The sequence below is a fragment of the Coturnix japonica genome, chromosome 26 (assembly GCF_054131305.1).
Source record: "Coturnix japonica strain WE chromosome 26, WE-NBRP24, whole genome shotgun sequence".
NCBI classification, from domain to species: Eukaryota; Metazoa; Chordata; class Aves; order Galliformes; family Phasianidae; genus Coturnix; species Coturnix japonica.
Genome location: NC_140688.1, coordinates 350,593 through 422,681, shown reverse-complemented (window position 1 = coordinate 422,681; position 72,089 = coordinate 350,593). Strand labels below are relative to the sequence as shown.

The following is a 72,089-nucleotide window of genomic DNA, read 5'->3' as shown; positions in this document are numbered from 1 at the left end:
GCTGCTATGGGGCACTGTGGAGTAGCTATGGGATGATTTGGGGTCTCTTTGTGCCCTTATGGGGAGCTATGGGTCACTATGTGGTGTCTATGGGGCTCAATGGGGTGGCTATGGAGTGCTGTAGGGTGGCTATGCGGTGCTTTGAGGTATCCTTGGGTTCCTATGCGGCGCTATGGGTGACCATGGGGTGCTATGGGGCTGTATGCGGAAGAATGGGTTCGCTATGGGGCACTATGGGGGGTCTATGGTGTGGTATGTGGTGCCTATTGGGCTCTATGGTGTTCAGTGGGTGGCTATAGGTTCTTTATGGGGATCTATGGGGTGTCTATGGAGCACTATGGGTTCCTATGGGGCTCTATGGGGCACTATGGGGTGTCTATGGGGATCTATGGGTTGTCTGTAGGGCTCTAAGGGGTCTGCATGGGGTCTGTATGGGGTTTAGTGGGTCTCTATGGGGCTCTATGGGGTGTCTACAGGCACTATGGGGCGATATGGGGTGTCTATGTGGTTCAATTGGGCTCTATGGTGTGGCTGTAGGGCCTTATGTGGTGTCTATGGGGCACTGCGGGCTGCTATGGGGTGCTGTGGGGAACTATGGGGTGTCTATGGGGCTCTATGGAACAGTATGCTGTGTCTATGGGTCCCTATGGGGTGCAATGGGGTGCTGTGGGGCATAATGGAGTGTCTATGAGGTTCCATGGGCTGCTATGGGGCACTATGGAGTAGCTATGGGGTGCTATGGGGTCTCTTTGGGCCCCTATGGGTCACTATGGGGTGTCTATGGGGCTCCATGGGGTATCTTTGTGTTCCTATGGGGTGCTATGGGTGACTATGGGGTCGCTATGGGTTTCTTTGAGGCACTATGAGGCACTATGGGGTCTGTATGGGTCTCAATTCATCCTTATGGCTCCCAATGACTGTCTATGGGTCTCTATGTGTCCCTATGGGTCCCAGTGTCTCTCTATGGGTCCCTATGGGTCCCAGTGTCTCTCTATGTCCCCCTGTCTAGGTGGTAACTATACAGATGGTAACAAAGATGGTAACAAATGTACAGAGGTTCTAAGCGAGAGAGAAACTCACCAGTGGTGATGCCTTCGCTGAGGAAGCTGGGGCGGTCTTCACTGCAGAGCGATGTCCAAGAGATGCTGCCTCACAGAATCACAGAATTCTCAAGGTTGGAAAAGGGCTGCCAGCTTTTGTAGGAGAATAGCATGGGAGACAGTTGTGAAGGCTTTGCTGAAGTCCAAGTAGAGCACATCAACAGCCTTTCTTTCTTTCCTTCATCCATAAGATGGGTCACAGGATCGTAGAAGGAGATCAGATTGGTCAAGCAGGAGCTGCCCTTCACGAACCCATGCTGGCTAGGTCTGATCTCCTGCTCATCCCACACCTGCCGCATCTGTCATCTCCCTCAAGACAATTCGTTCCGTTCCATTCCCTTCCCTGGCACCGAGGTCAGGCTAACAGGCCCGGATCCTCCTGACAACCTTGCTTGGAAATGGGAGTCACGTTGGCAAGCCTCCAGTCTTCTGGGACCTCACCCGGTAACAGGGAGCTCGGAAAGATAATGGAAAGCGGCTCGAGTGAGGGTCAGCCCTTAAATGAGGTCTCAGAGGAGGTGGAGTCGAGCTCCAGCCCTCCCGGGAGCACAGCTCCATTACTCTCACCTGTGCTCCCGCAGCTGACCCCACACTTGCCTCAGCTGATTAATCAGAGGTTCAGGCTGTGATTACTAATCTCCCATAGAACCCCTATGGGTCCCAATGTTTCCCTATGGGTCTCTAGCTGTCTCTAGACAGTCTCTAGGGGCACTGTGGGCTGCTATGGGGTGCTGTGGGGAACTATGGGGTGTCTATGGGGCTCTATGGAGCAGTATGCTGTGTCTATGGGTCCCTATGGGGTGCAATGGGGTGCTGTGGGGCACAATGCAGTGTCTATGAGGCTCCATGGGCTGCTATGGGGCACTATGGAGTAGCTATGGGGTGCTATGGGGTCTCTTTGGGCCCCTATGGGTCACTATGGGGTGTCTATGGGGCTCCATGGGGTATCTTTGTGTTCCTATGGGGCGCTATGGGTGACTATGGGGTCGCTATGGGTTTCTTTGAGGAAGTGCCAACTCCTGCCCAACGTGTGATATCTCCTGCACCACAAGTTCCAAGTCTTGCCCCACAAGTTCCACCTACCATCCCACAAGTGCCACCTCCTGCCCCACAAGTGCCACCTCCCGACCCACAAGTGCCACCTCATGCCGTGCAAGTGCCAGCTCCTGCCCCAAAAGTGCCAGCTCCTGCTCCACATGTGCCACCTCTCGCCCCACAAGTTCCAGCTCCCGCCCCATAAGTGCCACCTCCCTCTCCACAAATTCCACCTCTCGCCCACAAGTGCCACATCGCTCCCCACAAGTGCCACCTCCTGCCCCACTAGTGCCACCTCCCGCCCCACAAGTGCCAACTCCAGCCCCACAAGTGCAACCTCCCACCCCACAAGTACCAAATCCTGCCCCACAACTTCCACCTCCTGCCCCAGAAGTGCCATCTCCTGCCCCACATGTGTCACCTCCTGCCCCACATCATCCACCTCCAAACCCATAAGTGCCACCTCCTGCACAACAAGTGCCATTTCCTGCCCCACAAGTGCCATTTCCCGCCCCACATGTGCCAACTCCTGCCTTACAAGTTTCACCTCCCACCCCACAAATTCCACCTCCCACCCCACAAGTTCCACCTCCTGCCCCAAAAGTGCCAATTCCTGCTTCACAAGTGCCAGCTCATGCTTCACAAATGCCAGCTCATGCCCCACATCATCAACTTCCTGCCCCACAAGTGCCAGCTCATGCCCCACAAGTGCCACCTCTTGCCCCACAGGTGCCACCTCCTACCCCACAAGTGCAACCTCCTGCCCCACATCATCCACCTCCTCCCCCAAAAGTGACAATACCTGTTCCACAAGTGCCACCTCCCGCCCCACAACTTCAACAACCCGCCACACAAGTGCCGACTCCTGGCAACGTGTGCCACATCCTGCCCCACAAGTGCCAGCTCCTGCCCCACATGTTCCACGTACCATCCCACAAATTCCACCTCATGCCCCACAAGTACCAACTCCCAACCCACAACTGCCAAATCCTGCAATGCAACTTCCACCTCCTGCTCCACAAGTGCCACCTCCTGCCCCACATCGTCCACCTCCCACCCAACAAGTGCCACCTCCTGCCCCACAAGTGCCAATTCCTGCCCCACATGTGCCAGCTCATGCTTCACAAGTGCCAGCTCCTGCACTACGTCATCCACTTCCTGCTCACAAGTGCCACCTCCTGACCGACAAAGACATCCTCCTGCTCAACAAGTGCCAATTCCTGCCCCACAAGTGCCAGTTCATGCCCCACAAGTGCCACATTTGTCCACACCACTGCCTCCTCCCCCCCAAATAATCCACCTCCTGCCCCACAAGTGTCACTGACTGACCAACTTCCTCCTCCTGACCCACAAGTGCCACCTCCTGACCCACAAGTGCCAGCTCCTGCCCGACAAGAGCCACTTCCTGCCCCACAAGTACCTCTTCCCTCCCAACAAGTTCCAATTTCCACCAAACAAGTACCACCTCCTTCTGCACAAGTTCCACCTCCCGCCCCACAAGTTCCACCTCCTGCCCTAAAAGCTCCATTTCCTGCCCCAGAAGTGCCACCTCCCGCCCCACAAGTGCCACCTCCCGCCCTACAACTGCCAAACCCTGCCCCAAAACTTCCACCTCCTGCCCAACAATTTCCAACTCGTGCCCCACAATTGCCACCACCTGCCACACAAATGCCACCTCCTGCCCAACAACTCCAACCTCCCGCCCCACAAGTACCACCTCCTGCTCCACAAGTGCCACCTCCTGCCCCATAAGTGCCAATTTCTGCCCCACAAGTGCCACTTCCCGCCTTACAAATGCTACCTCCTGCCCCACAACTTTCACCTCCTGCCCCACAAGTGCAACCTCCCTGCCCACGAGTGACACAATCTGCCCAAGTGCCACCTCCTGCCTCAAAAATTCCACCTCCCGCCCCACAAGTGCCACCTCCTGTCTCACAAGTGCAACCTCCCGCCCCACAACTTCCACAACCTGCCCCACAAGTGCCACCTCCCGTCACTCAACTTCCAACTCCCGCCCCACAAGTGCCACCTCCCGCCCTACAACTTCCACCTCCCGCACCACAACTTCCACCTCCTGCCTCACAAGTTCCACATCCCGCCCCACAACTTCCAACTCCTGGCCCACAAGTGTGACCTCCTGCCCCACCATTACCACCTCCTGCCCCACAATTTCCACCTCCTGCCCCACAAGTGCCACAACCTGCTCCACAATTTCAACGTCCTGCCTTACAAGTGCCACATTCTGCCCCACAAGTGTAGGGTCCTGCTCCACAAGTGCCACCTCCCGAACCACAACCTCAACCTCTGGCCCCACAAGTCCCACCTCCCGCCCCACAAGTGCCACATCCCGCCCCACAAGTGCCACCACCCGCCCCACAAGTGCCACCTTCTGTTCCACAACTTCCACCTCCTGCCCCACAAGTTATAACTCCTGCCCCACAAGTGTTGCATTTTGCCCCACAAGTGCCACCTCCCGCCTCACAAGTGCAACCTCCCGACCCACAAGTGCCAACTCCTGCCCCACATCATTCACCTCCTGCCCCACAAGTGTCACCTCCCACCCCACAAGTGCCAACTCCTGTCCCGCAACTTCCACCTCCTGCTCCACAAGTGCCACCTCAAACCGCACAATTGCCACCTCCTTCCCCATATCAACCACCTCCCAACCAACAAGTGCCACCTCCTGCCCCACAAGTGCCAATTCCTGCCCCACAAGTGCCAGCTCATGCTCCACAAGTACCAGCTCCTGCACCACATCATCCACCTCCTGCCCCACAACATCAATCTCCAGCCCTACAAGAGCCGCCTCCTGCCCGACAAGTTACACCTGCTACAAGTTCCACAAGTGCCACCTCCCTGCTCACGAGTGCCACATCCCGCCCCACATGTACCACCTCCTGCATCACAACTTCCACCTCCCGCCCCACATGTACCACCTCCTGCATCACAACTTCCACCTCCCGCCCCACATGTACCACCTCCTGCATCACAACTTCCACCTCCCGCCCCACATGTACCACCTCCTGCATCACAACTTCCACCTCCTGCCCCACATGTACCACCTCCTGCATCACAACTTCCACCTCCCGCCCCACATGTACCACCTCCTGCATCACAACTTCCACCTCCCGCCCCACAAATGCCACCTCCTGCCCTAGAAGTGCCACCTCAGGCCCCACAAGTACCCCCTCTCGCTCCACAAGTGCCACGTCCTGCCCCACAAGTGCCATCTCCCGCCCCACAAGGGCCAAATCCTGCCACGCAACATCCACCTCCTGCCCCACATCATCCACCTCCCACCCCACAAGTGCCACCTCCTGTGGCACAAGTGCCAATTCCAGCCCTAAAAGTGCCAGCTCATGCTTCGCAATTGCCAGCTCCTGCCCCACATCATCCACCTCCTGCCCTACAAGTGCCACCTCCTATCCCACATGTGCCAACTCCTGCCCCACAAGTGCCATTTCCTGCCCCACATGTGCCACCTCCCACCCCACAAGTTTAACCTCTAGACACACAAGTGCCACCTCCCGCCCCACAAGAGCCACTTCCTGCCCCACAAGTACCTCTTCCCTCCCAACAAGTTCCACCTCCCACCCAACAAGTGCCACCACCTGCCCCACAAGTGCCAATTCCTGCCCCACAAGTGCCAGTTCATGCCCCACAAGTGCCACATTATTCCACACCACTGCCTCCTCCCCCCCAAATAATCCACCTCCTGCCCCACAAGTGTCACTGACTGACCAACTTCCTCCTCCTGACCCACAAGTGCCACCTCCTGACCCACGAGTGCCAGCTCCTGCCCGACAAGAGCCACTTCCTGCCCCACAAGTACCTCTTCCCTCCCAACAAGTTCCAATTTCCGCCCCACAAGTTCCACCTCCTGCCCAACAACTCCAACTTCCCACCCCATACGTTCCACCTCCTGCCCAACAACTCCAACCTCCCGCCCCACAAGTACCACCTCCTGCTCCACAAGTTCCACCTCCTGCCCCATAAGTTCCACCTTACGCCCCACAAGTTCCACCTCCTGCCCCAAAAGTGCCAATTCCTGCTTCACAAGTGCCAGCTCATGCTTCACAAATGCCAGCTCATGCCCCACATCATCAACTTCCTGCCCCACAAGTGCCACCTCTAACCCCACAAAGACAGCCTCCTGCCCCACATCATCCACATCCTGCCCCACAAGTGCCAATTCCTGCCCCACAAGTGCCAGCTCATGCCCCACAAGTGCCACCTCCTGCCCCACATCATCCACCTCCTCCCCCACAAGTGACAATACCTGTTCCACAAGTGCCACCTCCCGCCCCACAACTTCAACATCCCGCCACACAAGTGCCGACTCCTGGCAACGTGTGCCACATCCTGCCCCACAAGTGCCAGCTCCTGCCCCACATGTTCCACCTACCACCCCACAAATTCCACCTCATGCCCCACAAGTGCCAACTCCCAACCCACAGATGCCAAATCCTGCAATGCAACTTCCACCTCCTGCTCCACAAGTGCCACCTCCTGCTTCACATCGTTCACAACCCACCCAACAAGTGCCACCACCTGCCCCACAAGTGCCAATTCCTGCCCCACATGTGCCAGCTCATGCTTCACAAGTGCCAGCTCCTGCACTACGTCATCCACTTCCTGCCCCACAAGTGCCACCTCCTGACCGACAAAGACATCCTCCTGCCCCACAAGTGCCAATTCCTGCCCCACAAGTGCCAGTTCATGCCCCACAAGTGCCACATTTGTCCACACCACTGCCATCTCCCCCCCAAATAACCCACCTCGTGCCCCACAAGTGTCACTGACTGACCAACTTCCTCCTCCTGACCCACACGTGCCAGCTCCTGACCGACAAGAGCCACTTCCTGCCCCACAAGTACCTCTTCCCTCCCAACAAGTTCCAATTTCCGCCCAACAAGTACCACCTCCTTCTGCACAAGTTCCACCTCCTGCCCTAAAAGCTCCATTTCCTGCCCCACAAGTGCCACCTCCCGCCCCACAAGTGCCACCTCCTGCCCTACAACTTCCACCTCCTGGCCCACAAGTGCCACCTCCCGCCCTACAACTGCCAAACCCTGCCCCAAAACTTCCACCTCCTGCCCAACAATTTCCAACTCGTGCCCCACAATTGCCACCTCCTGCCACACAAATGCCACCTTCTGCTTCAAAATGCCACCTCCTGCCCAACCACTCCAACCTCCCGCCCCACAAGTACCAGTTCCTGCTCCACAAGTTCCACCTCCTGCCCCATAAGTTCCACCTTACGCCCCATAAGTTCCACCTTACGCCCCACAAGTGCCATCTCCTGCCCCAAAAGCTCAATTTCCTGCCCCATCAGTGCCACCTCCCGCACCACAAGAGCCACCTCCTGCCCCATAAGTGCCAATTTCTGCCCCACAAGTGCCACTTCCCGCCTTACAAATGCCACCTCCTGCCCCACAACTTTCACCTCCTGCCCCACAAGTGCAACCTCCCTGCCCACGAGTGACACAATCTGCCCAAGTGCCACCTCCTGCCTCACAACTTCCACCTCCCGCCCCACAAGTGCCACCTCCTGCCCTACAAGTGCCACCTCAGGCCCCACAATTGCCCCCTCCTGCTTCACAAGTGCCACGTCCCGCCCCACTAGTGCCACCTCCCGCCCCTCTATAGCCACCTCCTGCCCCACAAGTTACACCTCTTGCCCCACAAGTTACACCTCTTGCCCCACAACGTCGACCCCCGCCCCACATGTGCCACCACCTCACCCACAAGTGCCAACTCCTGCCCCACAAGTGCCATTTCCTGCACCACATTTGTCGCGTCCTGCCCCACAAGTGCCGGCTCCTGCCCCACAAGTGCCAACTCCTGCCCCACAAGTGCCACTTCCCGCCCGACAAGTGCCACTTCCCGCCCCACAAGTGCCACCTCCCGCCCCACAAGTGCCACATTTTGCCACACCACTGCCACCTCCCCCCCCAAATAATCCACCTCCTGCCCCACAAGTGTCACTGACCGCCCAGCTTCCTCCTCCTGACCCACAAGTGCAACCTCCTGCCCTACAAGTGCCAGCTCCTGCCCGACAAGAGCCACTTCCTGCCCCACAAGTACCTCTTCCCTCCCAACAAGTTCCAATTTCCGCCCCACAAGTGCCACCTCCTGCCCCACAAGTGCAACCTCCTGCCCCACAAGTGCCACCTTTCGCCCCACAAGTGCCACCTCCAGCTCCACAACTTCCACCTCCCGCTCCACAACTTCCACCTCCTGCCCCAGTAGTGCCACCTCCCGACCCACAGGTGCCACCTCCCGCCCCACAAGAGCCACCTCCCGCCCTACAACTTCCATCTCCTGGCTCACAAGTTATACCTCCTGCCTCAATAGAGCCACCTCCCGCCCCACAGCTTCCACGTAACGCCCAATAAGTTCCACCTCCTGCCCAACAAGTGCCACCTTCAGCCCTACAACTGCCACTTCCAGCCCCACAAGTTCCACCTCTTGCCCCACAAGTGCCAAATACTTCCCCACAACTTCCACCTTCTGCCGCACTAGTGCCAACTCCAATTCCACAAGTGCCACCTCCCGCACCACAAGTGCCACCACCTGACCCACAAGTGCCAACTCCTGCCTCACAAGTGCCATTTCTTGCCCCTCCAGTGCCACCTCCTGCCCCACAAGTGCCATTTCCTACCCTACAACTTCAACCTCCTGCCCCACAAGAGCCAGTTCCAGCCCCACAAATGCCACCTCCCGCCCCACAACTTCAACATCCCGCCATACAAGTGCCAACTCCTGCCCAACGTGTGACACATCCTGCCCCACAAGTGCCAAATCCTGCCCCGCAACTTTTACCTCCTGCTCCACAAGTGCCAACTCCTGCCCCACATCATCCACCTCCTGCCCCACAAGTGCCACCTCCAGCCCCACAAGTGCCAGCTCCTGCCCCACAAGTGCCACCTCCCACCCCAGAAGTGCCAAATCCTGCCACGCAACGTCCACATCCTGCTCCACAAGTGCCACCTCCTGCCCCACATCATCCACCTCCCATCCAACAAGTGCCACCACCTGCCGCACAACTGCCAATTCCTGCCCCACAAGTGCCAGCTCATGCTTCACAAGTGCCAGCTCCTGCCCCTCATCATCCACCTCCTGCCCCACAAGTGCCAATTCCTGCCCCACAAGTGCCAGCTCATGCCCCACAAGTGCCACCTCTTGCCCCACAGGTGTCACCTCCTGCCCCACATCATCCACCTCCTCCCCCAAAAGTGACAATACCTGTTCCACAAGTGCCACCTCCCGCCCCACAACTTCAACATCCCGCCACACAAGTGCCGACTCCTGGCAACGTGTGCCACATCCTGCCCCACAAGTGCCAGCTCCTCCCCACATGTTCCACCTACCACCCCACAAATTTCACCTCATGCCCCACAAGTGCCAACTCCCAACCCACAAATGCCAAATCCTGCAATGCAACTTCCACCTCCTGCTCCACAAGTGCCACCTCCTGCCCCACATCGTCCACCTCCCGCCCAACAAGTGCCACCACCTGCCCCACAAGTGCCAATTCCTGCCCCACAAGTGCCAGTTCATGCCCCACAAGTGCCACATTTGTCCACACCACTGCCACCTCCCCCCCAAATAATCCACCTCCTGCCCCACAAGTGTCACTGACTGACCAACTTCCTCCTCCTGACCCACAAGTGCAACCTCCTGCCCCACAAGTGCCAGCTCCTGCCCCACAAGAGCCACTTCCTGCCCCACAAGTACCTCTTCCCTCCCAACAAGTTCCAATTTCCGCCCAACAAGTACCACCTCCTTCTGCACAAGTTCCACCTCCTGCCCTAAAAGCTCCATTTCCTGCCCCACAAGTGCCACCTCCCGCCCCACAAGTGCCACCTCCTGCCCTACAACTTCCACCTCCTGGCCCACAAGTGCCACCTCCCGCCCTACAACTGCCAAACCCTGCCCCAAAACTTCCACCTCCTGCCCCACAATTGCCACCTCCTGCCACACAAATGCCACCTTCTGCCTCAAAATGCCACCTCCTGCCCAACAACTCCAACCTCCCGCCCCACAAGTACCACCTCCTGCTCCACAAGTTCCACCTCCTGCCCCATAAGTTCCACCTTACGCCCCACAAGTGCCATCTCCTGCCCCAAAAGCTCAATTTCCTGCCCCATCAGTGCCACCTCCCGCACCACAAGTGCCACCTCCTGCCCCATAAGTGCCAATTTCTGCCCCACAAGTGCCACTTCCCGCCTTACAAATGCCACCTCCTGCCCCACAACTTTCACCTCCTGCCCCACAAGTGCAACCTCCCTGCCCACGAGTGACACAATCTGCCCAAGTGCCACCTCCTGCCTCACAACTTCCACCTCCCGCCCCACAAGTGCCACCTCCTGTCTCACAAGTGCAACCTCCCGCCCCACAACTTCCACAACCTGCCCCACAAGTGCCACCTCCCGTCACTCAACTTCCAACTCCCGCCCCACAAGTGCCACCTCCCGCCCTACAACTTCCACCTCCCGCACCACAACTTCCACCTCCTGCCTCACAAGTTCCACATCCCGCCCCACAACTTCATTCTCCCGCCCCACAACTACCAACTCCTGGCCCACAAGTGCGACCTCCTGCCCCACCATTACCACCTCCTGCCCCACAGTTTCCACCTCCTGCCCCACAAGAGCCACCACCTGCTCCACAATTTCAACGTCCTGCCTTACAAGTGCCACATTCTGCCCCACAAGTGTAGGCTCCTGCTCCACAAGTGCCACCTCCCGAACCACAACCTCAACCTCTGGCCCCACAAGTCCCACCTCCCGCCCCACAAGTGCCACATCCCGCCCCACAAGTGCCACCACCCGCCCCACAAGTGCCACCTTCTGTTCCACAACTTCCAGCTCCTGCCCCACAAGTTATAACTCCTGCCCCACAAGTGTTGCATTTTGCCCCACAAGTGCCACCTCCCGCCTCACAAGTGCCACCTCCCGACCCACAAGTGCCAACTCCTGCCCCGCAACTTCCACCTCCTGCTCCACAAGTGCCACCTCGAACTGCACAATTGCCACCTCCTTCCCCATATCAACCACCTCCCATCCAACAAGTGCCACCTCCTGCCCCACAAGTGCCTATTCCTGCCCCACAAGTGCCAGCTCATGCTTCACAAGTGCCAGCTCCTGCCCCTCATCATCCACCTCCTGCCCCACAAGTGCCACATCCTGACCCACAACATCAATCTCCAGCCCCACAAGAGCCGCCTCCTGCCCGACAAGTTACACCTGCTACAAGTTCCACAAGTGCCACCTCCCTGCTCACGAGTGCCACATCCCGCCCCACATGTACCACCTCCTGCATCACAACTTCCACCTCCCGCCCCACATGTACCACCTCCTGCATCACAACTTCCACATACCGCCCCACATGTACCACCTCCTGCATCACAACTTACACCTCCCGCCCCACAAGTTCCACATCCTCTTCACAAGTGCCACCTCCCGCCCCACAAGTGCCACCTCCCGCCCCACAAGTGCCACCTCCCACGCACAAGTGCCACATCCTGCCCCACAAGTGTCACCTCCTGCCCACAAGTGCCACCTTCCGCCCCACAAGTGCCACATCACACCCCAACAGTGTCAACTTCCGCCCCACAAGTGCCACCTCACGCCCCACAACTTCCACATCCCGCCCCACAAGTGCCACCACCTGACCCACAAGTGCCACCACCTGACCCACTAATGCAACTACCTGCCCCACAAGTGCCAACTCGTGCCCCACAAGTGCCAACTCCTGCCCACAAGTTCTACCTCCTGCCTTACAAGTGCCACCCCCTGCCTCACAGCTTCCACCTCCCGCCCCACAAATGCCACCTCCTGCCCTACAAGTGCCACCTCAGGCCCCACAAGTGCCCCCTCCCGCTCCACAAGTGCCACGTCCTGCCCCACAAGGGCAAAATCCTGCCACGCAACATCCACCTCCTGCCCCACATCATCCACCTCCCACCCCACAAGTGCCAACTCCTGTGGCACAAGTGCCAATTCCAGCCCTAAAAGTGCCAGCTCATGCTTCACAATTGCCAGCTCCTGCCCCACATCATCCACCTCCTGCCCCAAAAGTGCCACCTCCTATCCCACATGTGCCAACTCCTGCCCCACAAGTGACATTTCCTGCCCCACATTTGCCACCTCCTGCCCCACAAGTGCCAACTCCCGCCCCACAAACTCCACCTCCCGCCCCACAAGTTTAACCTCCAGACAGACAAGTGCCATCTCCCGCCCCACAAGTGCCATCTCCCGCCCCACAAGTGCCAAATCCTGAAGCGCAACTTCCACCTCCTGCTCCACAATTGCCATCTCCTGCCCCACAAGTGCCACCTCCCGCCACACAAGTGCCACCTCCCGCCCCTCTATGGCCACCTCCTGCCCCACAAGTTACACCTCTTGCCCCACAACGTCGACCCCCGCCCCACATGTGCCACCACCTGACCCACAAGTGCCAACTCCTGCCCCACAAGTGCCGGCTCCTGCCCCACAAGTGTTACCTCTCGCCCCACAACCTCAACCTCCAGCCACACAAGTGCCACCTCCTGCCCAACAAGTGCCACCTCCCGCCCCACAACTTCCAGCTCCCGCCCCAATAGTGCCAGCTCCCGGCCCACAATTGCCACCTCCTGCCCCACAACTTCCATCTCCCACTCCACAAGTGCCACCTACTGCACAACAAATACCATCTCCTGCCCCATAAGTGCCACCTCCTGCCCCACAACCGCTACCTGCTGGCTCATATCATTCACCTCCCGCCCCACAATTTCCACCTCCTGCTCAACTAGTGCCACGTGCTGCCCCACAAGTTCCATTTCCCGCCCCACAAGTGCCACCTCCCGCCCCACAACTGCCACCTCCCGCCTTAAAAGTGCCACCTCCCGACCCACAAGTGCCTCCTCCTGTCCCACAGTTGTCACCTCCTGCTCCACAAGTTACACCTCACCCCCCACAAGTTCTACCACCCACCCCACAAGTGCCACCTGCAGCCCCAGAAGTGTCAAATCCTGCCACACAACTTCCACATCCAGCCCCACAAGTGCCACCTCCCGCCCCACAACTTCCACTTCCCGCCCAACAACAGCCTCCTCCTGCCCCACAAGTGCCTCCTCCTGCCCCACAAGTGCCTCCTCCTGCCCCACAAGTGCTACTTCCTGCCCCACAAGTGCTACCTACTTCCCCACAAGTGCCGCCTCCTGCCGCACAAGTGCCACCTCCTGCCCCACATCATCCACCTCCTGCCTCACAAATGCCTCCTCCTGACCCACAAGTGCCACCTGCCGCCCCACAACGTCCACCTCACGCCCCACAAGTGCCACCTCCCGCCCCAGAAGTGCCACAACCCGCCCCACAAATCCAACTCCTGACCCACAAGTGCCACCTCCCGCCCCACAAGTTCCACCTCCCGCACCACAAGTGCCACCTCCTGCCCCACAAGTGCCACCTCCCGACCCACATGTGCCAAATTCTGCCCCACAAGTGCCAGCTCCTGCCCCTCAAGTGTCACCTCCTCCCCACAAGTGCCACCTTCTGCTCCACAAGTGCCACTTCCTGCCGCACTAGTGATACCTCCAGCCCCAAAACTGCCACCACCCGCCCCAGAACTTCCACCTCCCGCCTCACAAGTGCAAACTCCAGGCCCACAAGTGCCACCTCCAGATCCACAAGAATTAACTCCTGCCCCACAAGTGCCAACTCCTGCCCTTCAAGAGCCACTTCTTGCCCCACAATTAACATTTCCTGCCCCACAAGTGCCAACTCCTGCCCCACTAGTGCCACCTCCCGCCCCACAAGTGCCACTAACCTCCCCACAACTTCAACCTCCTTCCCCAAAACATCCACCTCCCGCCCCACAGGTGTCATCATCTGCCCCACAACTGCCACATCCCGCCCCACAAGTGCCACCCCTTGCCCCACAAGTGCCACATCCCACCGCACAATTTCCACCTCTTGTTACACAAGTCCCACCTCCCGCCCAACAACAGCCTCCTCCTGCCCCACAAGTGCAACCTCCTGCCCCACAAGTGCCACCTCGCATCCCACAAGTGCCACATCCCGCCCCACAAGTTCCACCTCCTGCCTTACAAGTGCCAATTCCTGCCCTACAAGTGCCAGCTCATCTCCCTGAAGTGCCAGCTCCTGCCCCACAAGTGCCACATTTGTCCACACCACTGCCACCTTCCCCCCAAATAATCCACCTCCTGCCCCACAAGTGTCACTGACCGCCCAACTTCATCCTCCTGACACACAAGTGCAACCTCCCGCTCCACAACTTCCACCTCCCACTCCACAACTTCCAACTCCTGCCCCAGTAGTGCCACCTCCCGCCCCACAAGAGCCACCTCCCGCCCTACAACTTCCATCTCCTGGCTCACAAGTGCCACCTCCTGCCTCAAAAGAGCCACCTCCCGCCCCACAACTTCCACGTAACGCCCCATAAGTTCCACCTCCTGCCCAACAAGTGCCACCTCTCGTCCCACAAGGACCACCTCCTGCCCCACAAGTGCTACCTCCTGCCCCACAAGTGCCACCTCCTGCCCAACAAGTGCCACCACCCTCCCCAAAATGCCAACTCCCGCCCCACAAGTGCCACGTCCAGCCCCACAACTTCCACCTCCTGCCCCAAAAGTGTCAACTCCTGCCCCATAAGTTCCATATCCCGCCCCACAAGTGCCACTACCTGCCCCACTAGTGCCATCTCCATTTCCACAGGTGCCACCTCCCGCCCCACAACTTCCACGTAACGCCCCATAAGTTCCACCTCCTGCCCAACAAGTGCCACCTCTCGTCCCACAAGGACCACCTCCTGCCCCATAAGTGCCATTTCCTGCCCTACAACTTCCACCTACTGCCCCACAAGAGCCAGTTCCAGCCCCACAAATGCCACCTCCCGCCCCACAACTTCAACATCCCTCCATACAATTGCCACCTCCTGCCCAACGTGTGCCACATCCTGCCCCACAAGTGCCAAATCCTGCCCCGCAACTTTTACCTCCTGCTCCACAAGTGCCAACTCCTGCCCCACATCATCCACCTCCTGCCCCACAAGTGCCACCTCCAGCCCCACAAGTGCCAACTCCTGCCCCACAAGTGCCACATCCCTCCCCACAAGTGCCAGCTCCTGCCCCACAAGTGCCACCTACCACGCCACAAGTGCCACCTCCTGCCCCTCATCTTCCACCTCCCACCCCACAAGTGCCAAATCCTGCCACGCAACGTCCACCTCCTGCTCCATAAGTGCCACCTCCTGCCCCATATCATCCACCTCCCATCCAACAAGTGCCACCACCTGCCGCACAACTGCCAATTCCTGCCCCACAAGTGCCAGCTCATGCTTCACAAGTGCCAGCTCCTGCCCCTCATCATCCACCTCCTGCCCCACTAGTGCCACCTCCTGCCCCACAAGTGCCAACTCCAGCCCCACAATTGCAACCGCCTTCCCCACAAGTACCAAATCCTGCCCCACAACTTCCACCTCCTGCCCCAGAAGTGTCATCTCCTGCCCCACATGTGTCACCTCCTGCCGCACATCATCCACCTCCAAACCAATAAGTGCCACCTCCTGCACAACAAGTGCCAATTCCTGCCCCACAAGTGCCAGCACATGCTTCACAAGCGCCAGCTCCAGCCTAACATCATCCACCTCCTGCCCCACAAGTGCCACATCCCGCCCCACAAGAGCCACTTCCTTCCCCACAAGTACCCCATCCCACACCACAAGTTCCAATTCCTGCCATACAAGTGCCTCCTCCTTCCCCACAAGTTCCACCTCCTGCTGCACAACTTCCACCTCCCGACCCACAAGTGCCACCTCCTGCCCCACAACTTCCACCTTGTGACCCACAAGTGCGAACTCCCGCCAAACAACTGACACCTCCTGCCTCACAAGTGCCAACTCCTGCCCAACAAGTGCCACCTCCTGCCCCACAAGTGCCACCTCCCGACCCACAAGTGCCACCCCCTGCCCCGCCAGTTCCACCTCCTGCCGTGCAAGTGCCAGCTCCTGCCCCACATGTGCCACCTCTCGCCCCACTAGTGCCACCTCCCGCCCCATAAGTGCCACCTCCCTCTCCACAAATTCAGCCTCCCTCCCACAAGTTCCACATCGCTCCCCACAAGTGCCACCTCCCGCCCCACAAGTTCTAACTCCCGCCCCACAAGTGCCAACTCCCGCCCCACAAGTGCCAACTCCCGCCCCACAAGTGCCAATTCCAGCCCCACAAGTGCCAACTCATGCTTCACAAGTGCCAGCTCCTGCCCCTCATCATCCACCTCCTGCCCCACAAGTGCCACCTCCTGCCCAAAACCTGCCACCTCCCTCCCCACAATGCCACCTCCTGCCATATTAGTGCAGCCTCCTGCCCCACAAGTGCCAACTCCCGCCCCAAAAGTGCCACTTCCTGCCCCTCTACCGCCACCTCCTGCTCCAGAAGTTCCACTTCCTGCACCACAAGTTACACCTACAGCCCCACAATTTCCACCTCCTGTTTTACAAGTTCCACTTCCGCCCCACAAGTGCCACCTCCTGCCCAACAAGTGCCAGTTCATGCCCCACAAGTGCAAGGTCCTGTCCTTCAACTTCCACCTCCTGCCCCACAAGTGCCACCTTCTGCCCCACAACGACCACCTCCTGCCCCACATCATCCACCTCCCGCCCCACAATTGCCACCTCCTGCCCCACAAGTCCCACCTCCCGCCCAACAACAGCCTCCTCCTGCCCGACAAGTGCCACATCCCGCCCCACAAGTTCCACCTCCTGCCTTAAAAGTGCCATTTCTTACCCCACAGGTTCCAAATCCTACCCCACTGGTGCCATTTCCTGCCCCACAAGTGCCATTTCCCCCCCCACATGTGCCAACTCCTGCCTTACAAGTTTCACCGCCCACCCCACAAATTCCACCTCCCACCTCACAAGTTCCACCTCCTGCCCCACAAGTGCCAATTCCTGCTTCACAAGTGCCAGCTCATGCTTCACAAATGCCAGCTCATGCCCCACATCATCAACTTCCTGCCCCACAAGTGCCAGCTCATGCCCCACAAGTGCCACCTCTTGCCCCACAGGTGTCACCTCCTGCCCCACATCATCCACCTCCTCCCCCACAAGTGACAATACCTGTTCCACAAGTGCCACCTCCCGCCCCACAACTTCAACATCCCGCCACACAAGTGCCGACTACTGGCAACGTGTGCCACATCCTGCCCCACAAGTGCCAGCTCCTGCCAAACATGTTCCACCTACCACCCCACAAATTCCACCTCATGCCCCACAAGTGCCAACTCCCAACCCACAAATGCCAAATCCTGCAATGCAACTTCCACCTCCTGCTCCACAAGTGCCACCTCCTGCCCCACATCGTTCACCTCCCGCCCAACAAGTGCCACCACCTGCCCCACAAGTGCCAATTCCTGCCCCACATGTGCCAGCTCATGCTTCACAAGTGCCAGCTCCTGCACTACATCATCCACTTCCTGCTCACAAGTGCCACCTCCTGACCGACAAAGACATCCTCCTGCCCCATAAGTGCCAATTCCTGCCCCAAAAGTGCCAGTTCATGCCCCACAAGTGCCACATTTGTCCACACCACTGCCTCCTCCCCCCCAAATTATCCACCTCCTGCCCCACAAGTGTCACTGACTGACCAACTTCCTCCTCCTGACCCACAAGTGCCAGCTCCTACCCCACAAGAGCCAGCTCCTGCCCCACAAGTGCCAGCTCCTGCCCGACAAGAGCCACTTCCTGCCCCACAAGTACCTCTTCCCTCCCAACAAGTTCCAATTTCCACCCCACAAGTGCCACCTCCTGCCCCACAAGTGCAACCTCCTGCCCCACATCATCCACCTCCTCCCCCACAAGTGACAATACCTGTTCCACAAGTGCCACCTCCCGCCCCACAACTTCAACATCCCGCCACACAAGTGCCGACTCCTGGCAACGTGTGCCACATCCTGCCCCACAAGTGCCAGCTCCTGCCCCACATGTTCCACCTACCACCCCACAAATTCCACCTCATGCCCCACAAGTGCCAACTCCCAACCCACAAATGCCAAATCCTGCAATGCAACTTCCACCTCCTGCCCCACAAGTGCCAATTCCTGCCCCACATGTGCCAGCTCATGCTTCACAAGTGCCAGCTCCTGCACTACGTCATCCACTTCCCTCCCCACAAGTGCCACCTCCTGACCGACAAACACATCCTCCTGCCCCATAAGTGCTAATTTCTGCCCCACAAGTGCCAGCTCATTCCCCTGAAGTGCCACATTTGTCCACACCACTGCCTCCTCCCCCCCAAATAATCCACCTCCCGCCCCACAAGTGTCACTGACTGACCAACTTCCTCCTCCGGCCCCACAAGTGCCAGCTCCTGCCCCACAAGTGCCAGCTCCTGCCCGACAAGAGCCACTTCCTGCCCCACAAGTACCTCTTCCCTCCCAACAAGTTCCAATTTCCGCCCAACAAGTACCACCTCCTTCTGCACAAGTTCCACCTCCTGCCCTAAAAGCTCCATTTCCTGCCCCACAAGTGCCACCTCCCGCCCCACAAGTGCCACCTCCTGCCCTACAACTTCCACCTCCTGGCCCACAAGTGCCACCTCCCGCCCTACAACTGCCAAACCCTGCCCCAAAACTTCCACCTCCTGCCCAACAATTTCCAACTCGTGCCCCACAATTGCCACCTCCTGCCACACAAATGCCACCTTCTGCCTCAAAATGCCACCTCCTGCCCAACAACTCCAACCTCCCGCCCCACAAGTACCACCTCCTGCTCCACAAGTTCCACCTCCTGCCCCATAAGTTCCACCTTACGCCCCACAAGTGCCATCTCCTGCCCCAAAAGCTCAATTTCCTGCCCCATCAGTGCCACCTCCCGCACCACAAGTGCCACCTCCTGCCCCATAAGTGCCAATTTCTGCCCCACAAGTGCCACTTCCCGCCTTACAAATGCCACCTCCTGCCCCACAACTTTCACCTCCTGCCCCACAAGTGCAACCTCCCTGCCCACGAGTGACACAATCTGCCCAAGTGCCACCTCCTGCCTCACAACTTCCATCTCCCGCCCCACAAGTGCCACCTCCTGCCCCATAAGTGCCAATTTCTGCCCCACAAGTGCCAGCTCATGCTTCACAAATGCCAGCTCATGCCCCACATCAACTTCCTGCCCCACAAGTGCCACCTCTAACCCCACCAAGACAGCCTCCTGCCCCACATCATCCACCTCCTGCCACACAAGTGCCACTTCCTGCCCCACAAGTGCTACCTACTTCCCCACAAGTGCCACCTCCTACCCCACAAAGACCACCTCCTGCCCCACATCATCCACCTCCCCCACAAGTGACAATACCTGTTAGACAAGTGCAACCTCCAGCCCCACAACTTCAACATCCCGCAACACAAGTGCCGACTCCTGGCAACGTGTGCCACATCCTGCCCCACAAGTGTCAACTCCTGCCCCACATCGTCCACCTCCCATCCAACAAGTGCCACCTCCTGCCCCACAAGTGCCAATTCCTGCCCCCCAAGTGCCAGCTCATGCTCCACAAGTGCCAGCTCCTGCCCCTCATCATCCACCTCCTGCCCCACAAGTGCCACCTACTGACCCACAACATCAATCTCCAGCCCCACAAGAGCCGCCTCCTGCCCGACAAGTTACACCTGCTACAAGTTCCACAAGTGCCACCTCCCTGCTCACGAGTGCCACCTCCCGCCCCACATGTACCACCTCCTGCATCACAACTTCCACCTCCCGCCCCACATGTACCACCTCCTGCATCACAACTTCCACTTCCCACCCCACATGTACCACCTCCTGCATCACAACTTCCACCTCCCGCCCCACATGTACCACCTCCTGCATCACAACTTCCACCTCCCGCCCCAAGAATGCCACATCCTGCCCCACAAGTGCCACCTCCCGCCCCATAAGTGCCACCTCCCACGCACAAGTGCCACCTCCTGCCCACAAGCACCAACTTCCGCCCCACAAGTGCAACATCACACCCCAACAGTGTCAACTTCCGCCCCACAAGTGCCACCTCACGCCCCACAACTTCCACATCCCGCCCCACAAGTGCCACCACCTGACCCACTAATGCAACTACGTGCCCCACAAGTGCCAACTCGTGCCCCACAAGTGCCAACTCCTGCCCCACAAGTTCTACCTCCTGCCTTACAAGTGCCACCCCCTGCCTCACAACTTCCACCTCCCGCCCCACAAATGCCACCTCCTGCCCCACAAATGCCACCTCCTGCTATACAAGTGCCACCTCAGGCCCCACAAGTGCCCCCTCCCGCTCCACAAGTGCCACGTCCTGCCCCACAAGGGCAAAATCCTGCCACGCAACATCCACCTCCTGCCCCACATCATCCACCTCCCACCCCACAAGTGCCAATTCCAGCCCTAAAAGTGCCAGCTCATGCTTCACAATTGCCAGCTCCTGCCCCACATCATCCACCTCCTGCCCCACAAGTGGCACCTCCTAACCCACATGTGCCAACTCCTGCCCCACAAGTGCCATTTCCTGCACCACATTTGCCACCTCCTGCCCCACAAGTGCCACCTCCTTCCCCACAAGTGCCACCTCCCACCCCACAAGTTTAACCTCCAGACACACAAGTGCCATCTCCCGCCCCACAAGTGCCAAATCCTGACGTGCACCTTCCACCTCCAGCCCCACCAGTTCCACCGCCCGCCCCACAAGTGCCACCTCCCGCCACACAAGTGCCACCTCCCGCCCCTCTATAGCCACCTCCTGCCCCACAAGTTACACCTCTTGCCCCACAAGTTCCACCTCTTGCCCCACAACGTCGACCCCCGCCCCACATGTGCCACCACCTGACCCACAATTGCCAACTCCTGCCCCACAAGTGCCGGCTCCTGCCCCACAAGTGCTACCTCTCGCCCCACAACCTCAAACTCCAGCCACACAAGTGCCAACTCCTGCCCAACAAGTGCTACCTCCCGCCCCACAAGTGCCACCTCCCGCCCCACTACTTCCACATCACACCCCAAATCTTCTTACCTTCCACCCCACAAGTGCCACCTCCTGCCCCAAACCTTCAACCTACTGCACCACAACTGCCACTTCCGACCCAGCAATTGCCAACCCCCGCCACACAAGTGCCTCCTCCCAACCCACAAGTGCCAACCCTTACCCCACAAGTGCCAAATCCTGCCCCACATCATCCACCAACCGCCCCACAAGTGCCACCTCCTGCACCACAAGTGCCACCTCCCGACCCACAACTTCCAGCTCCCGGCCCACAATTGCCACCCCCTGCCCCACAACTTCCATCTCCCACTCCACAAGTGCTACCTACTGCACAACAAATACCATCTCCTGCCCCATAAGTGCCATCTCCTGCCCCACTGGTGCCACCTACTGTTCCACATCATCCACCTCCTTCCCCACATCATCCACCTCTTGTTCCACAAATGTCACCTCCTGACCCACAACTTCCACATCCTGCCCCACAAGTGCCACCTCTTGCCCCACATAATCCACGTCCTGCTCCAAAATTGCCACCTCCTGCCCCACAAGTGCCAACTCCCACCCCACAAGTGCCACCTCCAGCCCCACCAGTTCCACCGCCCGCCCCACAAGTACCACCTCCTGACCCAGAAGTGCCACTACGTGACCCACAATTGCCACCTCCCGTCTCACAATTGCAACTCTCGCCCAACAAGTGCCACCTCCTGCCCCACAATTGCCACCACCCCCCCAACAAGTGCCACCTCCCGCCCCACAAGTACCACATCCCACCCCACAAGTGCAACCTCCTGCCCCACAAGTGCCAACTCTCGCCCCACAAGTGCCACCTCCTGCCCCACAAGTGCTACTTCCTGCCTTACAAGTGCCACTTCCCGCTGCACAAGTGACACCTCCAGCCCCACAGCTGCCACAACCCGCCCCACAACTTCCACATCCCGCCTCACAACTGCAAGCTCCTGCCCCACAATTGCCACCTCCTACCACACAAGTGCCAACTCCTGCCCCACAAGTGCCACCTCATGTCCCTCAATTTTCACCTTATGCCCCAAAAGTGCCACCTCCCGCCCAACAAGTGCAACATCTCGCCCCACTAGTGCCACGTCCCGGCCCAAAATTGCTACCTCCTGCCCCACATCATCCACCTCCTGTTCCACAAATGTCACCTCCTGACCCACAACTTCCACCTCCTGCCCCACAAGTGCCAACTTCTGCCTCACAAGTGCCACCCCTTGCCCCACAAGTGCCACATCCCACCGCACAATTTCCACCTCTTGTTACACAAGTCCCACCTCCCGCCCAACAACAGCCTCCTCCTGCCCCACAAGTGCCACCTCCTGCCCCACAAGTGCCACCTCCCGCCTTACAAGTGCCACGTCCTTCCCAATTGCCACGTCCTGTCCCACAAGTGCCACCTCCTGCCGTACAAGTGCCACCCTCTGCCCCACAATTGCCACTTCTTGCCCCACAATTGCAAATTCTTGCCCCACAACTTCCACCTCCCACCCCATAACTTCCACCTCCCGTCCCACAGCTTCCACATCCTGCCCCACAAGTGCCCGAACCTGCCCCAGAAGTACCACCACTTGACCCACAAGTGCCAACTCCTGCCCCACAAGTGCCACCTCGCATCCCGCAAGTGCCACATCCCGCCCCACAAGTTCCACCTCCTGCCTTACAAGTGCCAATTCCTGCTTCACAAGTGCCAGCTCATGCTTCACAAGTGCGAGCTTCTGCCCCACATCATCAACTTCCTGCCCCACAAGTGCCACCTCCAACCCCACAAAGACAGCCTCCTGCCCCACATCATCCACCTCCTGCCCCACAAGTGCCAGCTCATGCCCCACAAGTGCCATCTCCTGTCCCACAAGTGCCAGCTCTTGCCTCACAGGTGCCACCTCCTGCCCCACAAAGACCACCTCCTGCCCCACAAGTGCCAACTCCTGCCCCACATTTTCCACCTACCACCCCACAAATTCCAACTCCTGCCCCACAAGTGCCACCTCCCACCCCACAAATGCCACCTCCTGCCCTGCAACTTCCACCTCCTGCTCAACAAGTGCCATCTCCTGCCCCACATCGTCCACCTCCCACCCAACAAGTGCCACCTCCTGCCCCACAAGTGCCAATTCCTGCCCCACAAGTGCCAGCTCATGCTTCACAAGTGCCAGCTCCTGCCCCACATCATCCACTTCCTGCTCACATGTGCCACCTCCTGTCCGACAAAGACCACCTCCTGCCCCACATCATCCACCTCCTGCCCCACAAGTTCCAAATCCTGCCCTACAAGTGCCACATTTTGCCACACCACTGCCACCTCCTGCCCTACAAGTGCAACCTCCTGCCCCACATCGTCCACCTCCCACCCAACAAGTGCCACCACCTGCCCCACAAGTGCCAATTCCTGCCCCACAAGTGCCACATTTGTCCACACCACTGCCACCTCCCCCCCAAATAATCCACCTCCTGCCCCACAAGTGTCACTGACTGACCAACTTCCTCCTCCTGACCCACAAGTGCAACCTCCTGCCCCACAAGTGCCAGCTCCTGCCCCGCAAGAGCCACTTCCTGCCCCACAAGTACCTCTTCCCTCCCAACAAGTTCCAATTTCCGCCCAACAAGTACCACCTCCTTCTGCACAAGTTCCACCTCCTGCCCTAAAAGCTCCATTTCCTGCCCCAGAAGTGCCACCTCCCGCCCCACAAGTGCCACCTCCCGCCCTACAACTTCCACCTCCTGGCCCACAAGTGCCACCTCCCGCCCTACAACTGACAAACCCTGCCCCAAAACTTCCACCTCCTGCCCAACAATTTCCAACTCGTGCCCCACAATTGCCACCTCCTGCCACACAAATGCCACCTTCTGCCTCAAAATGCCACCTCCTGCCCAACAACTCCAACCTCCCGCCCCACAAGTACCACCTCCTGCTCCACAAGTTCCACCTCCTGCCCCATAAGTTCCACCTTACGCCCCACAAGTGCCATCTCCTGCCCCAAAAGCTAAATTTCCTGCCCCATCAGTGCCACCTCCCGCACCACAAGTTCCACCTCCTGCCCCACAAGTGCCACCTCCCACCAAACAACTGACACCTCCTGCCCCACAAGTGTCACCTCCTGCCCAACAAGTTCCACGTCTTGACCTACAAGTGCCACCTCCTGCCCCATAAGTTTCACCTCTCGCCCAACAAATGCCACCACCTCCCCCAAAAGCGCCACCTCCTGCCCCACAGGTGCCATTTCCTGCCCCACAACATCCACCTCCCACGCACAAGTGCAACCTACTGCCCCACAACTTCCACCTCCTGCCCCACAAGTGCCAACTCCTGCCCCACAAGTGCCACCTCCTGCCCCACAAGTGCCACCTCCCGCCCCACAAGTGCCACCTGTCACCCTGCAAGTCCAGCTCCTCTCGCCCCACAAGTGCCAGCTCATGCTTCACAAGTGCCAGCTCCTGCCCCACATCATCAACTTCCTGCCCCACAAGTGCCACCTCCAACTCCACAAAGACAGCCTCCTGCCCCACATCATCCACCTCCTGCCCCACAAGTGCCAATTCCTGCCCCACAATTGCCAGCTCTTGCCCCACAACTGCCAGCACCTGCCCCACAAGTGCCACCTCTTGCCCAACAGGTGCCACCTCCTGCCCCACAAATGCCAAATCCTGCCCTGCAACTTCACACTCCTGCCCCACAGCTGCCAATTCCTGCCCCACAAGTTCCAGCTCATGCTTCACAAGTGCCAGCTCCTGCCCCACATCATCCACTTCCTGCTCACATGTGCCACCTCCTGTCCGACAAAGACCACCTCCTGCCCCACATCATCCACCCCCTGCCCCACATGTGCCACCTCCTGCCCCACATCATCCACCCCCTGCCCCACAAGTGCCACCTCCTGCCCCACAACGACCACCCCCTGCACCAAAAGTGCCAATTCCTACCCCACAAGTGCCAGCTCCTGCCCAACAAGAGCCACTTCCTGCCCCACAAGTACCTCTTCCCTCACAACAAGTTCCAATTTCCGCCCCAAAATGCCACTACCTGCCCCACAAATGCATGCTCCTGCCCCACAAGTGCCACCTTTCGCCCCACAAATGCCACCTCCCGCTCCACAACTTCCACCTCCTGCCCCACAAGTGCCACCTCCCGACCCACAAGTGCCACCTCACGCCCAACATCTACCACCTCCCACCCCACAACTTCCATCTCCTGGCCCCAGAATGCCACATCCTAACCCACAAGTGCCACCTCCTGCCCCACAAGTGCCACCTCCTGCCCCACAAATGCAACCTCCTGCCCCACAAGTGCCACCTTTCGCCCCACAAATGCCACCTCCCGCTCCACAACTTCCACCTCCTGCCCCACAAGTGCCACCTCACGCCCAACATCTACCACCTCCCACCCCACAACTTCCATCTCCTGGCCCACAAGTGCCACTTCCTGCCTCAAAAGAGCCACCTCCCGCCTCACAACTTCCACGTAACGTCCCATAAGTTCCACCTCCTGCCCCACAAGTGCCAGCTGCTGCTCCACATCATCCAACTCCCGCCCCACAAGTGCCATGTCCAGCCCCACAACATCTGCCTCCTGCCCCAAAAGTGTCAACTCCTGCCCCATAAGTTCCATATCCCGCCCCACAAGTGCCACCTTCCACCCCACAAGTGCCACCTCCTGCCCCACAAGTTCCAACTCTCGTCTAACAAGTGCCACCTCCTGCCCAACATTTACCACCTCCCGCTCCACAAGTGCCACCTCCTGCCCAACAAGTGCCATTTCTTACCCCACATGTTCCAACTCCTGCCCCACAGGTGCCATTTCCTGCCCCACAAGTACCACCTCCTGTCCCACATTTACCAACTCCTGCCCCACAAGTGCCATTTCCTGCCCCACATCTGTTGCATACCACCCCACAAATTCCACCTCCCGCCACACAAGTGCCACCTCCCGCTTCACAACTTCCACATCCTGCCCTACAAGTGCCACCTCCCGCCATAAAATGCCACCTCCCGTCCCTCTATCACCACCTCCTGCCCCACAAGTTACACCCCCACCCCACAGGTACCACCACCTGCCCCACAAGTACCACCTCCTGCAAACAAATGCCATTTCTTAAACCACAGGTCCAAACTCCTGCCCCACAAGTGCCACCTCCTGTCTCACAAGTGCAACCTCCCGCCCCACAACTTCCACAACCTGCCCCACAAGTGCCACCTCCCGTCCTACAACTTCCACCTCCCGCTCCACAACTTCCACCTCCTGCCCTACAAGTGCCACCTCCCGCCCTACAACTTCCATCTCCTGGCTCACAAGTTCCACCTCCTGCCTAAAAAGAGCCACGTCCTGCCCCACAACTTCCACGTAACGTCCCATAAGTTCCACCTCCTGCCCAACAAGTGCCAACTCCTGCCCCACAAGTTCCACCTCCTGCCCCACAAGTGCCAACTCCTGCCCCACAAGTGCCACCTCCTGCCCAACAAGTGCCACCACCCTCCCCAAAATGCCAACTCCCGCCCCACAAGTGCCACGTCCAGCCCCACAACTTCCACATCCTGCCCCAAAAAAAAAAACTTATGGGGCAGGAGTGTCAACTCCTGCCCCATAAGTTCCATATCCCACCCCACAAGTGCCACTACCTGCCCCACTAGTGCCATCTCCATTTCAACAAGTGCCACCTCCCACCCAACAACTTCCACTTAACGCCCCATAAGTTCCACCTCCTGCCCAACAAGTGCCACCTCTCGTCCCACAAGGACCACCTCCTGCCCCACAAGTGCCAACTCCTGCCCCACAAGTGCCAAATACTTCCCCACAACTTCCACCTTCTGCCGCACTAGTGCCAACTCCAATTCCACAAGTGCCACCTCTTACACCACAAGTGCCACCACCTGACCCACAAGTGCCACCTCCTGCCCCACAAGAGCCATTTCCTGCCCTACAACTTCCACCTCCTGCCCCACAAGAGCCAGTTCCAGCCCCACAAATGCCACATCCCGCCCCACAACTTCAACAACCCGCCATACAAGTGCCACCTCCTGCCCAACGTGTGCCACATCCTGCCCCACAAGTTCCAAATCCTGCCCCACAAGTGCAACCTCCTGCCCCACAAGTGCCACCTCCCACCCCACAAGTGCCAAATCCTGCCACGCAACGTCCACCTCCTGCTCCACAAGTGCCACCTCGAACTGCACAATTGCCACCTCCTTCCCCATATCAACCACCTCTCATCCAACAAGTGCCACCTCCTGCCCCACAAGTGCCACATCATAACATTATGTGCAGTGTGGATCATTAGAAGCTTCATACTCCAGTTCCATGGAATAACAACGTTCCAAATACTCATCTCTCAGAAGAAAACTACATATCCCAGAGGACTTCGCGGCCAAAGTTAGTCATGGGAGGAGGACATATGTATAATCTCCTCCCAGGCTGGAGCTCTCTTTTTTGGGCTGGGGACCCTACAGGGCAGCTGCCCCCTGTCATTCGCAAAGGTAAATCTAGGTAACCTGTGACAGATTTTGGTGGAGATGGCGGGCATAAGCTGCTGCTTTTTAGCTTTTAGAACAAATCTCTCTTTGCTCTCAGAGAGCTTCGTTAGGGATGTGATATCTTTTCATAGCTGCTCACTGAGAACGTGACCTTGAAAGTCCAGGCAAACTGTCAAAATTCAGGGGTAGCTGTAAACTCTGAGCATTGTTATCTTGCTTTTGTAAAGAAAACAAAGGGATTTCTTTCTCTCCCAGAGCTCAGCTAGCTAGCTCTGACTTTTACAGTGCCTGCCAGCTACTGCCAGCTATGAGTCTGCTCTTTATTTTAGGAGCACTGCATAGGGGATTCAAAGCCATCATGTTCTTTGAAACTTACTGGCCCTTCTTAATTTATTGATTTCTTGTTATAGAATATATGCATTATACGACCAAGTAAGGGCCTGGTACTTCTACGCAATGTGGTATGATGTGAATTTTGACACTTGCATCCCAGATGAAATAGTTAATTTTACAATGACTAATTTCACAATTGCTAATTTCACAGCAGCTAGTTTTACAAACACCACGATGTTCAATCCGGTTTCCAGGCTGCCTTATCAGATTGCCGCACAGTTTTTGAAAACCGAGTTAGTGTTCATCCTTGTGTTCATACTCATGTTCATGTTATCAGTATCAATATATATGAATGTACTCCTCTCCATTCGTTCTATGCGGAAGTCCCCTCCAAAACCAGAAAATGCTGACTGGCAGGGAATATGGAAAGGTTTAGGAAAAATCTTAGAAGCGTGGGGACCCGCAGTGTCATGGGATTTCACTCTTGAACACCTGAGGGACCCTGAGAAATTGAGTATTTGAGTCAGAGATCTAAGGAGGTAAACCACACTTGGGGTTTGGCTTATGCTTACCGTGCTCTATATACTACTACCCTGGAGAGGGAGAGTTTCCAATCTGAGGTTCAAGCCTCAAAAAAAAAAAAAATCCCCAAGTCAACTCTGATCAGTCACAGGAGGCACCAGTAACAATATCAGTTGCCCCTGTGGAAGGAAGAAATGGAAACAGGTGTCCTTGTGTCTAGGATGAGAAGAAGGAGAAGCAGAGGAGGAGGCAGCAGAAGATCCAGGTAGGGGGTCTGGATTGGCACTGAGAAATGCAAAAAAAGAAAACAAAAAAAAAACAAAAAAAAAAAAACTAAGAGGCATGAAGAAGAGAGTGATGAGGAGGAAATCTCTATTACCATTCATCAATCTCTGAAGATGGATGAATTCCAAGGCTCAAGAAAGGAGTTTACATGGCATCAAAATGAAGGTCTCTTGCCTGATTGATTTGCTGCTGGGACAACGGGGCCAACAGCCTGTCTCTAGCTGGTAATGAATCTCACCAACTAGGAAGCATTGCCAGAGACCCAGCTATCGACAGAGAGATTAGCAGATGTTTGGATGGAGCTGGCACCCTCTGGACTGTTAACAGCCGTGAGGGAAATGTAACCCTTCAAGGATGCTTTGAAGCCTCAGACTATTAAGTGGGATACCATCGAAAAAGGTATCCAGTACCTGAGGGAAATGACCGTGGTGGAAATGTTGTATGACCCTGATCCACAAGACCGTGATCCTGAGAGAGTGAGGACCAAGCCTAGCATGTGGCAGAAACTCACAAGTACAGCACCAGAAAGATATGCACAGACACTGGCAACAACATTTGGAAGATCTGAGGAACAAGAGAGAAGACCCCGAGTTTTTGAACTGATTATGACACTTCAAAACTATGAAGAGCAGCTCCCCCCAGTACGCACCGCAGTTTCTGCCATCTCACGAGTAGAAGACTGATAGATGAAATGCACAAGAAACTATTTCCATCGACTAATTGTGATGGTCGAGTAGTAGTATCAGAAACGACTGATGAAGGTCAGTCTCCATACGGGTCACCAGGTCTAGTGAAGGACCTGATCAAAATATTCCAATCCTACTCTTCACCTGTATCATCAAAAGTTTCAGCTATTAGACACACGTGCTTTCCAGCTCAAGCAAGGAACAACAGTAAGATTGCACAGCGTGTTTCCATGTGGTGCTACCTACGGGACCACAGAGAAGACATGAGGAAGTGGCACGACCAGCCTACTCCTGTACTGCGAGCACGGGTGAGAGAACTACAAAACAGACCAACCACCAGTGGAGTTGCTCCATTCATCACAGGTAACCCATAGAGGGGCCCTGCCCTCAGTCTTGGCGGGGAGAGGGATAATAAGAGTTTATTGGACTGTGTGGATTAAATGGTCTGGCACAAGAGAACCACAGAACCACTGCTGGATACCGGTGCAAAGTGCACTCTAATGCCCTCGAATCACAAAGGGACAGAATCAATCAAACAGAATCAATGGAGTGAATGGGGGCTCTCAAGAATTGACTGTGTTGGAGGCCGAAATAAGCCTCACTGGTAAAGACTGGCAAAAACATCCTATTGTGACTGGCCCAGTGGCTCCGTGTGTCCACAAGTGCCACCTCCCGCCCCACAAGTGCCAAATCCTGCCCTTCAACTTCCACCTCCTGCTCCACAAGTGCCACCTCCTGCCCCACAACGACCACCTCCTGCCCCACATCATCCACCCCCTGCGCCACAAGTGCAAATTCCTGCCCTACAAGTGCCAGCTCATTCCCCTGAAGTGCCAGCTCCTGCCCCACAAGTGTCACTGACCGCCCAACTTCCTCCTCCTGACACATAAGTGCAACCTCCTGCCCCACAAGTGCCACCTCCTGCCCTACAACTTCCACCTCCCGCTCCACAACTTCCACCTCCTGCCCCACAAGTGCCACCTCCCGCCCTACAACTTCCATCTCCTGGCTCACAAGTTCCACCTCCTGCCTTAAAAGAGCCACGTCCCGCCCCACAACTTCCACGTAACGTCCCATAAGTTCCACCTCCTGCCCAACAAGTGCCACCTCTCGTCCCACAAGGACCACCTCCTGCCCCACAAGTGCCACCTCCTGCCCAACAAGTGCCACCACCCTCCCCAAAATGCCAACTCCCGCCCCACAAGTGCCACGTCCAACCCCACAACTTCCACCTCCTGCCCCAAAAGTGTCATCTCCTGCCCCATAAGTTCCATATCCCACCCCACAAGTGCCACTACCTGCCCCACTAGTGCCATCTCCATTTCAACAAGTGCCACCTCCCGCCCCACAACTTCCACGTAACGCCCCATAAGTTCCACCTCCCGCCCAACAAGTGCCACCTCTTGTCCCACAAGGACCACCTCCTGCCCCACAAGTTCCACCTCTTGCCCCACAAGTGCCAAATACTTCCCCACAACTTCCACCTTCTGCCGCACTAGTGCCAACTCCAATTCCACAAGTGCCAACTCCCACACCACAAGTGCCACCACCTGACCCACAAGTGCCAACTCCTGCCCCACAAGTGCCATTTCTTGCCCCACAAGTGCCACCTCCTGCCCCACAAGTGCCATTTCCTGCCCTACAACTTCCACCTCCTGCCCCACAAGAGCCAGTTCCAGCCCCACAAATGCCACCTCCCGCCCCACAACTTCAACAACCCGCCATACAAGTGCCACCTCCTGCCCAACGTGTGCCACATCCTGCCCCAGAAGTGCCAAATCCTGCCCCGCAACTTTTACCTCCTGCTCCACAAGTGCCAACTCCTGCCCCACATCATCCAACTCCTGCCCCACAAGTGCCAACTCCTGCCCCACAAGTGCCATATCCCTCCCCACAAGTGCCACCTCCTGCCCCACAAGTGCCACCTACCACGCCACAAATTCGACCTCCTGCCCCACAAGTTCCACCTCCCACGCCACAAGTGCCAAATCCTGCCACGCAACGTCCACATCCTGCTCCACAAGTGCCACCTCCTGCCCCACATCATCCACCTCCCATCCAACAAGTGCCACCACCTGCCGCACAACTGCCAATTCCTGCCCCACAAGTGCCAGCTCATGCTTCACAAGTGCCAGCTCCTGCCCCTCATCATCCACCTCCTGCCCCACAAGTGCCACCTCCCGCCCAACAATTGTGGCCACATGACAAACAAGTGAAAAATCCCACCCCACAAGTGCCCCTACATGCCCAACAGGTGCCACCTCCCACCCCACAACTTCAGTCTCCCGCCACAGAAGTGCCAACTCCTGCCCAACGTGTGATATCTCCTGAACCACAAGTTCCAAGTCTTGCCCCACAAGTTCCACCTACCATCCCACAAGTGCCACCTCCAGCCCCACAAGTGCCATCTCCCACCCCACAAGTACCAAATCCTGCCCCACAACTTCCACCTCCTGCCCCAGAAGTGCCATCTCCTGTCGCACAAGTTCCACCTTCTGCCCCACAAGTGTAACCTCCAGCCCCATAAGTGCCAAATCCTGCCCCACAACATCCACCTGTGCCCTACAAATACCATTTCCGGCTCCACATCATCCAACTCCTGCCCCACAAGTGCCACCTCCTGCCCCACAAGTGCCACCTCCTGCCCCACAAGTGCCACCTCCTGCCCCACAAGTGCCAGCTCCTGCCCCGAAAGTGCCAGCTCCTGCTCCACATCTGGCACCTCTCGCCCCACAAGTTCCAGCTCCCGCCCCATAAGTGCCACCTCCCTCTCCACAAATTCCACCTCCCGCCAACAAGTGCCACATCGCTCCCCACAAGTACCAAATCCTGCCCCACAACTTCCACCTCCTGCCCCAGAAGTGCCATCTCCTGTCGCACAAGTTCCACCTTCTGCCCCACAAGTGTAACCTCCAGCCCCATAAGTGCCATATCCTGCCCCACAACATCCACCTCTGCCCTACAAATACCATTTCCGGCTCCACATCATCCAACTCCTGCCCCACAAGTGCCACCTCCTGCCCCACAAGTGCCACCTCCTGCCCCGAAAGTGCCAGCTCCTGCTCCACATCTGCCACCTCTCGCCCCACAAGTTCCAGCTCCCGCCCCATAAGTGCCACCTCCCTCTCCACAAATTCCACCTCCCGCCCACAAGTGCCACATCGCTCCCCACAAGTGCCATCTCCTGCCCCACTAGTGCCACCTCCCGCCCCACAAGTGCCAACTCCAGCCCCACAAGTGCAACCTCCCACCCCACAAGTACCAAATCCTGCCCCACAACTTCCACCTCCTGCCCCAGAAGTGCCATCTCCTGCCCCACATGTGTCACCTCCTGCGGCACATCATCCACCTCCAAACCCATAAGTGCCACCTCCTGCACAACAAGTGCCAATTCCTGCCCCACAAGTGCCAGCACATGCTTCACAAGCGCCAGCTCCAGCCTAACATCATCCACCTCCTGCCCGACAAGTGCCACATCCCGCCCCACAAGAGCCACTTCCTTCCCCACAAGTACCCCATCACACACCACAAGTTCCAATTCCTGCCATACAAGTGCCTCCTCCTTCCCCACAAGTGCCACCTCCTGCTGCACAACTTCCACCTCCTGACCCACAAGTGCCACCTCCTGCCCCACAACTTCCACCTTGCGACCCACAAGTGCGAACTCCCGCCAAACAACTGACACCTCCTGCCTCACAAGTGCCACCTCCTGCCCCACTAGTGCCACCACACGACCCACAAGTGCCACCTCCTGCCCCGCCAGTTCCACCTCCTGCCGTGCAAGTGCCAGCTCCTGCCCCACATGTGCCACCTCTCGCCCCACTAGTGCCACCTCCCTCTCCACAAATTCAGCCTCCCGCCCACAAGTGCCACATCGCTCCCCACAAGTGCCACCTCCCGCCCCACAAGTGCCACCTCCCGCCCCACAAGTTCTAACTCCCGCACCACAAGTGCCAACTCCCGCCCCACAAGTGCCAACTCCCGCCCCACAAGTGCCAACTCCCGCCCCACAAGTGCCAACTCCTGCCGCACAACTGCCAATTCCTGCCCCACAAGTGCCAGCTCATGCTTCACAAGTGCCAGCTCCTGCCCCTCATCATCCACCTCCTGCCCCACAAGTGCCACCTCCTGCCCAAAACCTGCCACCTCCCTCCCCACAATGCCACCTCCTGCCATATTAGTGCAGCCTCCTCCCCCACAAGTGCCAACTCCCGCCCCAAAAGTCCCACCTCCTTCCAAACAAGTGCCACATCCCGCCCCAAAAGTGCCACTTCCTGCCCCTCTATCGCCACCTCCTGCCCCAGAAGTTCCACTTCCTGCACCACAAGTTACACCTACAGCCCCACAATTTCCACCTCCTGTTTTACAAGTTCCACTTCCGCCCCAAAAGTGCCACCTCCTGCCCAACAAGTGCCAGTTCATGCCCCACAAGTGCAAGGTCCTGTCCTTCAACTTCCACCTCCTGCCCCACAAGTGCCACCTCCTGCCCCACAACGACCACCTCCTGCCCCACATCATCCACCTCCTTCCCCACAAGTTCCAATTCCTGCCCTTCAAGTGCCAGCTCATTCCTCTGAAGTGCCAGCTCCTGCCCCACAAGTGCAACATTTTGCCACACCACTGCCACCTCCCTTCCCAAATAATCCACCTCCTGCCCCACAAGTGTCACTGACCGCCCAACTTCATCCTCCTGACCCACAAGTGCAACCTCCTGCCCCACATGTGCAAGGTCCTGTCCTTCAACTTCCACCTCCTGCCCCACAACTTCCACCTCCCGCCCCACAACGACCACCTCCTCCCCACATCATCCACCTCCTGCCCCACAAGTTCCAATTCCTGCCCTACAAGTGCCAACTCATTCCCCTGAAGTGCCAGCTCCTGCCCCACAAGTGCCACATTTTGCCACACCACTGCCACCTCCCTTCCCAAATAATCCACCTCCTGCCCCACAAGTGTCACTGACCGCCCAACTTCATCCTCCTGACACACAAGTGCAACCTCCTGCCCCACAAGTGCCAGCTCCTGCCCGACAAGAACCACTTTCTGCCCCACAAGTACCTCTTCCCTCCCAACAAGTTCCAATTTCCGCCCCACAAGTGCCACCTCCTGCCCCACAAGTGCAACCTCCTGCCCCACAAATGCCACCTTTCGCCCCACAAGTGCCACCTCCCGCTCCACAACTTCCACCTCCCACTCCACAACTTCCACCTCCTGCCCCACAAGTGCCACCTCCTGCCCCACAAGTGCCACCTCCCGCCCAACAACTCTGGCCACATGACAAACAAGTTCCACTTCCGCCCCACAAGTGCCACCTCCTGCCCAACAAGTGCCATTTCTTACCCCACAGGTTCCAAATCCTACCCCACTGGTGCCATTTCCTGCCCCACAAGTGCCATTTCCCCCCCCACATGTGCCAACTCCTGCCTTACAAGTTTCACCTACCACCCCACAAATTCCACCTCCCACCCCACAAGTTCCACCTCCTGCCCCAAAAGTGCCAATTCCTGCTTCACAAGTGCCAGCTCATGCTTCACAAATGCCAGCTCATGCCCCACATCATCAACTTCCTGCCCCACAAGTGTCACCTCTAACCCCACAAAGACAGCCTCCTGCCCCACATCATCCACCTCCTGCCCCACAAGTGCCAATTCCTGCCCCACAAGTGCCAGCTCATGCTTCACAAATGCCAGCTCATGCCCCACATCATCAACTTCCTGCCCCACAAGTGCCAGCTCATGCCCCACAGGTGCCACCTCCTGCCCCACATCATCCACCTCCTCCCCCACAAGTGACAATACCTGTTCCTCAAGTGCCACCTCCCGCACCACAACTTCAACATCCCGCCACACAAGTGCCGACTCCTGGCAACGTGTGCCACCTCCTGCTCCACATCGTCCACCTCCCACCCAACAAGTGCCACCACCTGCCCCACAAGTGCCAATTCCTGCCCCACATGTGCCAGCTCATGCTTCACAAGTGCCAGCTCCTGCACTACGTCATCCACTTCCTGATCACAAGTGCCACCTCCTGACCGACAAAGACATCCTCCTGCCCCATAAGTGCCAATTCCTGCCCCACAAGTGCCAGTTCATGCCCCACAAGTGCCACATTTGTCCACACCCCTGCCTCCTCCCTCCCAAATAATCCACCTCCTGCCCCACAAGTGTCACTGACTGACCAGCTTCCTCCTCCTGACCCACAACTGCAACCTCCTGCCCCACAAGTGCCAGCTCCTGGCCGACAAGAGCCACTTCCTGCCCCACAAGTACCTCTTCCCTCCCAACAAGTTCCAATTTCCACCCCACAAGTGCCACCTCCTGCCCCACAAGTGCAACCTCCTGCCCCACATCGTCCACCTCCCACCCAACAAGTGCCACCACCTGCCCCACAGGTGCCAATTCCTGCCCCAAAAGTGCCAGTTCATGCCCCACAAGTGCCACATTTGTCCACACCACTGCCACCTTCCCCCCCAAATAATCCACCTCCTGCCCCACAAGTGTCACTGACTGACCAACTTCCTCCTCCTGCCCCACAAGTGCCACCTCCCGCCCCACAAGTGCCACCTCCTGCCCTACAACTTCCACCTCCTGGCCCACAAGTGCCACCTCCCGCCCTACAACTGCCAAACCCTGCCCCAAAACTTCCACCTCCTGCCCAACAATTTCCAACTCGTGCCCCACAATTGCCACCTCCTGCCACACAAATGCCACCTTCTGCCTCAAAATGCCACCTCCTGCCCAACAACTCCAACCTCCCGCCCCACAAGTACCACCTCCTGCTCCACAAGTTCCACCTCCTGCCCCATAAGTTCCACCTTACGCCCCACAAGTGCCATCTCCTGCCCCACAAGTTCCTCCTCCCAACCCACAAGTGCCAACCCTTACCCCACAAGTGCCAACTCCTGCCCCACATCATCCACAAACCGCCCCACAAGTGTCACCTCCTGCACCACAAGTACCACCTCCCGAACCACAACTTCCAGCTCCCGCCCCAATAGTGCCAGCTCCCGGCCCACAATTGCCACCTCCTGCCCCACAACTTCCATCTCCCACTCCACAAGTGCCACCTACTGCACAACAAATACCATCTCATGCCCCATAAGTGCCACCTCCTGCCCCACAACCGTTACCTCCTGCCTCATATCATTCACCTCCCGCCCCACAATTTCCACCTCCTGCTCAACTAGTGCCACGTGCTGCCCCACAAGTTCCATTTCCCGCCCCACAAGTGCCACCTCCCGCCCCACAAGTGCTAAATCGTGCCACACAACTTCCACCTCCCGCCCCACAACTGCCACCTCCCGCCTTAAAAGTGCCACCTCCCGACCCACAAGTGCCTCCTCCTGTCCCACAGTTGTCACCTCCCGCTCCACAAGTTACACCTCACCCCCCAGAAGTTCTACCACCCACCCCACAAGTGCCACCTGCAGCCCCAGAAGTGTCAAATCCTGCCACACAACTTCCACATCCAGGCCCACAAGTGCCACCTCCCACCCCACAACTTCCACTTCCCGCCCAACAACGGCCTCCTCCTGCCCCACAAGTGCCTCCTCCTGCCCCACAAGTGCCACCTCCTGCCCCACAAGTGCTACCTACTTCCCCACAAGTGCCACCTCCTGCCCCAAAAGTGCCACCTCCTGCCCCACATCATCCACCTCCTGCCTCACAAATGCCACATCCTGCCCCACAAGTGCCTCCTCCTGCCACACAAGTGCCACCTCCTGCCACACAAGTGCCACCTCCTGCCACACAAGTGCCACCTCCTGCCCCACATCATCCACCTCCTGCCTCACAAATGCCTCCTCCTGATCTACAATTGCCACCTGCCGCCCCACAACTTCCACCTCACACCCCACAAGTGCCACTTCCTGCCGCACAAGTGCCACCTCCTGCCCCACATCATCCACCTCCTGCCTCACAAATGCCACATCCTGCCCCACAAGTGCCTCCTCCTGCCACACAAGTGCCACCTCCTGCCCCACAAGTGCCACCTCCTGCCGCACAAGTGTCACCTCCTGCCCCACATCCTTCACCTCCTGCCTCACAAATGCCTCCTCCTGACCCACAAGTGCCACCTCCCGCCCCACATGTGCCAACTTCTGCCCCACAAGTGCCAGCTCCTGCCCCTCAAGTGTCACCTCTTCCCCACAAGTGCCACCTTCTGCTCCACAAGTGCCACTTCCTGCCGCACAAGTGATACCTCCAGCCCCACAACTGCCACCACCCGCCCCACAACTTCCACCTCCCGCCTCACAAATGCCACCTCCAGATCCACAAGTATTAACTCCTGCCCCACAAGTGCCACCTCCTGCCCTTCAAGAGCCACTTCTTGCCCCACAAGTAACAGTTCCTGCCCCACAAGTGCCAGTTCATGCCCCACAAGTGCTATGACCCAGCCCAAAAGTGCCAACTCCTGCCCCACTAGTGCCACCTCCCGCCCCACAAGTGCCACCACCCTCCCCACAACTTCAACCTCCTTCCCCAAAACATCCACCTCCCGCCCCACAGGTGTCATCATCTGCCCCACAACTGCCGCATCCCGCCCCACAAGTGCCACCTCCTGCCCCACAAGTCCCACCTCCCGCCCCCCAAAGTGCCACACACTGCCCCACAAGTGCCGCCCCCAGCCCCGCAACTGCCACCCCTTGCCCCACAATTTCCACCTCCCACCCCACAATTTTTACCTCCCGCCCCACAAGTGCCATCTCCTGCCCCACAGGTGCCACCTACTGTTCCACATCATCCACCTCCTTCCCCACATCATCCACCTCCTGTTCCACAAATGTCACCTCCTGACCCACAACTTCCACATCCTGCCCCACAAGTGCCACCTCCTGCCCCATATAATCCACGTCCTGCTCCAAAATTGCCACCTCCTGCCCCAGAAGTGCCACCTCCCACCCCGCAAGTGCCACCTCCAGCCCCACCAGTTCCACCGCCCGCCCCACAAGTACCACCTCCTGACCCAGAAGTGCCACTACGTGACCCACAATTGCCACCTCCCGTCTCACAATTGCAACTCTCGCCCAACAAGTGCCACCTCCTGCCCCACAATTGCCACCACCCCCCCAACAAGTGCCACCTCCCGCCCCACAAGTACCACATCCCACCCCACAAGTGCAACCTCCTGCCCCACAAGTGCCAACTCTCGCCCCACAAGTGCCAACTCCTGCCCCACAACATCCACCTCACGCTCCAAAAGTGCCACCTCCTGCCCCACAAGTGCTACTTCCTGCCTTACAAGTGCCACTTCCCGCTGCACAAGTGAAACCTCCAGCCCCACAGCTGTCACAACCCGCCCCACAACTTCCACATCCCGCCTCACAACTGCAAGCTCCTGCCCCACAATTGCCACCTCCTACCACACAAGTGCCAACTCCTGCCCCACAAGTGCCACCTCATGTCCCTCAATTTTCACCTTATGCCCCAAAAGTGCCACCTCCCGCCCAACAAGTGCAACATCTCGCCCCACTAGTGCCACGTCCCGGCCCAAAATTGCTACCTCCTGCCCCACATCATCCACCTCCTGTTCCACAAATGTCACCTCCTGACCCACAACTTCCACCTCCTGCCCCACAAGTGCCACCTTCTGCCTCAAAAGTGCCACCCCTTGCCCCACAAGTGCCACATCCCACCGCACAATTTCCACCTCTTGTTACACAAGTCCCACCTCCCGCCCAACAACAGCCTCCTCCTGCCCCACAAGTGCCACCTCCTGCCCCACAAGTGCCACCTCCCGCCTTACAAGTGCCACGTCCTTCCCAATTGCCACGTTCTGTCCCACAAGTGCCACCTCCTGCCGTACAAGTGCCACCCTCTGCCCCACAATTGCCACTTCTTGCCCCACAATTGCCAATTCTTGCCCCACAACTTCCACCTCCCACCCCATAACTTCCACCTCCCGTCCCACAGCTTCCACATCCTGCCCCACAAGTGCCCGATCCTGCCCCAGAAGTACCACCACCTGACCCACAAGTGCCAACTCCTGCCCCACAAGTGCCACCTCGCATCCCGCAAGTGCCACATCCCGCCCCACAAGTTCCACCTCCTGCCTTACAAGTGCCAATTCCTGCACTACAAGTGCCAGCTCATTCCCCTGAAGTGCCAGCTCCTGCCCCACAAGTGCCACAGTTTGCCACACCACTGCCACCTCCCCCCCCAAATAATCCACCTCCTGCCCCACAAGTGTCACTGACCGCCCAGCTTCCTCCTCCTGACACACAAGTGCAACCTCCTGCCCTACAAGTGCCAGCTCCTGCCCGACAGGAGCCACTTCCTGCCCCACAAATGCCACCTCCTGCCTTACAAGTGCCCATTCCTGCTTCACAAGTGCCAGCTCATACTTCACAAATGCCAGCTCCTGTCCCACATCATCAACTTCCTGCTCCACAAGTGTCACCTCCAACCCCACAAAGACAGCCTCCTGCCCCACATCATCCACCTCCTGCCCCACAAGTGCCAATTCCTGCCCCACAAGTGCCAGCTCATGCCCCACAAGTGCCAGCTCCTGCCCCACAAGTGCCAGCTCCTGCCCCACAAGTGCCACCTCCCGCCAAACAACTGACACCACCTGCCCCACAAGTGCCACCTCCCACCAAACAACTGACACCTCCTGCCCCACAAGTGTCACCTCCTGCCCAACAAGTTCCACCTCTTGACCTACAAGTGTCACCTCCTGCCCCATAAGTTTCACCTCTCGCCCAACAAATGCCACCACCTCCCCCAAAAGCACCACCTCCTGCCCCACAGGTGCCATTTCCTGCCCCACAACATCCACCTCCCACGCACAAGTGCCACCTTCCGCCCCACAAGTGCCAACACCTGCCCCACAAGTGCAACCTCCCGCCCCACAAGTGCCACCTGTCACCCTGCAATTCCAGCTCCTCTCGCCCCACAAGTGCCAGCTCATGCTTCACAAGTGCCAGCTCCTGCCCCACATCATCAACTTCCTGCCCCACAAGTGCCACCTCCAACCCCACAAAGACAGCCTCCTGCCCCACATCATCCACCTCCTGCCCCACAAGTGCCAATTCCTGCCCCACAATTGCCAGCTCATGCCCCACAAGTGCCAGCACCTGCCCCACAAGTGCCACCTCTTGCCCAACAGGTGCCACCTCCTGCCCCACAAATGCCAAATCCTGCCCTGCAACTTCCACCTCCTGCCCCACAACTTCCAGCTCCTGCCCCACATCATCCACCAACCGCCCCACAAGTGTCACCTCCTGCCCCACAACTTCCATCTCCCACTCCACAAGTGCCACCTACTGCACAACAAATACCATCTCCTGCCCCATAAGTGCCACCTCCTGCCCCACAACCGTTACCTCCTGCCTCATATCATTCACCTCCCGCCCCACAATTTCCACCTCCTGCTCAACTAGTGCCACGTGCTGCCCCACAAGTTCCATTTCCCGCCGCACAAGTGCCACCTCCCGCCCCACAAGTGCTAAATCGTGCCACACAACTTCCACCTCCTGCCCCACAACTGCCACCTCCCGCCTTAAAAGTGCCACCTCCCGACCCACAAGTGCCTCCTCCTGTCCCACAGTTGTCACCTCCCGCTCCACAAGTTACACCTCACCCCCCACAAGTTCTACCACCCACCCCACAAGTGCCACCTGCAGCCCCAGAAGTGTCAAATCCTGCCACACAACTTCCACATCCAGCCCCACAAGTGCCACCTCCCACCCCACAACTTCCACTTCCCGCCCAACAACGGCCTCCTCCTGCCCCACAAGTGCCTCCTCCTGCCCCACAAGTGCCACCTCCTGCCCCACAAGTGCCACTTCCTGCCCCACAAGTGCCTCCTCCTGCCCCAAAAGTGCCTCCTCCTGCCCCAAAAGTGCCACCTCCTGCCCCACAATTGCCACCTCCTGCCGCACAAGTGCCACCTCCTGCCCCACATCATCCACCTCCTGCCTCACAAATGCCTCCTCCTTACCCACAATTGCCACCTGCCGCCCCACAACTTCCACCTCACGCCCCACAAGTGCCACCTCCTGCCCCAGAATTGCCACAACCCGCCCCACAAATCCAACTCCTGACCCACAAGTGCCACCTTTCGCCCCACAACTTCCACCTCCCGCACCACAAGTGCCACCTCCCGCCCCACAATTTCCACCTCCTGCTCAACTAGTGCCACGTGCTGCCCCACAAATTCCATTTCCCGCCCCACAAGTGCCACCTCCCGCCCCACAAGTGCCGCCTCCAGCCACACAAGTGCTAAATCGTGCCGCACAACTTCCACCTCCCGCCCGACAACTGCCACCTCCCGCCTTAAAAGTGCCAGCTCCCGACCCACAAGTGCCTCCTCCTGTCCCACAGTTGTAACCTCCCGCTCCACAAGTTACACCTCACCCCCCACAAGTTCTACCACCCACCCTACAAGTGCCACCTGCAGCCCCAGAAGTGTCAAATCCTGCCACACAACTTCCACATCCAGCCCCACAAGTGCCACCTCCCGCCCCACAACTTCCACTTCCCGCCCAACAACAGCCTCCTCCTGCCCCACATGTGCCTCCTCCTGCCACACAAGTGCCACCTCCTGCCCCACAAGTGCCACTTCCTGCCCCACAAGTGCTACCTACTTCCCCACAAGTGCCACCGCCTGCCCCACATCATCCACCTCCTGCCTCACAAATGCCTCCTCCTGACCCACAATTGCCACCTGCCGCCCCACAACTTCCACCTCACGCCCCACAAGTGCCACCTCCCGCCCCACAAGTGCCACAACCCGCCCCACAAATCCAACTCCTGACCCACAAGTGCCACCTCCCGCCCCACAAGTTCCACCTCCTGCCCCACAAGTGCCACCTCCCGACCCACATGTGCCAACTTCTGCCCCACAAGTGCCAGCTCCTGCCCCTCAAGTGTCACCTCTTCCCCACAAGTGCCACCTTCTGCTCCACAAGTGCCACTTCCTGCCGCACAAGTGATACCTCCAGCCCCACAACTGCCACCACCCGCCCCACAACTTCCACCTCCCGCCTCACAAGTGCAAACTCCAGGCCCACAAGTGCCACCTCCAGATCAACAAGAATTAACTCCTGCCCCACAAGTGCCACCTCCTGCCCTTCAAGAGCCACTTCTTGCCCCACAAGTAACAGTTCCTGCCCCACAAAAGCCAGTTCATGCCCCACAAGTGCTATGACCCAGCCCAAAAGTGCCAACTCCTGCCCCACTAGTGCCACCTCCCGCCCCACAAGTGCCACCACCCTCCCCACAACTTCAACCTCCTTCCCCAAAACATCCACCTCCCGCCCCACAGGTGTCATCATCTGCCCCACAACTGCCACATCCCGCCCCACAAGTGCCACCTCCTGCCCCACAAGTGCCACCTCCCGCCCCTCAAGTGCCACACACTGCCCCAAAAGTGCCGCCCCCAGCCCCGCAAGTGCCACCCCTTGCCCCACAAGTGCCACATCCCACCGCACAATTTCCACCTCTTGTTACACAAGTCCCACCTCCCGCCCAACAACAGCCACCTCCTGCCCCACAAGTGCCACCTCGCATCCAACAAGTGCCACCTCCAACCCCACAAGTGCCACCTCCTGCCTTAGAAGTGCCAATTCCTGCCCTACAAGTGCCAGCTCATTCCCCTGAAGTGCCAGCTCCTGCCCCATAAGTTCCACATTTGTCCACACCACAGCCTCCTCCCCCCCAAATAATCCACCTCCTGCCCCACAAGTGTCACTGACCGCCCAACTTCCTCCTCCTGACCCACAAGTGCAACCTCCTGCCCTACAAGTGACAGCTCCTGCCCGACAAGAGCCACTTCCTGCCCCACAAGTACCTCTTCCCTCCCAACAAGTTCCAATTTCCGCCCCACAAGTGCCACCTCCTGCCCCACAAGTGCAACCTCCTGCCCCACAAATGCCACCTTTCGCCCAACAAGTGCCACCTCCCGCTCCACAACTTCCACCTCCCACTCCACAACTTCCACCTCCTGCCCCAGTAGTGCCACCTCCCGACCCACAAGTGCCACCTCCCGACCCACAAGAGCCACCTCCTGGCTCACAAGTTCCACCTCCTGCCTCAAAAGAGCCACCTCCCGCCCCACAACTTCCACGTAACGCCCCATAAGTTCCACCTCCTGCCCAACAAGTGCCACCTCTCGTCCCACAAGGACCACCTCCTGCCCCACAAGTGCCACCTCCTGCCCCACAAGTGCCACCTCCTGCCCAACAAGTGCCACCACCCTCCCCAAAATGCCAACTCCCGCCCCACAAGTGCCACATCCAGCCCCACAACTTCCACCTCCTGCCCCAAAAGTGTCAACTCCTGCCCCATAAGTTCCATATCCCGCCCCACAAGTGCCACTACCTGCCCCACTAGTGCCATCTCCATTTCCACAGGTGCCACCACCCGCCCCACAACTTCCACGTAACGCCCCATAAGTTCCACCTCCTGCCCAACAAGTGCCACCTCTCGTCCCACAAGGACCACCTCCTGCCCCACAAGTGCCACCTCTTGCCCTACAAGTGCCAAATACTTCCCCACAACTTCCACCTTCTGCCGCACTAGTGCCAACTCCAATTCCACAAGTGCAACCTCCCACACCACAAGTGCCACCACCTGACCCACAAGTGCCAACTCCTGCCCCACAAGTGCCATTTCTTGCCCCACAAGTGCCACCTCCTGCCCCACAAGTGCCATTTCCTGCCGTACAACTTCCACCTCCTGCCCCACAAGAGCCAGTTCCAGCCCCACAAATGCCACCTCCTGCCCCACAACTTCAACATCCCGCCATACAAGAGCCACCTCCTGCCCAACGTGTGCCACATCCTGCCCCACAAGTGCCAACTCCTGCCCCACATCATCCACCTCCTGCCCCACAAGTGCCACCTCCAGCCCCACAAGTGCCACATCACTCCCCACAAGTGCCACCTCCTGCCCCACAACTTCCACCCCCTCCCCTCAAGTTACATCTCCTGCCCCACAAGTGCCAACACCTGACCCACAAGTGCCACCTCCTGCCCCACAACTTTACATTCCGCCCCACAATTTCCACCTCCTGTCTTACAAGTTCCACTTCCTGCCCCACAAGTGCCAGCTCAGGCTTCACAAGTGCCAGCTCCTGCACCACATCATCCACTTCCCGCCCCACAAGTGCCACCTCCTGCCCAACAATTGCCATTTCTTACCCCACAGGTTCCAACTCCTGCCCCACAGGTGCCATTTCCTGCCCCACAAGTGCCACCTCCTGTCCCACATGTGCCAACTCCTGCCCCACATATGCCATTTCCTGCCCCACATCTTCCACCTCCCGCCCAAAAGTGCCAGTTCCTGTCCCACAAGTTCCACCTACCACGCCACAAATTCCACCTCCTGCCCCACAAGTTCCACCTCCTGCCCCACAATGACCACCTCCTGCCCCACATCATCCACCTCCTGCCCCACAAGTGCCAATTCCTGCCCTACAAGTGCCAGCTCATTCCCCTGAAGTGCCAGCTCCTGCCCCACAAGTGCCACATTTTGCCACACCACTGCCACCTCCCCCCCCAAATAATCCACCTCCTGCCCCACAAGTGTCACTGACCGCCCAACTTCATCCTCCTGACCCACAAGTGCAACCTCCTGCCCCACTACTTCAACATCCCGCCACACAAGTGCCGACTCCTGCCCAACGTGTGCCACATCCTGCCCCACAAGTGCCAACTCCTGCCCCACATCGTCCACCTCCCACCCAACAAGTGCCACCTCCTGCCCCACAAGTGCCAAATCCTGCCCTACATGTGCCAGCTCATGCCCCACAAGTGCCAGGTCCTGTCCCACATCATCCACCTTCTGCCCTACAAGTGCCACCTCCTGCCCCACAAGTGCCAAATCCTGTTCTGCAACTTCCAACTCCTGCTCCACAAGTGCCACCTCCTGCCCCACATCATCTACCTCCCACCCCACAAGCACCACCTCCTGCCCCACAAGTTACATCTCCCGCCCCACAAGTGCCACCTCCTGCCTCACAACTTCCAACTCCCACCACAACAATTTCCACCTCCTGTCTTACAAGTTCCACTTCCGCCCCACAAGAGCCACCTCCAGCCCCATAAGTGCCTAATCATGCCCCACAACATCCACCTGTGCCCTACAAATTTCCCACAAGCGCCACCTCCTGCACAAAAAGATCCACCTCAAGCCCCACTGGTGCCACCTCCCGCCCCACAATTTCCACCTCCCGCCCCACAATTGCCACCTCCTGCCCCATAAGTGCCACCTCCCGCCCAACAATTGTGGCCACATGACAAACAAGTTCCACTTCCGCCCCACAAGTGCCACCTCCTGCCCAACAAGTGCCATTTCTTACCCCACAGGTTCCAAATCCTACCCCACTGGTGCCATTTCCTGCCCCACAAGTGCCATTTCCCCCCCCACATGTGCCAACCCCTGCCTTACAAGTTTCACCTCCCACCCCACAAATTCCACCTCCCACCCCACAAGTTCCACCTCCTGCCCCAAAAGTGCCAATTCCTGCTTCACAAGTGCCAGCTCATGCTTCACAAATGCCAGCTCATGCCCCACATCATCAACTTCCTGCCCCACAAGTGCCACCTCTAACCCCACAAAGACAGCCTCCTGCCCCACATCATCCACCTCCTGCCCCACAAGTGCCAATTCCTGCCCCACAAGTGCCAGCTCATGCCCCACAAGTGCCACCTCTTGCCCCACAGGTGCCACCTCCTGCCCCACATCATCCACCTCCTCCCCCAAAAGTGACAATACCTGTTCCACAAGTGCCACCTCCCGCCCCACAACTTCAACATCCCGCCACACAAGTGCCGACTCCTGGCAACGTGTGCCACATCCTGCCCCACAAGTGCCAGCTCCTGCCCCACATGTTCCACCTACCACCCCACAAATTCAACCTCATGCCCCACAAGTGCCAACTCCCAACCCACAAATGCCAAATCCTGCAATGCAACTTCCACCTCCTGCTCCACAAGTGCCACCTCCTGCCCCACATCGTCCACCTCCCACCCAACAAGTGCCACCACCTGCCCCACAAGTGCCAGCTCCTGCCCCACATGTGCCAGCTCATGCTTCACAAGTGCCAGCTCCTGCACTACGTCATCCACTTCCTGCTCACAAGTGCCACCTCCTGACCGACAAAGACATCCTCCTGCCCCATAAGTGCCAATTTCTGCCCCACAAGTGCCAGCTCATTCCCCTGAAGTGCCACATTTGTCCACACCACAGCCTCCTCCCCCCCAAATAATCCACCTCCTGCCCCACAAGTGTCACTGACTGACCAACTTCCTCCTCCTTACCCACAAGTGCAACCTCCTGCCCCACAAGTGCCAGCTCCTGGCCGACAAGAGCCACTTCCTGCCCCACAAGTACCTCTTCTCTCCCAACAAGTTCCAATTTCCGCCCAACAAGTACCACCTCCTTCTGCACAAGTTCCACCTCCTGCCCTAAAAGCTCCATTTCCTGCCCCAGAAGTGCCACCTCCCGCCCCACAAGTGCCACCTCCTGCCCTACAACTTCCACCTCCTGGCCCACAAGTGCCACCTCCCGCCCTACAACTGCCAAACCCTGCCCCAAAACTTCCACCTCCTGCCCAACAATTTCCAACTCGTGCCCCACAATTGCCACCTCCTGCCACACAAATGCCACCTTCTGCCTCAAAATGCCACCTCCTGCCCAACAACTCCAACCTCCCGCCCCACAAGTACCACCTCCTGCTCCACAAGTTCCACCTCCTGCCCCATAAGTTCCACCTTACGCCCCACAAGTGCCATCTCCTGCCCCAAAAGCTCAATTTCCTGCCCCATCAGTGCCACCTCCCGCACCACAAGTGCCACCTCCTGCCCCATAAGTGCCAATTTCTGCCCCACAAGTGCCACTTCCCGCCTTACAAATGCCACCTCCTGCCCCACAACTTTCACCTCCTGCCCCACAAGTGCAACCTCCCTGCCCACGAGTGACACAATCTGCCCAAGTGCCACCTCCTGCCTCACAACTTCCACCTCCCGCCCCACAAGTGCCACCTCCTGTCTCACAAGTGCAACCTCCCGCCCCACAACTTCCACAACCTGCCCCACAAGTGCCACCTCCCGTCACTCAACTTCCAACTCCTGGCCCACAAGTGCGACCTCCTGCCCCACAATTTCCACCTCCTGCCTTACAAGTGCCACAACCTGCTCCACAATTTCAACGTCCTGCCTTACAAGTGCCACATTCTGCCCCACAAGTGTAGGCTCCTGCTCCACAAGTGCCACCTCCCGAACCACAACCTCAACCTCTGGCCCCACAAGTCCCACCTCCCGCCCCATAAGTGCCACATCCCGCCCCACAAGTGCCACCACCCGCCCCACAACTTCCACTTCCCGCCCAACAACAGCCTCCTCCTGCCCCACATGTGCCTCCTCCTGCCACACAGGTGCCACCTCCTGCCCCACAAGTGCCACTTCCTGCCCCACAAGTGCTACCTACTTCCCCACAAGTGCCACCTCCTGCCTCACAAATGCCTCCTCCTGACCCACAATTGCCACCTGCCGCCCCACAACTTCCACCTCACGCCCCACAAGTGCCACCTCCCGCCTCAGAAGTGCCACAACCCGCCCCACAAATCCAACTCCTGCCCCACAAGTGCCACCTCCCGACCCACAAGTTCCACCTCCCGCACCACAAGTGCCACCTCCTGCCCCACAAGTGCCACCTCCCGACCCACATGTGCCACAACCCGCCCCACAAATCCAACTCCTGCCCCACAAGTGCCACCTCCCGACCCACATGTGCCACAACCCGCCCCACAAATCCAACTCCTGCCCCACAAGTGCCACCTCCCGACCCACATGTGCCAACTTCTGCCCCACAAGTGCCAGCTCCTGCCCCTCAAGTGTCACCTCTTCCCCACAAGTGCCACCTTCTGCTCCACAAGTGCCACTTCCTGCCGCACAAGTGATACCTCCTGCCCCACAACTGCCACCACCCGCCCCACAACTTCTACCTCCCGCCTCACAAGTGCAACCTCCAGGCCCACAAGTGCCACCTCCAGATCCACAAGAATTAACTCCTGCCCCACAAGTGCCACCTCCTGCCCTTCAAGAGCCACTTCTTGCCCCACAAGTAACATTTCCTGCCCCACAAGTGCCAACCCCTGCCCAACAAGTGCTATGACCCAGCCCACAAGTGCCAACTCCTGCCCCACAAGTGCCACCTCCCGCCCCACAAGTGCCACCACCCTCACCACAACTTCAACCTCCTTCCCCAAAACATCCACCTCCCGCCCCACAGGTGTCATCATCTGCCCCACAACTGCCACATCCCGCCCCACAAGTGCCACCTCCTGCCCCACAAGTGCCACCTCCCTGCCCACAACTTCCACCTCCCGCCCCACAAGTTCCACCTCCTCACCACAAGTGCCACCTCCCGCCCCACAGGCGCCACCTCCCACGCACAAGTGCCACATACTGCCCCACAAGTGTCACCTCCTGCCTACAAGTGCCACCTTCCGCCCCACAAGTGCCACATCACACCCCAACAGTGTCAACTTCCACCCCACAAGTGACACCTCACGCCCCACAACTTCCACATCCCGCCCCACAAGTGCCACCTCCTTCCCCACAAGTGCCACCTCCCACCCCACAAGTGGCAAATCCTGACGTGCAACTTCCACCTCCTGCTCCACAAGTGCCAACTCCTGCCCCACAAGTGCCATTTCCTGCACCACATTTGCCGCGTCCTGCCCCACAAGTGCCGGCTCCTGCCCCACAAGTGCTACCTCTCGCCCCACAACCTCAACCTCCAGCCACACAAGTGCCACCTCCCGCCCCACAAGTGCCACCTCCCGCCCCACTACTTCCACGTCCCACCCCAAATCTTCTTACCTTCCACCCCACAAGTGCCACCTCCTGCCCCAAACCTTCAACCTACTGCACCACAACTGCCACTTCCCACCCAGCAATTGCCACCCCCTGCCACACAAGTGCCTCCTCCCACCCACAAGTGCCAACCCTTACCCCACAAGTGCCAACTCCTGCCCCACATCATCCACCAACCGCCCCACAAGTGCCACCTCCTGCACCACAAGTGCCACCGCCCGACCCACAACTTCCAGCTCCCGCCCCAATAGTGCCAGCTCCCGGCCCACAATTGCCACCTCCTGCCCCACAACTTCCATCTCCCACTCCACAAGTGCCACCTACTGCACAACAAATACCATCTCCTGCCCCACAAGTGCCATCTCCTGCCCCACAGGTGCCACCTACTGTTCCACATCATCCACCTCCTTCCCCACATCATCCACCTCCTGTTCCACAAATGTCACCTCCTGACCCACAACTTCCACATCCTGCCCCACAAGTGCCACCTCCTGCCCCACATAATCCACGTCCTGCTCCAAAATTGCCACTCCTGCCCCACAAGTGCCACCTCCCACCCCACAAGTGCAACCTCCAGCCCCACCAGTTCCACCGCCCGCCCCACAAGTACCACCTCCTGACCCACAAGTGCCACTACGTGACCCACAATTGCCACCTCCCGTCTCACAATTGCAACTCTCGCCCAACAAGTGCCACCTCCTGCCCCACAATTGCCACCACCCCCCCAACAAGTGCCACCTCCCGCCCCACAAGTACCACATCCCACCCCACAAGTGCAACCTCCTGCCCCACAAGTGCCAACTCTCGCCCCACAAGTGCCAACTCCTGCCCCACAACATCCACCTCACGCTCCAAAAGTGCCACCTCCTGCCCCACAAGTGCTACTTCCTGCCTTACAAGTGCCACTTCCCGCTGCACAAGTGACACCTCCAGCCCCACAGCTGCCACAACCCGCCCCACAACTTCCACATCCCGCCTCACAACTGCAAGCTCCTGCCCCACAATTGCCACCTCCTACCACACAAGTGCCAACTCCTGCCCCACAAGTGCCACCTCATGTCCCTCAATTTTCACCTTATGCCCCAAAAATGCCACCTCCCGCCCAACAAGTGCAACATCTCGCCCCACTAGTGCCAAGTCCCGGCCCAAAATTGCTACCTCCTGCCCCACATCATCCACCTCCTGTTCCACAAATGTCACCTCCTGACCCACAACTTCCACCTCCTGCCCCACAAGTGCCACCTTCTGCCTCACAAGTGCCACCCCTTGCCCCACAAGTGCCACATCCCACCGCACAATTTCCACCTCTTGTTACACAAGTCCCACCTCCCGCCCAACAACAGCCTCCTCCTGCCCCACAAGTGCCACCTCCTGCCCCACAAGTGCCACCTCCTACCCCACAAGTGCCACGTCCTTCCCAATTGCCACGTCCTGTCCCACAAGTGCCACCTCCTGCCGTACAAGTGCCACCCTCTGCCCCACAATTGCCACTTCTTGCCCCACAATTGCCAATTCTTGCCCCACAATTGCCAATTCTTGCCCCACAACTTCCACCTCCCACCCCATAACTTCCACCTCCCGTCCCACAGCTTCCACATCCTGCCCCACAAGTGCCCGATCCTGCCCCAGAAGTACCACCACCTGACCCACAAGTGCCAACTCCTGCCCCACAAGTGCCACCTCGCATCCCGCAAGTGCCACATCCCTCCCCACAAGTTCCACCTCCTGCCTTACAAGTGCCAATTCCTGCCCTACAAGTGCCAGCTCATTCCCCTGAAGTGCCAGCTCCTGCCCCACAAGTGCCACATTTTGCCACACCACTGCCACCTCCCCCCCAAAATAATCCACCTCCTGCCCCACAAGTGTCACTGACCGCCCAACTTCCTTCTCCTGACACACAAGTGCAACCTCCTGCCCTACAAGTGCCAGCTCCTGCCCGACAAGAGCCACTTCCTGCCCCACAAGTTCCACCTCCTGCCTTACAAGTGCCAATTCCTGCTTCACAAGTGCCAGCTCATGCTTCACAAATGCCAGCTCCTGCCCCACATCATCAACTTCCTGCCCCACAAGTGCCACCTCCAACCCCACAAAGACAGCCTCCTGCCCCACATCATCCACCTCCTGCCCCACAAGTGCCAATTCCTGCCCCACAAGTGCCACCTCCTGCCCCACAAGTGCCAATTCCTGCCCCAAAAGTGCCACCTCCTGCCCCACAAGTGCCAACTCCTGCCCCACAAGTGCCACCTCCCGCCAAACAACTGACACCTCCTGCCCCACAAGTGTCACCTCCTGCCCAACAAGTTCCACCTCTTGACCTACAAGTGCCACCTCCTGCCCCATAAGTTTCACCTCTCGCCCAACAAATGCCACCACCTCCCCCAAAAGTGCCACCTCCTGCCCCACAGGTGCCATTTCCTGCCCCACAACATCCACCTCCCACGCACAAGTGCAACCTACCGCCCCACAACTTCCACCTCCTGCCCCACAAGTGCCAACACCTGCCCCACAAGTGCCACCTCCTGCCCCGCCAGTTCCACCTGTCACCCTGCAAGTCCAGCTCCTGCCCCACAAGTGCCAGCTCATGCCCCACAAGTGCCAGTTCATGCCCCACATCATCCACCTTCTGCCCCACAAGTGCCACCTCCTGCCCCACAACGACCACCTCCTGCCCCACAAGTGCCAATTCCTGCCCTACAAGTGCCAGCTCATTCCCCTGATGTGCCAGCTCCTGCCCCACAAGTGCCACATTTTCCCACACCACTGGCACCTCCCCCCCAAAATAATCCACCTCCTGCCCCACAAGTGTCACTGACCGCCCAACTTCCTCCTCCTGACACACAAGTGCAACCTCCTGCCCCACAAGTGCCAGCTCCTGCCCGACAAGAGCCACTTCCTGCCCCACAAGTACCTCTTCCCTCCCAACAAGTTCCAATTTCCGCCCCACAAGTGCAACCTCCTGCCCCACAAATGCCACTTTTCGCCCCACAAGTGCCACCTCCCGCTCCACAACTTCCATCTCCTGGCCCCACAAGTGCCACCTCCTGCCTCAAAAGTGCCACCTCCCGCCCCACAACTTCCACGTAACGCCCCATAAGTTCCACCTCCCGCCCAACAAATGCCACCTCTCGTCCCACAAGGACCACCTCCTGCCCCACAAGTGCCACCTCCTGCCCCACAAGTGCCACCTCCCGCCACACAAGTATCAACTCATGCTCCACAAATGCCACCTCCTGCCCCACAAGTTCCACCTCCTGCCCCACAAGTGCCAAATACTTCCCCACAACTTCCACCTTCTGCCCCACTAGTGCCAACTCCAATTCCACAAGTGCCTCCTCCAGCCCTACAACTGCCACTTCCAGCCCCACAAGTGCCACCTCCCGCCCAACAACTTCAACATCCCACCACACAAGTGCCAACTCCTGCCCGTGTGCCACATCCTGCCCCACAAGTGCCAACTCCTGCCGCACAACTGACAATTCCTGCCCCAAAAGTGACAGCTCATGCTTCACAATTGCCAGCTCCTGCCCCACATCATCCACCTTCTGCCCCACAAGTGCCACCTCTCGCCCCACAAGAGCCACATCCCGCCCCACAAGTGCCACCTCCTGCCAAACTAGTGCAACCTCCAGCCCCACAAGTGCCATATCTCGCCAGACAATTTACAGCTCCTGCCCCACAAGTGCTATATCCTGCAGCACAACTTCAACCTCCTGCCCCACAAGTGCCACGTTCTGCCCCACAAGTGTAGGCACCTGCCCCAAAACTGCCAATTCCTGCTCCACATGTGCCAGCTCATGCTTCACAAGTGCCAGCTCCTGCACCACATCATCCACTTCCTGCCCACAAGTGCCAATTCCTGCCCCACAACTGCCAGTTCATGCCCCACAAGTGCCAGCTCCTGCCCCACAAGTGCCAGCTCCTGCCCCACAAGTGCCACCTCCTGCCCTACAAGTGCCACCTCCCACCAAACAACTGACACATCCTGCCCCACAAGTGTCACCTCCTGCCCAACAAGTTCCATCTCTTGACCTACAAGTGCCACCTCCTGCCCCATAAGTTTCACCTGTCGCCCAACAAATGCCACCACCTCCCCCAAAAGCGCCACCTCCTGCCCCACAGGTGCCATTTCCTGCCCCACAACATCCACCTCCCACGCACAAGTGCAACCTACCGCCCCACAACTTCCACCTCCTGCCCCACAAGTGCCAACACCTGCCCCACAAGTGCCAGCTCCTGCCCCACAAGCGCCACATCCTGCCCCACAAGTGCCACCTCCTGCCCCACAGGTACCCCATCCCACCCCACAAGTTTCAATTCCTGCCATACAAGTGCCACGTCCTTCCCCACAAGTGCCACCTCCTGCCCCACAAGTGCCACCTCTTGCCCCACAAGTGCCACCTCCTGCCCCACATCATCAACTTCCTGCCCCACAAGTGCCACCTCCAACCCCACAAAGACAGCCTCCTGCCCCACATCATCTACCTCCTGCCCCAAGTGCCAATTCCTGCTGCACAAGTGCCAGCACCTGCCCCACAAGTGCCACCTCTTGCCCAACAGGTGCCACCTCCTGCCCCACAAATGCCAAATCCAGCCCTGCAACTTCCACCTCCTGCCCCACAAGTGCCAATTCCTGCCTCACAAGTTCCAGCTCATGCTTCACAAGTGCCAGCTCCTGCCCCACATCATCCACTTCCTGCTTACATGTGCCACCTCCTGTCCGACAAAGACCACCTCCTGCCCCACATCATCCACCCCCTGCCCCACAAGTGCCAATTCCTGCCCTACAAGTGCCAGCTCATTCCCCTGAAGTGCCAGCTCCTGCCCCACAAGTGGCACAGTTTGCCACACCACTGCCACCTTCCCCCCAAATAATCCACCTCCTGCCCCACAAGTGTCACTGACCGCCCAACTTCCTCCTACTGACCCACAAGTGTAACCTCCTGCCCTACAAGTGCCAGCTCCTGCCCGACAAGAGCCACTTCCTGCCCCACAAGTACCTCTTCCCTCCCAACAAGTTCCAATTTTCGCCCCACAAGTGCCACCTCCTGCCCCACAAGTGCCACATTTCACCCCAAAATGCCACCTCCCGCTCCACAACTTCCACCTCCCGCCTTAAAAGTGCCACCTTCCGACCCCACAAGTGCCACCTCCTGCCCAACATCTACCACCTCCCACCACACAAGTGCCACCTCCCGCCCTACAACTTCCATCTCCTGGCCCACAAGTGCCACTTCCTGCCTCAAAAGAGCCACCTCCCGCCCCACAACTTCCACGTAACGTCCCATAAGTTCCACCTCCTTCCCCACAAGTGCCACCTCCTTCCCCACAAGTGCCAGCTGCTGCTCCACATCATCCAACTCCCGCCCCACAAGTGCCATGTCCAGCCCCACAACTTCCGCCTCCTGCCCCAAAAGTGTCAACTCCTGCCCCATAAGTTCCATATCCCGCCCCACAAGTGCCACTACCTGACCCACAAGTTCCAACTCTCGTCTAAAAAGTGCCACCTCCCGCCCATCATTTACCACCTCCCGCTCCACAAGTGTCACCTCCTGCCCCACAACTTCAACCTCCCGTCAAACAAGTGCCAACTCCTGCCCAATGTGTGCCACATCCTGCCCCACAAGTGCCAACTCCTGCCCCACAAGTTCTACCTACCACCCAACAAATTCCACTTCCTGCCCCACAAGTGCCACCTCCCACCCCACAACTGCCATCTCCCGCTTCACAACTTCCACATCCTGCCCCAGAAGTGCCACCTCCTGCCCCAGAAGTGCCAATTCCTGCCCCAAAAGTGCCAGCTCATGCTTCACAATTGCCAGCTCACGTTTCACAACTGCCACCTCCTGCCCCACAAGTGCCACCTCCCGCCCCACAAGTGCCACCACCTGCCCAACAAGTGCCATTTCTTACCCCACAGGTTCCAACTCCTTCCCCACAGGTGCCATTTCCTGCCCCATAAGTGCCACCTCCTGTGCCACATGTGCCAACTCCTGCCCCACAAGTGCCATTTCCTGCCCCACATTAGCCACCTACCACCCCACAAATTCAACCTCTTGCCACACAAGTGCCAAACCCTGACCCGCAACATCCACCTCCTGCTCCACAATTGCCACCTCCTGCACCACATCATCCACCTCCCACCCAAGTGCCAACTCCTGCCCCACATCATCCACCTCCTGCCCCACAAGTGCCAATTTCTGCCCCACAAGTGCCAGTTCATGCCCCACAAGTGCCAGTTCATGCCCCACAAGTGCCAGTTCATGCCCCACAAGTGCCAGTTCATGCCCCACAAGTGCCACATTTTTCTACACAACTGCCACCTCCCGCCCCAAATCATCCACCTCCCGCCCCACAAGTGTCATTAACTGCCCAACATCCTCCTCATGACCCACAAGTGCAACCTCCTGCCCCACAAGTGCCACCTCCTGCCCCACAAGTGCCACCTCCTCCCATCCACCCCCCACAAGTTCCACCTCCTGCCCCACAAGTGCAACCTCCTGTTTTACAAATGCCACCTCCCGACCCACAACTTCAACCTCTAGCCCCACAAGTGCCACAACCAGCCCCACATCATCCACATCCTGCTCCACAAGTGCCACCTCCCACCCCACTAGTACCAGCTCCCACCCCACAAGTGCCACCTCCTGCCCCACATCATCCACCTCCCGGCCCACAAGTGCCACCTCCCGCTCCACAAGTGCCACCACCAGCCCCACAAGTGCCATCTCCTGCCCCACCAGTTCCACATCCCGCACTGCAATGCCAATTCCTGCCCCACATCTTCCACCTCCTGCCCCTCAAGTGCCATTTCCTGCCCCACAAGTGCCACCTCCCTCCACACAAGTGTCCCACCTCCTGCCACACAAGTGCCGCCTCCCACCCCACAAGTGCTATTTCCCGCCTTACAACTTCCACCTCCCGCCCCACAACTTCCACCTCCCGCCCCACACGTGCCTCCTCCTTCCCCCAACTTTTACCTCCCACCTCACAACTTCCACCTCCTGACCCACAAATGCCACCTCCTGTTCCACAAGTGCCATTTCCTGCTCAAGAACTTCCACATCCTACCCCACAAGTGCCACCTCCTGCTTCACAAGTGCCACCCCCTGCCCCACAATCCCCACCCCCTGCCCCACAACTTCCATTTTCCTCCCCACAAGTGCCACCTTGACCTGCTGTCCATGCTCTTTGTAATACACCCCAGTATTCCATCGGCTTTTTTGGCTACAAGGGCACACTGCTGGCTCATGGTCAATCTGTCGTCCACCAGGACACCCAGGTTCCTCTCTTCAGAGCTCCTCTCCAGCAGCTCTTCCCCCAGCCTGTACTGGTGCATGCAATTACTGCTCCCTAGGTGCAAGACTCTACACTTGCTTTTGTTAAACCTCATCCGGTTTCTTACTGCCCAGCTCTCCAGCCTGTCCAGGTCTTGCTGAATGGCAGCACAGCCTTCAGGCGTGTCAGCCAGTCCTCCCAACTTCGTGTCATCACAAACTTGCTGAGGGTGGTCACTATCTCCTCATCAAGGTCGTTGATGAAGATATTGAACAAGACCGGACCCAGCACTGACCCCTGGGGGACGCCGCTAGTTACAGGTCTCCACCTGGATTCTGCACTGCCAACAACGTCTCTCTGTGCTCTGCCAGTCAGCCACTTCTCAACCCACCTCTCTGTCCACTCATCTATCCCACGCTTGCTCAGCTTGTTATAAGGATGTCCTGGGAGACAGTACCAGATGCCTTGCTGAAATCATGGTAAACTACATCCACCGCCCTATCCAAAACTATCTTGCAGGTTCTTAGTTCTTTACCACTGTTTCCTTTCCCACGCCTTACAACTACAAGCAGCTAGAACAATGTTCTCTGAAGATATCCAGGACAGAAGAGTCCCGGTAGATCAGTATCAAGCCCAGCTCACGGGAGGCCAATGCCCACTGTTTCCTGCCTGATAAACGCAGATCTCTGGCAGCATTCAATTGTCTTCCCTGTACAACCACCCAGCCCCCCTCGTCGTCATCAAAACCAGTATCATTTTAAAGTCAATGAATCTTGCCTGTAAAAGCACATCTAGCCTCCTACAGAAATTCATTGCTTTGGGGGACTGAAATTGAGAACACATCTGTAGGCAAACACTCCCATCAACTTCCATATGTCTGAATGTGCAGCCCCTCCTCATGCAGTGACCCTCCTTCCACAATTGCAGACGGTTTCATTCCCCACAGCAACTTCACAGTGGCAGAAGGGACAGACAGCTCCCTGTAACCAGAAGGAAACAACAAAGGAAAATAAAGGGACGCCCGCAACCTCTCCAGCCTGTCCCGGTCCCTCTGGTTGGCTTCCCTCCCCTACAATATATTGACTGCACTGCTCAGTTTGTATCGTCTGCAAACCTGCCATCATCTATGTCACTGACGAAGGAAGATGCTGAAGAGCAACGGTTTATATGGGTTAATACCTTGGGAGCCCCTCTCTTCAAGGAGCTAGTTCTGCAAGTCTGAGTCCCACAAAGGGTGGTCTCCATAGACGTTCAAATTCGTGCTGCACAACCCTACTTAATTTTCTGTATTCATTTCTGTATTGATCTCATGTGGATCAAAATAACACAGTCAGTATCTGCAACGAGTCTAGGCCGAGCAAAACTTTTGATGGAGGGAGCAAAGAGATCAAGACAAGATGATGTAGTGCAATGCAGTCAAAGCAGCTGGCCAAGCAAAAGCTATGTGCATGCATTTCCAAGCTGAGCACGCACCTGGAGCTGGGACTGTATCACTCATTGTCAGAAGAATTCCTGAGTACCCTCATAAAGAAAGCTATACACCAGTGTGACTGGAGTCCATTTACACCAATTAGACCTCTTTACATTTTAATAAGCACCATTTACTACTCCAAAGTTGCACTTCCCTTTGCCTTTCCATCTGAAGGGCTTTGAAAAAGTCTCTGAAATAGAAATTCTGTGATTGCTGTAATACACTTGGGTAGGTATCTGGACTTCCATCTTGAGACATCCAGCGCCTTTTACAGAAATAAAGAATACTCAAGGACTTACGCCACCAAATTCCAACTCAGTTTTACACCACTGGTTTTTGATCTGATAGGCAGGAGACAGCGAAAGGCAGCTGCTCAGCAATCCCAGGAAGACAGCTGGGCTCTAGGGAGACAAGAAGGGCAGTAAGGTGACAAACAAAGTGATTATAAGGTTTTATTTAACAGCTCTGTATGGGACGATTCAACTACTTCAAGCTCCAGCAAGCTGCTAGAGACTGATAAAGCAAGACACCTCAGCGACCTCAAAAGCTGACAGCCTTTCAAAAGATAAACCGAACATACCATCTCAAAAAGCATACAATCAATCCATAGAAATTAATCCAGCAAGCAGTCCTATGGTCAAATTGTGTGCTGCCAGTAAAGCCTTTTCATGAGCATTAAGAACATTTCTGGTTAGAGAGTTATCACAACATGGGCAGAAAATACCTAGGAGAATAGGAAAAAGAAAAAAGCAACCTACCCTTACCCTTACCCTACCCTTATCCAACTCCTCTCCCACATTTAGAATTGAAACAAGTTCAAATGCCATAAAAAATTGGGGGAATAAAACCATCTGGTATTTCCCAGGCAAACCACCAAGACCACAGAACCACAGAATAGCCCAAGTTGTAAAGGAACCACGAGGATTATCAAGTCCAACCCGATGCTCCAGGAAGGACAACCTAAACTCAAACGGCCTTTAAGCTGCAGCAGCTCAGGGCCAGGCCCACAGCCTCAGGGAGCATGTTCCATGACCGCTGGTATCAGACACAGCAAGCACAGGGAGCAGGCAGGTAGGCACAGCAAAGCAGCAAGCAAAGCCCAATTTCTCAGAGGGGGCCTGCTAACAGGAAGACCAGACACTGTCCTCCCAAAAAAACTCCACCATTTTGACAGCCAAAACAGAAACTACATTTTCGGTTCTCATGACTCTTCCCTGTGCTCCCAAATAAATAGTTTCGTGACATCCTCTATCACACTGCAACTGCTCAGAAGTAATAATCAAAATTATATCACTCATAAGAAACTCACTTTTGCATGGTGGTAACGAGAGTCCATTCCCATTGTGTCCCTCCGTGTTATGAACACTGCAATTGGCCTTCTGACAGCCTCCTGAATGAATCCACCAAAAGCAAGGAAGCACCCTGCCCTTACTCTGAAGAGAGAAAGAAAGCAAGGTTCATGGAAACAGGCACACAAGGCTCGCAACCAGACACGGTGCTCCAGGCTCCTGATCATGCCAGAGATAGGACTACCACAGTGCCAGAACATGATTTACCACTAAAGGAAACATCTGGGAGCACAATCACAACTTCAGCACAAGCTGTAACGGCTCAGCATATTTAGCTTTCGTATCATACAGCTGGAGAACGAGATACTCCCAAGCATCAGTCAGCAAGCACTCGGATGAGCCAGCCCTTTGGTTTTAATGATGACTGCCACCTTTGACACCTTACCAGAAGATACTTCCATTTATTAGCCTGGACTTCGTTTCTTCCATCAGCAGCTGCTCCTAAACTGCCCTTGATTCATACAGCGATACCATCGACTTCTAGCACGAGCTGACCTGCAAGACAGAGAAAAGAAAGCAGGATGACAACAAACACAGACGTAGCATCCTTTAATTATCTTGAACAACAGCAACAACAAAAACAGGAGATAAGTGCTGCTGTGGATGCACCCCAGTTTATAAAGAAATGGAAAACCAGCCCGGCCTCAGCAGCCCTTATGTATTTCTTACGCATCTGATTAAGCTGACTGCAGTTCGAACCAGGAGAATTTACAGTCTCTTGCAAATGACACCCGTGAAGCAGATCATGATGCAGCAAAAGAAAAAAGCAAAACAAAGAAAAATAAAGAAAGAAAAAAAAAAAAGCAAGCCAAAGACCAGGGAATCAAAGTTAAAAAACAACAACAATACAAACAACAAAAAACAAGCACACAAAACAGATTAAAAAAAAAAAAAAAAAAAGGAAATCCATAACATACGTAACAGCAGAAAGATAGGCGCAACAGGAATATATCGCAAAAGTAAAAAAAAGAAAGAATGGCTCACCCACCACTGAGGATGGAAGTGCACAGAACAAACTCCACAGAGGAGAAATCATCAGAAAGAGATCCCACCCAGAGGCAGACTGGGACAGTCAACCTACTGCCCCACAACTGCCACTTCCCACCCAGCAATTGCCACCCCCCGCCCCACAAGTGCCTCCTCCCACCCCACAAGTGCCAACCCTTACCCCACAAGTGCCAACTCCTGCCCCACATAATCCACCAACCGCCCCACAAGTGTCACCTCTCGACCCACAAGTGCCACATCCCGCCCCACAAGTGCCACCTCCTGCCAAACTAGTGCAACCTCCTGCCCCACAAGTGCCTTATCTCGCCAGACAATTTACAGCTCCTACCCCACAAGTGCTACATCCTGCACCACAACTTCAACCTCCTGCCCCACAAGTGCCACGTTCTGCCCCACAAGTGTAGGCTCCTGCCCCACAACTGCCAATTCCTGCCCCACATGTGCCAGCTCATGCTTCACAAGTGCCAGCTCCTGCACCACATCATCCACTTCCTGCCCACAAGTGCCAATTCCTGCCCCACAAGTGCCAGTTCATGCCCCACAAGTGCCAGCTCCTGCCCCACAAGTGCCACATCCTGCCCCACAAGAGCCACTTCCTTCACCACAGGTACCCCATCCCACCCCACAAGTTTCAATTCCTGCCATACAAGTGCCACCTCCTTCCCCACAGGTGCCACCTCCTGCCCCACAAGTGCCACCTCCTGCCCCACAAGTGCCACCTCCCGCCAAACAACTGACACCTCCTGCCCCACAAGTGCCACCTCCTGCCCCACAAGTGCCACCTCCCACCAAACAACTGACACCTCCTGCCCACAAGTGTCACCTCCTGCCCAACAAGTTCCACCTCTTGACCTACAAGTGCCACCTCCTGCCCCATAAGTTTCACCTCTCGCCCAACAAATGCCACCACCTCCCCCAAAAGCGCCACCTCCTGCCCCACAGGTGCCATTTCCTGCCCCACAACATCCACCTCCCACGCACAAGTGCAACCTACCGCCCCACAACTTCCACCTCCTGCCCCACAAGTGCCAACACCTGCCCCACAAGTGCCACCTCCTGCCCCGCCAGTTCCATCTGTCACCCTGCAAGTCCAGCTCCTGCCCCACAAGTGCCAGCTCATGCTTCACAAGTGCCAGCTCCTGCCCCACATCATCAACTTCCTGCCCCACAAGTGCCACCTCCAACCCCACAAAGACAGCCTCCTGCCCCACATCATCCACCTCCTGCCCCACAAGTGCCAATTCCTGCCCCACTATTGCCAGCACCTGCCCCACAAGTGCCACCTCTTGCCCAACAGGTACCACCTCCTGCCCCACATCATCCACCTCCTCCCCCACAAGTGACAATACTTATTCCACAAGTGCCACCTCCCGCCACACAAATGCCAAATCCTGCCCTGCAACTTCCACCTCCTGCTCCACAAGTGCCAATTCCTGCCCCACAAGTGCCAGCTCATGCTTCACAAGTGCCAGCTCCTGCCCCACATCATTCACTTCCTGCTCACATTTGCCACCTCCTGTCCGACAAAGACCACCTCCTGCCCCACAACGATCACCTCCTGCCCCACATCATCCAACCCCTGCACCACAAGTGCCACATTTGTCCACAGCACTGCCACCTCCCCCCCCAAAATAATCCACCTCCTGCCCAACAAGTGTCACTGACCGACCAACTTCCTCCTCCTGACACACAAGTGCAACCTCCTGCCCCACAAGTGCCAGCTCCTGCCCCAGAAGTGTCAACTCATGCTCCACAAATGCCACCTCCTGCTCCACAAGTTCCACCTCTTGCCCCACAAGTGCCAAATACTTCCCCACAACTTCCACCTTCTGCCCCACTAGTGCCAACTCCAATTCCACAAGTGCCACCTCCAGCCCTACAACTGCCACTTCCAGCCCCACAAGTGCCACCTCCCGCCCAACAACTTCAACATCCCACCACACAAGTGCCAACTCCTGCCCGTGTGCCACATCCTGCCCCACAAGTGCCAACTCCTGCCGCACAACTGACAATTCCAGCCCCAAAAGTGACAGCTCATACTTCACAATTGCCAGCTCCTGCCCCACATCATCCACCTTCTGCCCAACAAGTGCCACCTTCTGCCCCACAAGTGCCACCTCCCGCCCCACAAGTGCCACATCCCGCCCAACAATTGTGGCCACATGACAAACAAGTTCCACTTTCGCCCCACAAGTGCCACCTCCTGCCCAACAAGTGCCATTTCTTACCCCACAGGTTCCAAATCCTACCCCACTGGTGCCATTTCCTGCCCCACAAGTGCCATTTCCCCCCCCACATGTGCCAACTCCTGCCCCAAAAGTGCCAATTCCTGCTTCACAAGTGCCAGCTCATGCTTCACAAATGCCAGCTCATGCCCCACATCATCAACTTCCTGCCCCACAAGTGCCACCTCTAACCCCACAAAGACAGCCTCCTGCCCTAAATCATCCACCTCCTGCCCCACATCATCCACCTCCTCCCCCACAAGTGACAATACCTGTTAGACAAGTGCAACCTCAAGCCCCACAACTTCAACATCCCGCCACACAAGTGCCAACTCCTGGCAACGTGTGCCACATCCTGCCCCACAAGTGCAAACTCCTGCCCCACATCGTCCACCTCCCATCCAACAAGTGCCACCTCCTGCCCCACAAGTGCCAATTCCTGCCCCACATGTGCCACCTCCTGCTCCACAAGTGCCAGCTCCTGCCCCTCATCATCCACCTCCTGCCCCACAAGTGCCACCTCCTGACCCACAACATCAATCTCCAGCCCCACAAGAGCCGCCTCCTGCCCGACAAGTTACACCTGCTACAAGTTCCACAAGTGCCACCTCCCTGCTCACGAGTGCCACATCCCGCCCCACATGTACCACCTCCTGCATCACAACTTCCACCTCCCGCCCCACATGTACCACCTCCTGCATCACAACTTCCACCTCCCGCCCCACATGTACCACCTCCTGCATCACAACTTCCACCTCCCGCCCCACATGTACCACCTCCTGCATCACAACTTCCACCTCCCGCCCCACATGTACCACCTCCTGCATCACAACTTCCACCTCCCGCCCCACATGTACCACCTCCTGCATCACAACTTCCACCTCCCGCCCCACATGTACCACCTCCTGCATCACAACTTCCACCTCCCGCCCCCAGAATGCCACATCTTGCCCCACAAGTGCCACCTCATGCCTCACAAGTGCCACCCCCCCCCACAAGTGCCACCTCCCGCCCCACAAGTGCCACCTCCCACGCACAAGTGCCACATCCTGCCCCACAAGTGCCACCTACCACGCACAAGTGCCACATCCTGCCCCACAAGTGCCACCTCCCATGCACAAGTGCCACTACCTGCCCCACAAGTGCCAACTCGTGCCCCACAACTGCCAACTCCTGCCCCACAAGTTCTATGTGCCTCTGTGGGGTCTCTTATGGGTATCTCTGGACCCAAATGTATTCCTATGGGTACCTATGGGTTTCAATGTGGTCCCTATGTGCCTCTATGGGGTCTCTTATGGGTCTCAGCAGTGTCACTATGTGTCTCTATGGGTCTCACTGTCCCCCACCTTAATCCATGTGATCCCTATGTGTCCCAATGTCCCCCTATGGGTCACTATGTGTCCCTATGTGTCCCAATGTCCCCCCTATGGGTTGCTATGTGCCACTATGGGGTCTCTATGGGGTCTCATGGATATCTCTGGGCCCAAATGTCTTCTTATGGGTGACTATGGGTTTCAATGCAGTCCCTATGTGCCTCTATGGGGTCTCTTATGGGTCTCAGCGAGGTCCCTATGTGTCTCTATGGGTCTCACTGTCCCCCACTGAAATCCATGACGTCCCTATGTGTCCCAATGTCCCCCTATTGGTCCCAGTGTCAGCCTATGTGTCACAATGTGTCCCTATGTGTCCCAATGTCCCTCCTATGTGTTGCTAAGTGTCTCCATGGGGTCTCTTATGAGTATCTCTGGGCCAAAATATCTACCTATTGGTATCCATGGGTTACATTAGGTCCCTATGTGCCTCTATGGGGTCTCTTAAGGGTTACAGCGGAGTCCCTATGTGTCTCTATGGGTCTCACTGTACCCCACTATGTTCCATGGGGTCCCTATGTGTCCCAATATACCCCTATGGGTCCCAGTGTCTCCCAATGGGTCACTATGTGTTCCTAAGTGCCGAATGTCCCCCCTATGTGTCTCAATCGCCCCATTTAAGGTTCCTATGGGGACTCTTATTGGTATCTCTGGGCCCAAATGTCTTCCTATGGGTATCTATGGGTTTCAATGAGGTCCCTATGTGCCTCTATGGGGTCTCTTATGGGTATCAGTGGAGCCCCTATGTTTGTCTACGGGTCTCACTGTTCCCCACTGTAATACATGGGGTCCCTCTGTGTCCCAATGTCCACACTATGGGTTGCTATGTACCTCTATGGGGTCTCTATGTGGTCTCTTATTTGTATCTATGGGCTTAAATGTCCTCCTATGGGTATCTATGGGTTTCAATGTGGTCCCTATGTGCCTCTATGGGGTCTCTTATGGGTCTCAACAGATTCTCTATGTGTCTCTACGGGTATCACTGTCTTCCACTGTAATCCATGTTGTCCCTATGTGTCCCAATGTCACCCTATGGGTCACTATGTGTCCCTATGTGTCCCAATGTCCCCCCTATGGGTTGCTATGTGCCTCTATGGGTTCTCTATGGGGCTCTATGGGGTGCCTATGGAGCTCTATGGGGTTCTATGGGGCGTTCTGAGGTTTCTATGTGGTGTCTATGGAACGCTATGGTGTGTCTATGTGGCAAAATGAGTTTCTATGGGTGGCTATGGGAGCTCTATGGGGCACAATGGGTTGCCTACGGGGCTCTATGGGATGTCTATGGGGCTCTATGGCGCGGCTATATGTCCTTCTGTGGTGTCTATGTGGCACTATGTTGTGCTATGGGGTGCTGTGAGGCACTATGGGGTGCTATGAGGCTCTATGGAGCAGTATAGGGTGTCTATGGGTCCCTATGTGGTGCAATGGGGCGCTGTGGGGCACAAGGGAGTGTCTATGAGGCTCCATGGGCTGCTATGTTGCACTATGGAGTAGCTATGGGGTGCTATGGGGTCTCTTTGGGCCCCTATGAGTCACTATGGGGTGTCTATGGGGCTCTATGGGGTATCTTTGTGTTCCTATGGGGCGCTATGGGTGACTATGGGGTCGCTATGGGTTTCTTTGAGGCACTATGGGGCACTATGGGGTCTCTATGGGTCTCAGTTTATCCTTATGGCTCCCAATGACTGTCTATGGGTCTCTATGTGTCCCTATGGGTCCCAGTGTCTCTCTATGGGTCCCAATGTCTTCCTCTGGATCTCTATGGGTCCCTATGGTTCCCAGTGTCTCTCTATGTCCCCCTGTCTAGGTGGTAACTATACAGATGGTAACAAAGATGGTAACAAATGTACAGAGGTTCTAAGCGAGAGAGAAACTCACCAGTGGTGATGCCTTCGCTGAGGAAGCTGGGGCGGTCTTCACTGCAGAGCGATGTCCAAGAGATGCTGCCTCACAGAATCACAGAATTCTCAAGGTTGGAAAAGGGCTGCCAGCTTTTGTAGGAGAATAGCATGGGAGACAGTTGTGAAGGCTTTGCTGAAGTCCAAGTAGAGCACATCAACAGCCTTTCTTTCTTTCCTTCATCCATCAGATGGGTCACAGGATCGTAGAAGGAGATCAGATTGGTCAAGCAGGAGCTGCCCTTCACGAACCCATGCTGGCTAGGTCTGATCTCCTGCTCATCCCACACCTGCCGCATCTGTCATCTCCCTCAAGACAATTCGTTCCATTCCCTTCCCTGGCACCGAGGTCAGGCTAACAGGCCTGGAGTTGCCCGGATCCTCCTGACAACCTTGCTTGGAAATGGGAGTCACGTTGGCAAGCCTCCAGTCTTCTGGGACCTCACCCGGTAACAGGGAGCTCGGAAAGATAATGGAAAGCGGCTCGAGTGAGGGTCAGCCCTTAAATGAGGTCTCAGAGGAGGTGGAGTCGAGCTCCAGCCCTCCCGGGAGCACAGCTCCATTACTCTCACCTGTGCTCCCGCAGCTGACCCCACACTTGCCTCAGCTGATTAATCAGAGGTTCAGGCTGTGATTACCAATCTCCCACACAGCCCCTATGGGTCCCAATGTTTCCCTATGGGTCTCTAGCTGTCCCTATAGGTTTCTATGGGGTTATTATGCCTCTAAATGGGTCCCTATGTTTCTCTATGTCTCTCTATGGGGTCCCAATGTGTCCCACTGTCCCCCTATGGATCTCTATGTATCCATATGGGTCCCAGTGACTCCCTTTGGGTCACTAATGAGTCACTATGTGTCCCAACGTCTCCCCTGTGTGTTGCTATGTGCCTCTGTGGGGTCTCTTATGGGTATCTCTGGACCAAAATGTACTCCTATGGGTACCTATGGGTTTCAATGCAGTCCCTATGTGCCTCTATGGGGTCTCTTATGGGTCTCAGCAGTGTCCCTATGTGTCTCTATGGATCTCACTGTCCCTCACTGTAATCCATTGGATCCCTATGTGACCCAATGTCCCCCTATGGGTCACTATGTCTCCCTATGTGTCCCTATGTCCCCCCTGTGGGTTGCTATGTGCCACTATGGGGTCTCTATGGGGTCTCTATGGGGTCTCATGGATATCTCTGGGCCCAAATGTCTTCCTATGGGTATCTATGTGTTTCAATGCAGTCCCTATGTGCCTCTATGGGGTCTCTTATGGGTCTCAGCGAGGTCCCTATGTGTCTCTATGGGTCTCACTGTCCCCCACTGAAATCCATGGGGTCCCTCTGTGTCCCAATGTCCCCCTATTGGTCCCAGTGTCAGCCTATGGGTCACAATGTGTCCCTATGTTTCCCAATGTCCCGCCTATGTGTTGCTAAATGTCTCCATGGGGTCTCTTATGAGTATCTCTGGGCCAAAATATCTACCTATTGGTATCCATAGGTTACATTACGTCCCTATGTGCCTCTATGGGGTCTCTTAACGGTTACAGCGGAGTCCCTATGTGTCTCTATGGGTCTCACTGTACCCCATTATGTTCCATGGGGTCCCTATGTGTCCCAATATACCCCTATGGGTCCCAGTGTCTCCCTATGGGTCACTATTTGTTCCTAAGTGCCGAATGTCCCCCCTATGTGTCCCAATGGCCCCCTTTGGGGTTTCTATGGGGACTCTTATTGGTATCTCTGGGCCCAAATGTCTTCCTATGGGTATCTATGGGTTTCAATGAGGTCCCTATGTGCCTCTATGGGGTCTCTTATGGGTATCAGTGGAGCCCCTATGTTTGTCTACGGGTCTCACTGTTCCCCACTGTAATCCAAGGGGTCCCTCTGTGTCCCAATGTCCACACTATGGGTTGCTATGTACCTCTATGGGGTCTCTATGTGGTCTCTTATGGGTATCTCTGGGCCCAAATGTCTTCCTATGGGTATCTATGGGTTTCAATGTGGTCCCTATGTGCTTCTATGGATCTCACTGTCCCCCACCTTAATCCATGGGGTCTCTATGTGTCCCAATGTCCCCCTATGGGTCCCAGTGTCTCCCTATGGGTCACTATGTGTCCCTATGTGTCCCAATATCCCCCCTATGGGTAGCTATGTGCCTCTATGGGGTCTCTTATTTGTATCTATGGGCTTAAATGTCCTCCTATGGGTATCTATGGGTTTCAATGTGGTCCCTATGTGCCTCTATGGGGTCTCTTATGGGTCTCAGCAGAGTCTCTATGTGTCTCTATGGGTATCACTGTCCCCCACTGTAATCCATGGTGTCCCTATGTGTCCCAATGTCACCCTATGGGTCCCAGTGTCTCCCTATGGGTCACTATGTGTCCCTATGTGTCCCAATGTCCCCCCTATGGGTAGCTATGTGCCTCTATGGGGACGCTATGGGGACTCTTATGTGTATCTCTGGGCACAAATATCTTCCTATGGGTATCTATGGGTTTCAGAGTGGTCCCTGTGTGCCTCTATGGGGTCTCTTATGGGTCTCAGCGGGGTCCCTATCTGTCTCTATGGTTCTCACTGTCCCGCACTGTAATCCATGGGGTCCCTATGTGTCCTAATGTCCTCATTTGCGTCCCAGTGTCTCCCTATGGATAAATAAGTGTCTCTGTGTATCACAATGTCCCCCCTATGGGTTGCTATGTGCCTCTATGGGGTCTTTATGGGGTCTCTTATAGGTATCTCTGGGCCCGAATGTCTTCCTATTGGTCTCTGTGTGTTTCAAAGTCGTCCTATGTGTCCCTATGTGTCTTAATGGCTCCTAATGTGTCCCTAGGATTCTGTATGAGGACTCTGTAGGTCCTAATGGGTCTCTATGTGTTCCTATGTGTATATATGGAGTCTCTATGTGGTTTCTATGGGTCTTGGTGTCCTTCTATGTGTCACTTTGTGCCTCTATGGGGTCTCCATGGGTTTCTATGGGGTCTCTATGTCTCTCTTTGGGTCCCTATTGGTCCCAATGGGTCCCTATGAGTCTCTATGATGTCTCCCTTTGTCCCCATATGGGTCCCAGTGTCTTTCTATGGGTCTCTATGGTACTCAGTGTGTCCCTATGATGTTTCAATGGGTGTCTATGGAATTTCTATGGGTCCCAGTGTTCCCCTATGGGGTCTCTATGGGGTCCATATGTCTGCCTATGGGTCTCTATGGGTCCCAGTGTCCCCCTATGTGTCCCAATGTCTCCCTATGGGTGTCTATGTGCATCTATGGGGTCTCTATGTTGTGTCTATGGGGTGCTATGGGTCTTTATGGGTCCCTATGGGTTTCTACGGTGCTCTATGGGGTAGTATGGGGTGTTGTGGACTGGCTATGGGGAACTGTAAAGTGCCTATGGGTCTCTATGGAGCACTATGGGGTGTCTATGGGGCTCTATGAGGTCTGTATGGGGATCAATGGGGCACTGTGTGTCGATGTGGGGCACTATGGGGCTCTATGTGATGACTGTGGGGCACCATGGGGTGGCTATTGGGTGCCTATTGGGCTCTATGGTGTTCTGAGGGTGGCTATGGGTTCTCTATGGGGCTCTATGGGGTTCTATCGGGCGTTCTGAGGTTTCTATGGAGTTTCTATGGGGCGCTATGGTGTGTCTATGGGGATCTAAGGGGCACTATGCATGGCTATTGTGTGTCTATGGGGCAAAATGAGTTTCTATGAGTGGCTATGGGATCTCTATGGGGCAAAATGGGTTGCCTATGGGGTTCTATGGGATGTCTATGGGCACTATGGGGTGTCGATACGGCTCTATGGCGTTCTATGGGGTCTCTATGGGGCGGCTATAGGTCCTCATGTGGTGTCTATGAGGCACTATGTTGTGCTATTGAGTGCTCTGAGGCACTATGGGGTGCTATGGGCCTCTATGGAGCAGTAAAGAGTGTCTATGGGTCCCTATGTGGTGCAATGAGGTGCTGTGGGGCACAAGGAATTGTCTATGAGGCTCCATGGGCTGCTATGGGGCACTGTGGAGTAGCTATGGGATGATTTGGGGTCTCTTTGTGCCCTTATGGGGAGCTATGGGTCACTATGTGGTGTCTATGGGGCTCAATGGGGTGGCTATGGAGTGCTGTAGGGTGGCTATGCGGTGCTTTGAGGTATCCTTGGGTTCCTATGCGGTGCTATGGGTGACCATGGGGTGCTATGGGGCTCTATGCAGAAGAATGGGTTCGCTATGGGGCACTATGGGGGGTCTATGGTGTGGTATGTGGTGCCTATTGGGCTCTATGGTGTTCAGTGGGTGGCTATGGGTTCTCTATGGGGATCTATGGGGTGTCTATGGAGCACTATGGGTTCCTATGGGGCTCTATGGGGCACTATGGGGTGTCTATGGGGATCTATGGGTTGTCTGTAGGGCTCTAAGGGGTCTGCATGGGGTCTGTATGGGGTTTAGTGGGTCTCTATGGGGCTCTATGGGGTGTCTACAGGCACTATGGGGCGATATGGGGTGTCTATGTGGTTCAATTGGGCTCTATGGTGTGGCTGTAGGGCCTTATGTGGTGTCTTTGGGGCACTGTGGGCTGCTATGGGGTGCTGTGGGGAACTATGGGGTGTCTATGGGGCTCTATGGAGCAGTATGCTGTGTCTATGGGTCCCTATGGGGTGCAATGGGGTGCTGTGGGGCACAATGGAATGTCTATGAGGTTCCATGGTCTGTTATGGGGCACTATGGAGTAGCTATGGGGTGCTATGGGGTCTCTTTGGGCCCCTATGGGTCACTATGGGGTGTCTATGGGGCTCTATGGGGTATCTTTGTGTTCCTATGGGGCGCTATGGGTGACTATGGGGTCGCTATGGGTTTCTTTGAGGCACTATGAGGCACTATGGGGTCTCTATGGGTCTCAATTTATCCTTATGGCTCCCAATGACTGTCTATGGGTCTCTATGTGTCCCTATGGGTCCCAGTGTCTCTCTATGGGTCCCTATGGGTCCCAGTGTCTCTCTATGTCCCCCTGTCTAGGTGGTAACTATACAGATGGTAACAAAGATGGTAACAAATGTACAGAGGTTCTAAGCGAGAGAGAAACTCACCAGTGGTGATGCCTTCGCTGAGGAAGCTGGGGCGGTCTTCACTGCAGAGCGATGTCCAAGAGATGCTGCCTCACAGAATCACAGAATTCTCAAGGTTGGAAAAGGGCTGCCAGCTTTTGTAGGAGAATAGCATGGGAGACAGTTGTGAAGGCTTTGCTGAAGTCCAAGTAGAGCACATCAACAGCCTTTCTTTCCTTCATCCATCAGATGGGTCACAGGATCGTAGAAGGAGATCAGATTGGTCAAGCAGGAGCTGCCCTTCACGAACCCATGCTGGCTAGGTCTGATCTCCTGCTCATCCCACACCTGCCGCATCTGTCATCTCCCTCAAGACAATTCGTTCCATTCCCTTCCCTGGCACCGAGGTCAGGCTAACAGGCCTGGAGTTGCCCGGATCCTCCTGACAACCTTGCTTGGAAATGGGAGTCACGTTGGCAAGCCTCCAGTCTTCTGGGACCTCACCCGGTAACAGGGAGCTCGGAAAGATAATGGAAAGCGGCTCGAGTGAGGGTCAGCCCTTAAATGAGGTCTCAGAGGAGGTGGAGTCGAGCTCCAGCCCTCCCGGGAGCACAGCTCCATTACTCTCACCTGTGCTCCCGCAGCTGACCCCACACTTGCCTCAGCTGATTAATCAGAGGTTCAGGCTGTGATTACCAATCTCCCATACAGCCCCTATGGGTCCCAATGTTTCCCTATGGGTCTCTAGATGTCCCTATAGGTCTCTATGGGGTTATTATGCCTCTAAATGGGTCCCTATGTTTCTCTATGTCTCTCTATGGGGTCCCTATGTGTCCCAATGTCCCCCTATGAATCTCTATGTATCCATATGGGTTCCAGTGACTCCCTTTGGGTCACTAATGAGTCACTATGTGTCCCAACGTCTCCACTATGGGTTGCTATGTGCCTCTGTGGGGTCTCTTATGGCTATCTCTGGACCCAAATGTATTCCTATGGGTACCTATGGGTTTCAATGTGGTCCCTATGTGCCTCTATGGGGTCTCTATGGGTCTCAGCTGTGTCCCTATGTGTCTCTATGGGTCTCACTGTCCCCCACCTTAATCCATGGGATCCCTATGTGTCCCAATGTCCCCCTATGGGTCCCAGTGTCTCCCTATGGGTCACTATGTGTCCCTATGTGTCCTAATATCCCCCCTATGGGTAGCTATGTGCCTCTAT

General features: G+C 56.9%; 1 long non-coding RNA gene across 1 annotated transcript; it reads right to left on the bottom strand.

The window, feature by feature from the left end:
- Positions 1–56,419: 56,419 nt before the first annotated feature.
- On the bottom strand, positions 56,420–60,359 carry LOC146756518 (uncharacterized). The gene is made up of 3 exons (XR_014937381.1): positions 59,738–60,359; positions 59,313–59,436; positions 56,420–58,404 (listed from the first exon to the last, which is right to left on the bottom strand). It is a non-coding gene; the product is annotated as an uncharacterized LOC146756518 (long non-coding RNA).
- Positions 60,360–72,089: the final 11,730 nt, after the last annotated feature.